General features: G+C 38.9%; 1 protein-coding gene, 1 long non-coding RNA gene and 1 other non-coding gene across 3 annotated transcripts; all 3 read left to right on the forward strand.

The window, feature by feature from the left end:
• The first annotated feature begins 11,056 nt into the window (after window positions 1–11,056).
• On the forward strand, window positions 11,057–12,167 carry LOC122026678 (phosphoenolpyruvate carboxykinase (ATP)-like). Its single transcript, XM_042585407.1, has 3 exons — window positions 11,057–11,357; window positions 11,534–11,857; window positions 11,944–12,167. Exons 1-3 carry the CDS (start codon window positions 11,057–11,059, stop codon window positions 12,165–12,167), a joined length of 849 nt encoding a protein of 282 aa, XP_042441341.1.
• Window positions 12,168–12,170: 3 nt separating this feature from the next.
• LOC122026079 lies at window positions 12,171–12,626 on the forward strand. The gene is made up of 3 exons (XR_006124011.1): window positions 12,171–12,308; window positions 12,414–12,508; window positions 12,605–12,626. It is a non-coding gene; the product is annotated as an uncharacterized LOC122026079 (long non-coding RNA).
• A 35,993-nt stretch (window positions 12,627–48,619) lies between these two features.
• On the forward strand, window positions 48,620–48,725 carry LOC122028412. The gene has a single exon (XR_006124797.1). It is a non-coding gene; the product is annotated as a small nucleolar RNA R71 (small nucleolar RNA).
• The last annotated feature ends 23,364 nt before the right edge of the window (window positions 48,726–72,089 follow it).

Here is a 72,089-nt window from a genome sequence, read left to right on the forward strand (position 1 = left end):
AAAATTAAAATATTTTATTTTGGTTCATTAACACCGGATTTTAAAAACCGCTGTTAAAACTGGTGTCTATTAACGAAAAAAATGGCGCTGATAGACATCGGCTAAAAAACCGATGTCTATGAGCGAAAATCTGCGCTCATAGACACCGGTTTTTGGAAAAACCGATGTAAAATACACATAGACATCGTTTTTTACTTAAAACTGTTGTTGTTCCACCGATGTCTATGAGGGTTTTTCTTGTAGTGAATGTTAATGCAATAAGACTAACATGTAGGTCAACTCGATGACTTGATCTCACAAGTCATGGATATAGAGATATCAAGTTGACACATGGGTATGCATTAGAGAATGTATACTGAATGACCCGCCATGAGAAAGTATCATGCACTACAAAAATAGTCACAAATAACGACTGAATATTCCGTCGGTAAATGCCTTTTCCGACGGAATACCGACGGAGATTTATCTATCGGAAAGAATTGGGTCGGTGGTCAATTTACCGACGGAAAATATATTCGGTCGGAAATTACCGTCGGAATTATAAACTCCGTCGGTAATTATTACCGACAGAAAAGTTTTCCGTCGGAGAAAAGGGCCAACGGCGGGTAACGGAGTTTACCGACGGAAGCTCAAACTCCGTCGGTAAATTACCGACGGAATTCATAATTCCGTCGGTGATGTATCGTAAAAGTTCTATTCAAAAAATCGATATTTCCGACAGAATAGTAATTTCCGTCGGTGTCTACCGACGGAATAGTAATTTCCGTCGGTGTCTACCGACGGAATTATGAATTCCGTCGGTATCCACCGACGGAAATCATAATTCCGTCGGTAGACACCGACGGAAATTACTATTCCGTCGGTGATCACCGACGGAATTCATAATTCCGTCGGTGATTGTATCGTAACTACTTGTTACGATTCGATAAATTGCCGACGGAATGAATATTTCCATCGGTGAATTCCGACGGAATTCATAATTCTGTAGGTAATATCCAGTAAGTTTTGAAATGTCTGCTCTGCATTTTCCAATTATCATATATACAAATTTTATACAATACAAACCATCACAAACGATGGTAACACAAACTCAAATCATATATAATAGCAATCCATACAATACACAACCAACACAACATACAATATGCTCACAAACAAATAATAAAACTGTCAAAAACAATACAAAACATAGTAACAAGTGCCCATATCTCCAAAATTCCAAGTATCCAAAACATATTGACAATCAAAAATATCCAAAAGTACTAACAAGTTAACATCAAATACAAAATATCCAAACTTACAATGATACATCACCTACACATATATCCAAATATAATCCTGTAAAAGTCAAATATAAAAGATTATAATCAGACTGAATCGATATAAATGTAATATATACCTCAAGAATTGTAATATATAAGTAATTTTGCATGAAATAAAATACCTGGATTATATTGTAGATATCCAATGATAGTACGGTGGTGATTGTATCCATACGAACTCCTGCAAAATGTAATACAATTTAAGATAAATATCTAAATTTGTTAAGAATCTAAAACCTAATAAGAATATGAAATTGTTATGACTACTCTATCTTATAAGAGATAAGGAAACAATTAATCATATTCAAGCATTAGTGGAAAGCAAGATGTATGCAAATGCTCATGGTAGTGTCAGATTTATTTTCAGCATGCATTTGGTATTTAAAATTTGAAAATACACAAGACATAGCAAAAACTTGGAAGTATATATCTTGATACAATAGTGCTATCATTAATGAGTAATAATAGCTTTGTTAGCAACTACTATATATACCATAAAGCAATTGAATAAGTTTACTATATGTTTTAATAGTTGTGTTATAATAAGAGCAATTTAACTTTACAGATATTTTAGTCAGAGGTGATGGGATTTTCAAATCCTTCCTTTACAACAATATGCAAAACTGAAAGTGATATAAATTAAACTTATGCTTTAACTAAAAATGAAACTTAAGTTGTACACTGCACATTAGTGGAACATCAGAAGAAAAATTAAAAATACAATAAATAAACATTAGAATAAGACAAATGACAGAAAAAATACTATGATTTAAAAATATAAACAATTAATCCAAATGGTTATTAAATGTTTATGAGAAATTTTATGATGGGGAAAATAAACCATATGTTCGGTTCATAATCAAACAACACTAATATTGAATTAATAACAACAAGAATGATTGCACTAAGAAAAAAATTTAGTTGTAATTGATTGAATACCTCAGAAGAAGCTAATCATCAGCAGGGTCTAATGGGTCTCGAGTCTCCTGTGACTCAATACCATGCTCTGACTGGGGATCCTGTGACTGGGGCGGCTGTGATCGGTCCCATCTAGCAATGACTGCTCGCATCAGGGACAATGTCTCCTCCTGAGCAGCCCATCTCTCTTCCCACCTCTGATCCATGGTAGTCATCTGAGTCTTCAATTCTTTATTTTCTTTTCTTAATGACTCCACCTCAGAAGAAGAAGAAGAGGAACTGGCACGACCCCTAGGAGTCCTCAAACGATCAAATACCACCTTGGCCTGGGAGCCAAGACCGTAGAGGGAGGAGTTCTTTGTCCTTCCACCCACAACATCATAATAAATTTCATTTATTTGCTGGGTGGATAGATCCTGTGACTCCCCTCCCTCTACTGGTGGCTGAGATGCCTGAGCAACCCTGTTTGTCATTTCCTCCTGTGTAGAAAAAATATACAAATTATATCTTATACACAATTACTAGAGTTATTTAATAATGAATAACGATTAATTATAATAAAGTTAAAAATTCAAACCCCAATGTTCTTCGATCGAAGATCTACGTATGTGCCATCCTTTCTCTTGTGAGTCTTAAGAAAGACCTCCAGGCAAGTGGGTTGTCTTTCTAAAGAACGCTCCTGCATGCACAAATAAGTTGGTTCACAAATATACAAGCTTGTTAATAAATAAAAATATAATTTACAAAATATTAAATTCAATTCACCAGATCCATGGCGTGCTCAACAATAGATCGAGATCCTGATGTATGGCGAGCAGATCCGGTACTCGGGCCACATGGCTCTGTATTCCTATTTTCTCGAGCTTTTAGAGCCTTTGACTGCCATTTTTCTGCAGACCAAGTGGTCATCCATGCACTCCAAATCTCCTCGGATACATAAGCTGGTCTAGTGCCATCCTTTCTCATATAATATAAAAGGTCCTTGTATAACTTGGCACAGTAAATATTCCAAGTCCCTACAAATTTTCCCTCCTATCCTTCCTCCCATGTATATTTTTTCTGCAAATAGAAGTTAAAAATTTAGTATATTAAAGATTAAATATATTGTACATATTCAACTTACTTACCAGAAATTCATTAAAATAAAAATCTTTAGTCGCATTATCTACATGTCTCCATGTAGTACCAGCAATGCAGACTCTTTCTTTAAATTTTTTTGTAATATATGTGGATACTCGATGGCCGTCAGGAGTAAATCTGCATATAAACAATTTTAAAACATAAGCTATATGTTTAAAAAAAGAAAATGAATTAATAATAAATAAAAAATACTTACGTCTCTCCAACAACCCTAAGAACTGTAGATCCACGAAGTGGTGGTGCTGGATGATCTGCCATGAGTATCTACAAAATAGCATACAATAAAGTGAACAAACATGGTAATCAGACAATAAAACATGATTGAATCATAACTTACTTAAAGATCAATAATGCTAAAATTTAATCAATGTTAGTCTCTGGAAATAGTTCTACTCAACATCAACAGTTTGTAAGTCGTCGTCTCTAGACTCTGTTATGTGAGCAAAATCCTCACTGCTAGATGTCTCTACATCATCTAGCTCCTCGTCACTGGCATTAACATCTACAAGTAATTGTGATGTAGAAGGAAGTTGTGAATCAACTGAATGTCTCTCTACTTCATCATTCTGAAATGCATCATGGTTTTGAGCAGTAATGGTGTTCGGCATTTCTATGATCGAACGAGGCTTCATTCGACAAATAGACAACCATTCACTAGCTCTTCTTCTCTTCGTAGGATATTCAAGATAAAAAACTTGACCCGCTTGTATTGCAAAAATGAAAGGTTCAAACTTATTGAACCTTCTATTTGCATTAACCTCAACTAAATTATAATTTGGATGTATTCTGGTACCTGTTCTTGGGGTCGGATCATACCATGAACATTTGAATAACACACACCTTTTTATAGGTAATGCTGGATATTCAATCTCTATAATTTCCTCAAGTCTACCATAGTAATCAAACTCAGTGTTATTTGTGTCGATAGATCCCTTTACACAAACACCATAATTATAAGTTAATCTCCGTGAATCTCGTTGTGTCACATGGAATTTTAGACCATTAACATAGTAACCAGAGTAGACCATTATTTGGCGAAGGGGTCCTGATGCAAGATTCAATATTCTATCATCTTGCACATTTGATATTCTGCTGTCTTTCACCTATCAAAAGATGTATGATATAAATTAGCTAGGATCGATCTTAATTTTATGAAGAATTATGAAAATTTCTCTAACTTACATAAATTTAAAACCATAATGCAAATTCAGTGTCTAACTTGTCAGCAACTTGACTTGCACTCATTGATGGATTTTGTAGATATAATTGTTATTCATACAAGCTGTGAACAACAATGGTTAATTTGAGGCATTTCGGAGATTAAGAAAACAAATACAGCAAGATTAAAGTTTAAGTGGGTAAGTTAACTTACTTGATGTATGGTTTGACTTCATCACAATTTAAGAGTATGTATGTTCTTGCAGCATGATATTCGTGTTGAGTTAACCATCTAGAAACAGATGCACCCAATGGTGTACCAGCAAATTTGAAAATAGAAAGCATCGATGGGTTAATATTCTGAGTATCATCGGAATTTCTAGGACATTTGTTCCTTCTGGTTTTAACATGATCAGCAAAATAATAGGAGCAGAAGGAAGATGCTTCCTCAACCAGATAAGCATTACTTATTGACCCTTCAACTTTTGCTTTATTACGGACATTATTCTTTAATTTTCTCAAAAATCGTTCAAATGGATACATCCATCTGTATTGAACAGGACCTGCTATTCGTGCCTCATATGGTAAATGTACTAGCAGATGTTCCATTGAATCAAAAAAACTAAGTGGGAATATGCGCTCCAGCTTACAAAGTATGAGAGGAATTTCTGTTTCTAGCCGAAGCATATCGGTCATCATAATACACCTTGCTGTCAAATCTCTGAAAAACAAACTTAACTCCGTAAGTGCTTGCCAAACATTATTGGGAAGTAAATCATGAAAAGCTATTGGAATAAGTCTTTGCATGAACACGTGGCAGTCATGACTCTTCATTCCAAACATTTTTAACTTGTTCATATCAACACATCGAGCCATATTCGAAACATATCCATCTGGAAATTTAATTTCTTTTAACCAACTACATAAAGCTTGTTTACTATCTTTGTCCAATGTATAACACGCTTTGGGAAACTTATTGGTTGTTTCATTCTGATGTAACTCTGGTCTGTTGACTAGTTCTTTTAATTCCTCACGTGATTTTGCAGTGTCCTTAGTTCTTCCAGGTACATTCATCACAGTGTTGAAGATATTATCAAAGAAATTTTTCTCAACATGCATCACATCTATATTGTGTCGAATGAGTAGATACTTCTAATAAGGCAACTCCCAGAATATGCTCCTTTTTTTCCAACCACACTTGCACATCCTAACAAGATATTTATTTATCTCATCAGAATTAGGCTGAGATACTGGGAGAAATCCATAACTATCTTTTTGTTGAATGATTTGTTTGCGTGAGGCATGGCCTGCGTGAGGAGGTTTTCTTTAGAAAGTTTTTCTTATTTCGCCTAAAAGGGTGATCCATGGTAGAAATTTACGAAGTTTATCAAACCAAGATACCTTCCCACCGCAAGGTAATGAAAAGTCATCGGACTCTCTCATGCAATGTGGGCATGCTAACTTACCCTCTGTGCTCCATCCCGACAACATTTAGTATGTTGGAAAATCACCGATCATCCATAATAAGGCAAGATGCAATGTAAAATTAGTTTTACTTGCAATATCATAAGTCACCGACCCTACATTCCATAATTCATTCATTTCAGTAATTAGAGGTTGCATGAAAACATCTATCTTATCTTTTGGATTAGCTGGACCCGGAATAAGCATAAACATAAATTCATCTTTCATGCACATCCATGGCGGTATGCAGTTAATATAACCGCCAAGATGAATATTGTCCGACCGCCAAATGGTTGAAATCCATCTAGAAGTCCCAATCTCATATGGTTCCATTGCAAAAGAGGGAAACAAGATCAAGATGTTTCCAGATAGAATCAGACATGACACATTATACCTCCATCGTGCTCATGCTCATGCTCATGATGCCATGTGTATGTGGCAACTAGGATGCGTACAAGCGGTCTCCTAGCGATTAATGGAAAATAATACATCACCTTCCAAGCAATATTTTCTTTTCTTCCACGGTACGATATCGATGCTTAAAACGCGGTGAGTACATATTTTACATTCATTCAAATCACTATCTTCATTCCAAAATATCATGCTTGTTTATACAACAATCAATCAATGCAAACCTAAACCTCCGATCAATTTCTTTGTAACAAAGCTATCATCATTATGTTATCAGGAGGAGCAACAACATCAATTGACAAATGTCATTGTAACACCTTTCTTCGAGAATGATGTTGATGTTCGTTCATATTCTTCAATAGGCGAGCGATAGGTTTGAGAATGACCGAAGGAATACCCATCACTTCTCTCGTTAACATTTCATATAGTTGCTGATATTCGGGGTTGGTATTTCATCTATATTTGAATAATCAAATGCATTCATCGCATCTTGAACCATTGATTGCATTGAAATATCAATATTATTTGATGTTTCAGGAGCGGTAACAGTAGTCCCAGAAGATGAACCAGCAGAAGGCCCAATTGGTTCATATAAATAAGCCTCTCCGTGACAGTACCAATTGTAGTAATTTGGCACAAAACCATTTCTACATATGTGCATTTTTACAGTATCCTCATCACGAAATGCTCTATTTTGACATTTTTTATGATTGCAGGGGCATCGTAACTCGGCACCATTCATACATTCTGGATGAGTTTTAGCAAAGGTCACAAACTGGTCAACTTTAGCAATAAAATCCTCTCTAATAAAACCATTATCTAATCGATTGTACATCCAAGCTTTGTTCATATACATTGTTATAACCTAAAGAGAATATAATTTGAAACATTATTAAACTTATATCACTTGAAATAATTTTAAATGCGCACAATTTCATCTCACAATCATCGTATCATATTACAATAAATCTCCTCTACACTAAAGCAAATAAATGAAACTAATATATCTCCGAAATGCAAACTATAAAGTAGTGTCCGTTTCGTTCAAAACCAATATGAAGGGACTTCTTATTGTTGTTGAGCAACTAACATATCATATATCCGAATTCAAAGTCAAAGTTTAAGCAACAATTTCTTTCCAAGCATTAGAACTTTATACAACTAAAGAAAGAAATAAGGGCAGGTTACAATAAAACACTAGTACAAAGGAAGAGAGCTAATAATCCAATGATCCATTACATAAACAGAATCAAATGATATATCGTAGTGCAGCTGAAGATTTGCTACAAGACAACTTTTTCTAATTATAACATTAAAAGAGAATACAAGCTTTCGTGTACATATCAAGTTTTCATCAATTTCAATTGGTTTGTTCAATAGCAGGATAATTTAGATATGGAGGAGAATGAACAAAGTGCTTAACAGTTAACAATAACTTTATCAACTTCACTTGGCTGGCCGCGATTAGACAGTGAGCAGGTGCCTGCGACCGCTGGGATGCCGCAAACAAGGGAAGCTGGGCTGCCGCAACTGGCTGCCGCGAGGACCTGCCTGCGGTGGGTGGCTTGCCGCGAGGACCTGCCTGCGGTGGGTGGCCTGCCGCGAGCTGCCCGCGCCGGCCAGCTGGCCGCGACGGGCGCCGTGGGTGTGAAAAGGAGAGAGAGAGAGGAGCATACCTGATCGCTGGTTGCGGATCGCAGTGAACGGGAGAGGGCACGAGGAGAGGAGGAGGAAGCGATCGCGCGAATAGGAAAGCGACCGATTTGGTGCCCTAATACTGAAATACCGACGGAATTATAATTCCGTCGGTAACTGCCGACCTGAATTCCGTCGGTAATTACCGACGGAATTAACTATTCCGTCGGTAATTACCGACGGAAAAATTAATTCCGTCGGTAAGCAGTGAAGCTTATCAGTATAGAATTTTTGCGGGTTTAAAATTAGCGGATGCGGGCGAAAACTCACCGATGGAAATATAATTTAGTCGGTGTTTCCCGACTGAATTCTAGGTCCGTCGGTAATTTACGAAAACCGCTAACCCGGATCTTCCAGATCTGTTGCCTATCGTTCGTATTCCCGACTGATTTATATTCCGTGGGAAATTTACCGATGGAATATAAATTCCATCGGTAATTATCGACGGATATATATGCCGTCGGTATATACCGACAGAATTAAATTCTGTCGGAAAACACCGACGGAATATAAATTCCGTCGCTACGCCCGTCGTTAATTACGAGTATTTTTGTAGTGATGGATCGTTATATGAGTGTCATATACTTTCTCATGTGGCTATTAGTATGACTACTAGTCCTTAGACCTAAAGTCACCACAGTTCCCTACATAAGGAGTTATGTACTTTGGTTTCGTCAAACGTCATCCGTAACTGGGTGGACTATAAAGGCGATTACTGGGTATTTAACGAATTATGCAGAGAGATGTGAGTGATGTAAATGGGATCTATCCCTCCTATATGATGGGAGAGACATCGGTATTCTTGATAGAGTGAAACCATGATGTGCATGGCCATGCCCAAATGAGTCAATATAGGATATTGAGCTCATTTGATTTAGTGAGTCTACTTGGAGTTCAAGATTTAGATTGGTCAGAGGATGACACGGTCTATGCCTCACATTGATCAATCTAGATGTCTAGGATAGAAGGGCACTTGTCATATTTTGTGAGGAGTCACAATTAGTAGTCACAAGGTGATGTTGGATCTCAACATTCTTGTAACTTGGGTAGCAATGATGTATTGCTAGATACCGCTAATTGCTTATGTTTCTAAAGGAGTTTAGAAACATTGCCAACGTTACAAAAACCTATTGGGTCACACACAAAGAACAAGTGAATGGAGATTAGGTTCATATGATGAGTCAATTGGATTAGGTTCATATGATGCACCAAAGATTGGATTCGGATTAATTCAACACTACAACAAAAACTGCAAACGACAACACCCCTAAGACAACGGTTTTAAGAGAAAGCGTTGCGTATTTGTTCAAAGACAACGGTTTTTACCAAAACCGTTGTCTTTGAACTCCCCATTAAATATAAAAGACAACGGTTTTAGCAAAACTGTTGTCATTGAGCTACTTTTTTTTAAAACGACAACACTTTTTACAACGGTTTTATAAACCGTTGTCTTTATCCGCCTTTTTAGCGTCTACGACAACAGTTTTCAAAAAACCGTTGTAATTGAATTTGGTGATTTCCCCCATTCGTTGTTTTCCTTTCCCTCGCTGTTTTCTTTTCGGCGCCGTGTTTTCGCGTTCCCAAACCTAAGCCATTTATCTTTCCCTCTCCTCATACGATGTTGTGCTCCTTCTCATTTCCTGGTGAGCGGCAGCGTTCTCCAATGGGCTGCCGAAGATCCAGACGCACGGGAGGGAGAAACCGGAGAACGGGATCTGCCACGACAACAGCGCGCCGCCGGTGAAGGCGAAGACCATCGATGAACTGCACTCCCTGCAGAAGAAGAGGTCAGCGCCGACCACCCCCATCAAGGACGGCGCAGTAGGGCAACGCTGCCTTCGCCACCATCTCAGAGGAGGAGCGCCAGAAGCTCCAGCTCCAATCCATCAGGTCAATATTTAATCTCCAAACAAATATCTCTTTTTCAATAATAAAAAAAGGGGGAAACATCCAGATTCCTTGCCGATTTTTCTAAACCAAAAAGGAAACAATTCTTGAGAACAAGAATCCTTGAAGCACCTGAACCTCGGTTGAAGAATCCTCCTGCTGCCGAAGAGCCAAAAAAGAACAAGAAGATCATTGTTGAAGATGAGATCGATGTGAAGTATAAATCATTTAATAAATTTGATACTGTTAAAGAAAACTCGGATCACTATTTCAGCATCCCAGAGCATCTCGATGGTGTTCCGTCTTGTCGGGAAATTAAGGTAAGTGCCATCACTCTTAGGGATGATAATTTCCATTGATATGGTTATCTGAATCTACCCACCACGGTCGGTGTTATATGATCGATTGCATAAATAATGGAGATGAGATTGATATAGAAGTATAGCCTGGCAGTAGGGCAGGGATGTGGCAACGAATGATGATAATTTCCTAATATCTTTTTATTGATAGCCTTCAAAAAATTGGGCAAAAAGGATTCAGCTTGAGTGGAAGCTTCTAGAGAAAGATTTACCTGGTAAGATCATTCTATTTTAGGTATTTAATTTAGATATGCTGAATTCCGACTTTATACTCTTTTGTTTATTACAATTGTTTTACACTATAAATTCTCTGATTGTATCAAATGCTTGTATAAGTCTACTGTTTGTGAAGAGTTCTTTTTTTTTTGCTTTTCAAAATGCTTTTATTTAGTTATTTAGGCTTCATTAACAATTTATAATCAAGTAGGTTGGAAAATCTAGAATTTTAGATGTAAATAAAGTTTCCTTAATTTTTTGGTCTAGGGAAAAAAGATACCCAAATAAGTTGAAATATCTAATCATCCATGCAAGAGTATTGGCTTCTATGAACCCAAATGACTTATAATTTCATATGTAAATACAATTCGTAGATCAACTTCTACACTTGGCATAATTCTGCATATCTAGAGGATTCAGATATCCAAAACATGTAAACTAGAAGAAGAAAAACTCTCTTTTGCATGAAATAATTGGAAGGATCGCATGTGCATCCATACTACGCCTGAAGAACTGGAGGATTTTAGTACTCCGGACTTCACAATTTATAATGTTGGCCAGTTTCCATGTAATCGATACACACACTACATGACTACCTCCACCAGCATTGATCTTAATCTTGATAGGAAAGAAATGGTCATCCTTGGCACACAATATGCCGGGGAGATGAAGAAGGGTTTGTTCGGTGTGATGCACTATCTAATGCCTAAAAGAAACATTCTCTACCTGCACTCTAGCAATAATATGGGCAAAGATGGTGATGTTGCCCTCTTCTTTGGACTATCAGGTAAGTGTTGGTCGGACGAGATTCTGGCGCATCACCTGCCCATTGCATGGTTACTATACTGCCCTTTGCAACTTAACTAGAAGCATTCCATGTGTAAATGTGTAGAATTATGTTACACTGCAGTGTTTTCGCCATATGGTTTCTTTGTTCTTATGACTTTTGCTTTGTTGTTTTAGGCACAGGGAAAACTACTCTGTCTACAGACCACAACAGGCTTCTTATTGGCGATGATGAGCATTGCTGGAGTGAAAATGGTATTTCAAACATTGAAGGAGGTTGCTATGCAAAATGTATCGGTCTAACAAAGGAGAAGGAACCTGACATTTGGAATGCCATCAAATTTGGAACCGGCAAGTGCCCTATCAAACTCGACATGCACTTTGAAATGGAACCATTCATATTTTTTTGTCCTAATGTTTGCAAATTTCTTGCAGTGTTGGAAAACATCGTTTTCGATGAACACACTAGGGAAGTAGACTACTCTGATAACTCTATTACAGGTGATTAACAAGATGAAACAAACTTCTTGAGTGAATTGGTATTGTGTGAAAGGGAATCTGGTTCAATGGAATTGTTGATGTTGCAGAGAACACTCGAGCTTCATATCCAATTGAGTATATTCCTAATGCGAAGATACCGTGTGTTGGTCTGCACCCTAAGAATGTCATCCTCTTGGCATGTGATGCTTTTGGCGTGCTTCCACCAGTTAGCAAACTTACTTTACCACAAACAATGTATCACTTCATCAGCGGTTACACTGCTCTGGTGCATAGTCCATTGCATCAAGCACATCGTTATGCCTGCCCATAGGTACTATCATAATATCACATCAAATACTTTGGTAATTCTGGAAGCCATGGCAGTACATGGTGTTAAAACTCTTATTTACTCAATACATGTGCAATTTATGGGGAACCGGAAAAAATGCCTATTACAGAAGTAACTCCTCAGGTGAGAAACCATGCCTACTTTCTCGAAGAATTTCTTTTTCCAATATTTACTAATATTGTCGCACTCATGAACTTGGTTATGTTTATCACGCCATGTGCGATACAGCATCCTATCAACCCATATGGGAAGGCCAAAAAGATGGCGGAGGATATTATTTTGGACTTCTCAAAGAGATCAGACATGGCAGTCATGATCTTAAGGTCTCATTCTCTGATGATAATTTAAGACTGGCTAGCCTGCTTAGAGCACGATCTAATCTCTCTGTGTTGACAGATATTTTAATGTTATTGGATCAGATCCTGAAGGAAGGTTAGGTGAAAGAACAGTGAATGTTAAATTTGCATCTGGCAAACCTCATTGATACAGAAGCAAATATAAACAACAATCTTTTCTATAGTGAATATTATTTTTCTATAGTAAACAACAATATTCTCATTGATATAGAAGCAAATATAACATCGTTATTTTTCCAGCTGGAATGTAGTGAATGTTATAGCTCTTAATCTACACTTATTTGATTGACACTTTGGTTCTTTTAGGTGTCCTATGTAATTATTAAAGCTGTGTGTATGTGATTTCTATTTTGAGGAATTTGTGGAATTGTTTTAACTCTAGAAACAATTCACCCTACCATAACTCATCATGCTGATGCAATTCTTTTGGTTCAAGTTTTAATTGGAAGATTTTGAACCCATGTTTTTTTACTTTCACTTATGCTTTTGTGATGTGTCTATTTATTGCAGATCAATTTGCAGCTCCTGGCAACTTGTTACTTGCAAAATGGAAAAGCATATTGTGCCTACCAGGTCTCAAAGGTAATGCAGTCTGGAAAATGGCATAGAAAATTACATGAATATTTTGTTTCAATATGTTAATGGATGTAATGCGCTTTGCATGGATTCTATTGATCTTCGATGATAGTTCACTTAAATAATGTTAGTTGCATGCAGTGCTAATTATTTAATAGACTATGCTAAGCTAGGTATCACTGCTCCTAGTAGATTCCATGTACTGTTATTCTCTAATAAACACCTCTTTTTGTTTCCTTCATTTGGTTTGTTTTTGCCTTCTATGCACTACAGATTGGTTAATTACATTCTCCTTTTGGAATTCTGGAATTTGATAAGTTTTGTTAAAACTTTTCTCTTGCAGGTCTGCCAATTCGTGAGGCGGCTTGAGTTTTTTTGATGCAAGAAGTGAGCTTTGTTAGATGTAGCTTGCCTTGCTATTTTGTAAACTAAAAGCCAGCCATATGGAGATCGAACAGCAAATGGAAAACATGTGATTTAGTGTATATATGGAGAGTAATGGAAAACATGTGTATTTTGATGAGTAACAACTCATTTTATATATTTTTGTATATGTGGCTACAAGATGAATTATATATGGATGATTATTTTGGATTTAATGTAGTAAATATTTAGTTTTGTATTGGTGGTTTGCTTATAGTAAATAAGATTGGTTGTTTGGTATTAATGAACATTAAAGACAACAGTTAAAAATGTTGTAAAAACTAGGTAAACCACAACGAATTTTTTTTGTAAAAAGTGATAAAAGACAACGGTTTTATCCGTTGTAAAATATATTAAAACTGTTGTAAAAAAACAAAATGTGTCAAATATTATTAACCACAACAGTTTATATCTATTGTAAAAAATGTCTACAACAACGGTTTATTTCTGTTGTTGAAATTATCTACCACAACGGTTTTATAACGTTGTCGTATCCTTCGTAGCCAAATTTTGGCCATATAAACAACAACGGATAAAAACCGTTGTCAAATGTCTACAAAGACAACGGATTCAAAACCATTGTCGTAGGGCAATACATTCTACAACACCCTCAGTTACAACGGTTTTTTGACCCTACGACAACGGATAATATCCGTTGTCGTTTGCAGTTTTTGTTGTAGTGCAAATTAGACTTATTGAGTTAGACTCAATTAGATTCAATTGTTGAATGAGTCTAATTTAAATTTGATCCATTGAGTCAATTTATATTAATGAATTGAGATTCATTAAATTAAAATTGACTTGAATCAAAGGTTAGATTTAACTCAACAAGGAAGAGAATTGGTCAATTTTGACATGACCAAATGGAAGTTGAAACATCAAGTTAGACTTGATGTATTGCCACATCATGAAGGTTGACTCATCCTACATGGCATGACTAACCTTGCCACATCATCTCCACATTATCAAGGGAGATCAAGAGGTTACAATCCTCCATTTAATGTGGTCGGCCACATTAAATGGGGAGTTACCCATGTGTGGCCGACCACATAAAAGAAAAAAGAAGTTTCATTTTGTGGCATTGATTTGGTGGTGTTGAATGCTTCTTCGTCCTTAGCTCTCTTCCTCCTCCTTTGCTGCTGTTGCCATGGATTCCAAGCAAGGTGAAGGTGAGTGAGTTGAGTTCCAAGAGAATAGGGTGGAGTGAAGGTCACAAAGGAGGGTACCTAGAGGAGTGTATGAGATTCCTTTTACTTTCTCTCCTTTCTCCCTTTTTAAATCCTACTCGAGAGCCCTAGAAAGTGCTAGCACACTTGTGGTGCTCTCTTCTCCATCCTTGATTGTTAGAGAACACATCTTGTTCGTGTGGATACTTCTAGAGGAGTATCTACTTTGATACTATTGAGATCCGGCACCGTTTGGACGAGCGAGAACGCGAAGGGCTTCGCTTGAAAGGTATAACCATTTTTCATGTAGATCTAGGAGTAGATCTCGGTAGAAACTCGTATTTGTAGTTTTCTGAAATTTTTCTTTGCACGGATCCGTTGGCTTTGGGGCTTTCGGGGTTTCCGCGACGCGAAAACGCGGTTTTCGAGGCTCGAAAAATCCAAAAGTGGTATCAGAGCCACGTGCGAAGATGAATACGAGTTTATTTTGTGTTTTATGAAAACTTTTCAGTTCTGTAATATTCTGTAAATTTATGATTTTTATAGTTTTTATGAGTATTTTTCTCGTAGAAGCGAAGCACTAGTGTTTCGATACTTATAGGCTTCGACTACCGAGAAGAATTTTCCAAAACGGCCAAGTTTCGCCCCAAAACTTTTTGGGACAGCGGGCTAAGGCGCTATTAGATCGCAATGGATCCCTCGCGATGGTTAGATCGCGGGTAGGGGCGCTGGCCCTGGCCCCGCAAGGGGATTCGTTCCGCGATTGCGCCCGAAAATCGCTAAACGGAACCGCCGGGAAATTGTACTCGTAAAAATTGTAAAAATTATAGAAAAATTATAGAAAATTATAGAAATCTATAATTTTGAATTATATATTATTTTTGTGATAGTCATGGCCCAAAGACCCAATTCGATTGGATAATTCGTGTTGTAATTCATAATACGGCCTGCGTGCCGTGATGTGATATGCGTGTTGTATTTTATTTTATTTTTTTTCGTGACCTGCGCGTCGTGCCTTTCTCTTTTATTCTTGTTGTAAATTAAATTTAGACTCGAATGTAACTCGAGTTGCAAAATGTAATGTAAATTTTGAGGCGGTGGAAGGTCCACTCGAGACGGAGTTACGAGGAGGGCGCGAGCAACACGAGGTGTTGAAAGGAAGGAGCTTGAGAAGCTGTTGACCTTAGGTTGACCATCCAATCTTCTCATTGGCTTGAGAAGATCGTAGTAGGGCCATGACATAATCACAAAATTATTTAATTAATTGCTTTTGTGTGTATGTGATGCATGCTAGTTAATTAAGTAATTAATTAGTGCCTAACGATTAGATTAGATCTAAGTCGTGCACATGATGCACCCTTCGATTAGATTAGATCTATCGAGTATATGATACGCATCATCATTTAGATTGGATCTAAATCGCGTCAACTCATAATGCCTACCATGCCGTGATACCTACCACTACCTCGATCGCATGTTGTTGTTAAATCTGCCAAAGCAGAGCAACACATACTATCTTGGTAGGGTACGGAGGGACAATTTTGTTCCCGCCTATCAACGCATGGGTGAGTACAACTCAATTAGATTGAGTAACTAGTTAACTCAATTAGATCGAGTTTAACTATAGGCATTATCCAATGGTTAGTAGTTAGGTCAAAATCACGTTTATATTAACTCTTGGGCGTATTAGCCAAAGCAAACTCGAGTTTTAATATAAATGCGGATTTTGATCCTATAAACAAGAGTTGCATAGAGATGTAATTGGTAATCGTTACCTACCGATCTTGGGCGTATTAGCCAAAGCTAACTCAAGGGTTAGTATGATGTGGATCTTGTCCCACATGAATTATAGAATTCAGTGGGAGCATCATTTAGTTAAAGGCCTAATTAAATGATTAAGAATATGATATTTATTTCTGCATTTATTTCTGTTGTAGATTACCATGACGTCGAATACGAACACCTTCTCCCTGCGATCTGTCCTAAAGAAGGACAAGCTCAACGGAGCAAATTTCCTGGAGTGGTACAGGAACCTGAGAATAGTTATCACCCAAGAACGTAAACTGTACGTTCTACTGCCACGCGAGCAGACCGAGATGCTTACAAGAAGCATCAAGATGACGCATTAGATGTGTCCTGTCTTATGCTCGCGACCATGAACTCTGAGCTTCAGAAGCAACATGAGTTGATGGGTGCTTATGATATGGTTGAACATCTTTGTCACCTATATCAAGGACAAGCAAGGCACTGGAAGAGGAACTCCAAAGAATACTTGGAAGATCTTAAGAAGAAGAGAAATAATATTTCTACTTCAGGTATACATATTATAGAAGTCAACCTCTCTATTTCTTCATCGTGGGTATTAGATACCGGATGTGCTTCGCACATTTGTACAAATGTACAAGCGCTGAGAAATAGCAGGGCATTGACAAAGGGTTAGATAGACCTACGAGTAGGCAATGGAGTACGGGTTGCTGCTATTGCTGTGCCCTCTGGGCTTGTACTAGAATTAGATGATTGTTGTTATGTGTCTACCTTAACTAAGAACATTATATCTATTTCTTGTTTGGACAAGAAAGGTTTTTCGTTTATAATAAAGAACAAATGTTGTTCCGTCTATTTAAACGAAATGTTCTATTGTAGTGCAGCTCTGATAAACGGACTCTATATTCTAGACCTTGAGAGCCCTATCTATAACATAAATACCAAGAGGTTCAAGTCAAATGACATGAACCAAACCTACCTCTGGCACTGTCAATAACACTTATCCCAGCTCCATAAAGATGGTTTGCTGGACTCATTTGATTTTGAATCATATGAGATATGCGAGTCATGCATACGAGGCAAGATAACCAAAACTCCCTTTAGTGGGCACAGCGAGAGAGCGACTGATTTGTTAGGACTTATACATAGTGATGTATGTGGCCCTTTCAATGTCGCTGCTAGAGGTGGTTATAGGTACTTCATCACATTTAATGATGACTTCAGTAGATATGGTTATGTGTACTTGATGACACATAAGTCAGAATCCTTTGAAAAGTTCAAAGAATTCAAGAATGAAGTACAAAACCAGCTTGGCAAGAGTATTAAGATACTTCGATCAGATCGAGGTGGAGAATACCTTAGCCATGAGTTTTGTAACTACCTAGCTGAGTGTGGGATTCTATCCCAACTCACTCCTCCTGGAACACCACAGTGGAATGGTGTATCCGAAAGGAGGAATCGTACCTTATTAGATATGGTACGATCTATGATGAGTCACACAGATCTTCCGACATACCTTTGGGGTTATGCTCTAGACACGACAGCTTTTATACTCAACCGAGTTCCATAAAAGGCCGTGATAAAGACACCATATAGGATATGGACTGGGAGAGATGTCCAGGTGTCTTTCATGAGGATTTGGGGTTGTGAGGCTTACGTTAGACGTCAAGTCTCAGACAAATTAGGGCCCAAATCTGACAAGTGCTACTTTATTGGATATCCCAAGGAAACTAAGGGATATTACTTCTACATTCCCAGTCGGCACAAGGTAGTTGTGGCAAAGACTAGGGTCTTTCTAGAAAGGGACTTTGTTTCTAGAAAGACTAGTGGGAGCACGTTCAATCTTGAAGAAGTTCAAGATGCGAACGATAGCACTGAAGCCTCGATGGAAGTTGAACTAGAACAACAAAGTGTTATGGATGATGTTGTTCCACAAAGAGTTGAGGAACAACAACCAGTTCAAGTAGACATACATGTTCGCAGGTCTGATAGGGTACTTCGTCAGCCTGAGAGATATTCATTTCTCTTGTCTGACCATGATGACGTTATACTCATAGATGATGAGCCTACCACCTATCAGGAAGCTGTGATGAGACCAGATTCCGAGAAATGGCTTGAAGCCATGAGATCCGAGATGGAATCCATGTACACCAACCAAGTATGGACTTTGGTTGATCCACCTGAAGGGGTAAAACCCATTGGGTGTAAGTGGGTCTTTAAGAGAAAGACTGACATGGATGGACTTATCTATAAGGGTCGCTTGGTAGCTAAAGGTTTCAAGCAGATTCATGGTATTGACTATGATGAAACCTTATCTCCAGTAGCGATGTTTAAGTCCATTCGGATCATGCTTGTTATTGCAGCCTACCATGACTATGAGATATGTCAAATGGATGTCAAAATCATGTTTCTGAATAGAAACCTGCTCGAGGATGTGTACATGACACAACCTGAGGGTTTTGTAGATCCACAGCATATTAGCAGAGTATGCAAGCTGTATAGGTCCATTTATGGACTAAAGCAAGCTTCTTGGAGCTGGGATCTTCGATTCGATGATGCAATCAAACAGTTTGGTTTCATCAAGAATGAAGATGAGCCTTGTGTCTACAAGAAGGTTGTAGGGGATATAGTTGTCTTCCTCATATTGTATGTGGATGACATACTACTCATTGGGAAGGACATCCCTATGCTTCAGTCTGTCAAGACCTGGCTAGGGAGTTGCTTCTCAATGAAGGACAGGGTGAGGCATCCCGCATTCTAGGGATACAGATCTATAGAGATATATCTAAGAGATTGCTTGGCCTAAGCCAGAGTACATACATTGACAAGGTACTCCTTCGGTTTGCCATGCAGAACTCCAAGAAGGGGTTTCTGCCGATGTCACATGGCGTGAGTCTTTCGAAGACTCAAGGTCCCTCTTCTAGAGAGGAGAGAGACCGCATGGATCATATCCCTTATGCCTCAGCCATAGGATCGATCATGTACGCCATGCTATGTACTCGACCTGATGTCTCATATGCTTCGAGCATGACGAGCAGATACTAGTCAGATCCAGGTGAAAGTCACTGGATAGCGATCAAGAATATTCTTAAGTACTTAAGAAGGAGTAAAGAATATTTCTTGATATATGGAGGCAATGATGAGCTAGCTGTAAAGGGTTACAGTGATGCCAGCTTCCAGACCGATCAGGATGATTACCGATCGCAGTCAGGGTTCGTATTTTGCATTAATGGTGGTGCTGTCAGCTGGAAGATTTCGAAGCAGGACACAGTAGCTGATTCTACAACAGAGGCCGAGTACATCGTTGCATCAGAGGTAGCAAAGGAGGCAGTTTGGATTCGCAAGTTCATCACTGAACTTGGGGTGGTTCCTAGCATTACTGACCCTATTGAGCTCTATTGTGACAACAATGGAGCTATAGCACAAGCGAAGGAACCTCGCTCACACCAGCGGACCAAACACATACTACGGCGCTTCCATCTCATTCGAGAGATCATCGAGAGAGGAGATGTGAAGATTTGCAGAGTACCTATAGAGGCTAACATCGAAGATCCCTTGACCAAGACTTTGGCACAGAGGAAGCATGATGGTCACACTAGGTCATTGGGGCTTAGAGCCTACACTGATTGGCACTAGTGTTAGTGGGAGATTGTTAGCTAGAGCCCTAGAGCCAATCATTTGATGATTGTATTTTTGGACTTGTTGTATCATATTCTATATAAATAAAGGCATTTGGTTTTTGGTTATTATACTTACTTGTATTGGTGTCAAATAAACTACGTATAATAACGTCCTTGAGTAGAAGGTTCTTACCTATATCAATCGATTGGTTGAATCGATAGTGAGATGATATAGGGAACACTACTCTTAATCATTCCTAGTCGAGTATTAACATTCAGGGACAATGTTAATGCAATAAGACTAGCATGTAGGTCAACTCAATGACTTGATCTCACAAGTCATGGATATAGAGATATCAACTTGACACATGGGTATGCATTAGAGAATGTATACTGAATGACCCGCCATGAGAAAGTATCATGGATTGTTATATGAGTGTCATATACTTTCTCATGTGGCTATTAGTATGACTACTAGTCCTTAGACATGAAGTCACCATAGTTCCCTACATAACGAGTTATGTACTTTGGTTTCGTCAAACATCACCCGTAACTGGGTGGACTATAAAGTCGATTACTGGGTATTTAACGAATTATGCAGAGAGATGTGAGTGATGTAAATGGGATCTATCCCTCCTATATGACGGGAGAGACATCGGTATTCTTGATAGAGTGAGATCACGAAGTGCATGGCCATGCCCAAATGAGTCAATATAGGATATTGAGCTCATTTGATTTAGTGAGTCTACTTGGAGTTCAAGATTTAGATTGGTCAGAGGATGACACGGTCTATGCCTCACATTGATCAATCTAGATGTCTAGGATAGAAGGACACTTGTCATATTTTGTGAGGAGTCACAATTAGTAGTCACAAGGTGATGTTGGATCTCAACATTCTTGTAACTTGGGTAGCAATGATGTATTGCTAGATACCGCTCATTGCTTATGTTTCTAAAGGAGTTTAGAAACATTGCCAATGTTACAAGAACCTATTGGGTCACACATAAAGAACAAGTGGATGGAGATTAGGTTTATATGATGAACCAATTGGATTAGGTTCATATGATGCACCAAAGATTGGATTCAGATTAATTTAAATTAGACTTATTGAGTTAGACTCAATTATATTCAATTGTTGAATGAGTCTAATTTAAATTTGATTCATTGAGTCAATTTATATTAATGAATTGAGATTCATTAAATTAAAATTGACTTGAATCAAAGGTTGGATTTAACTCAACAAGGAAGAGAATTGGTTAATTTTGACTTAACCAAATGGAAGTTGAAACATCAAGTTAGACTTGATGTATTGCCACATCATGAATGTTGACTCATCCTACATGGCATGACTAACCTTGCCACATCATCTCCACATCATTAAGGGAGATCAAGAGGTTACAATCCTCCATTTAATGTGGCCGGCCACAATAAATGGGGAGTTACCCATGTGTGGCCGGCCACATAAAAGAAAAAAGAAGTTTCATTTTGTGGCATTGATTTGGTGGTGTTGAATGCTTCTTCCTCCTTAGCTCTCTTCCTCCTCCTTTACTACTGTTGCCGTGGATTCCAAGCAAGGTGAAGGTGAGTGAGTTGAGTTCCAAGAGAATAGGGTGGAGTGAAGGTCACAAAGGAGGGTACCTAGAGGAGTGTATGAGATTCCTTTTACTTTCTCTCCTTTCTCCCTTTTTAAATCCTACCCGAGAGCCCTAGAAAGTGCTAGCACACTTGTGGTGCTCTCTTCTCCATCCTTGTGTGTTAGAGAACACATCTTGTTCGTGTGGATACTTCTAGAGGAGTATCTACTTTGATACTCTTGAGATCCGGCACTGTTTGGACGAGCGGGAACGCGAAGGGCTTTACTTCTAAGGTATAACCCTTTTTCATGTAGATCTAGGAGTAGATCTCGGTAGAAACTCGTATTCGTAGTTTTCCAAAAATTTTCTTTGCACGGAGCCATTGGCTTTGGGGATTTCGGGGTTTCCGCGACGCGAAAATGCGATTTTCGCGGCCCGAAAAACCCAACATAAAAGGTAAGGAAAAATGATCCTTTCTAGTTTCTTTATTCAACTTTGTATAGTCAATGCACATTCACCACCCTGTTACTGTCTGTGTGGGAATTAGTTTATTAACCTCATTTTTTATAACAGTCATTCCCCCTTTTTTAGGAACCACATGTACCGGACTCACCCATTCACTATCTGAAATTGGATAAATGATCCCGACATCAAGAAGTTTAAGCACCTCCTTCTTCACCACCTCTTTTAGATTTGGGTTTAATCTCCTTTGATGTTCAATTGAATTTTTATAATCCTCTTCAAGTAAGATTCTATGCATGCACAGAGAAGGACTAATTACTTTAATATCGTCAATTGTGTATCCAATTGGTTTTCTATGCAACTTTAATTCTTCAATAAGTGTCTGTGTTTCAAGCTCTGTTAAAATTGCCATTAATTATAACTGGGAAAGTGGAATTCGACCCAAGGAATACATATTTAAGTTTGGTGGTAACGGCTTAAGCTCAAGTTGGGGTGACTCTATTTCTGGTACAATTGGCTCTTTCCCTATCAACTTAACTTCTTCCTTTAGAAATTTATTTTCTAAATCCTCTTCCTCTTCTAGGAACATATCATCCTTTTTATAATCATTCGGAGATTCCTCCTTTTTGATTGAAAATACCTCTTCATCAAACATCTTTGAGAGAGACTCACAACACCAAGGAAACAATTCTTGAAGAACATTTTGATCCATAGTAATTCCTTTCTCATCCTTCTCCATTCTCTCAATTGCATTAACTGTTGGGGTTGTATTATTCTGCCCTGAACAATCATTAAAATTCGATGTAATCCTGCAAATTATCTCATAGGCTTCCTCTAAGCTCTTGTTCATAAATGATCCTCCAGATGCTATATCTAATTGATTTTTGTTTGAGAAAGAGAGCCCTGCATAAAATAAATGCATTTTTAACCATCTCTCAATACCATGATGCAGACATAACTGCAAAAGAGATGAATATCTTTCCCAGGCTTGATGCAGTTCTTCCCCAACAAGTTGCTTAAAATTCAAGATTCAACTTCTCAAGTAAATATTCTTCTGTGGAGGAAAATATTTGTCCAGGAACCTCTGCTCTAACTCATCCCAGGTTTTAATACTTTGAGATTGTAGAGAATAAAACCATCTCTTTGCAACATCTTTTAAACTAAAGGGAAAAACCAATAGTTGTATAACATCAGATGGAACTTCCTCATATTTCTGAGTATAACAATATCTATTGAATTCCATGAGATGTGAATAAGGGCTATCAATTTCTAGACCCCCAAACCGTGCTTGTTGAATCATTGAGATAAAGGATAGTTTAATCATAAAATTTCTTGCTTGAATCTCAGGGTAAACAATTGGCCCTAATTCCTTTGCAGACTTTAGAGCTCCATAATCTCCTAATGATCTAAATACCATGTTTAACTTGCAAAAGAAGAAAATTAGGAGATATAAATGCAATTACAAAGAATTATTAAGAAGTAGTATGGTATACAAAATGAAAACAGAATTCTAAAGATTAGTTCCAATTTTGCTAACGAAAAGAAAAGTAAAGTTAGGTTTAGGCTAACTCAATTGATAATCTCTAATGTTATAGCGCATTCCCTGGCAACGGCGCCAAAAACTTGTTAACGTTCCACAAGTGTAAGGAAATGTCGTAAATAATAATAAAAGATATCGTATCCACAGGGACTGGAATAACCACTAAAGATTTCTCAACGTGAATTAGCTAAACAACTAATCAATTGGTTTTCAAAAACTAAGTGCAACTCATGAAAAGCAAACATAGAAATAAAAAAAATAGAAACAAGAATAAGGGCTATAATAAATGGATATTCTAGGAGTTTTGGTTTCTTTGTAAGGTTAATCAATGTAAATTGTAACAATCCAAATTTCCTCATTACCAGTCCTAATAGTACTTATAAATATTTAGAAATACTTTAGAAATATTTTAGAGGTTTTTAGAAATTTTTAGAGTATTTTTAGGCAATTTTCGGAGTTTGTTTGGTATTTTTACCAAAATAAATAAATTTGGAGCAAAAAGAGGTCGGACGAGGTTCGAACCGGAGACCTCTAGCTAAGCCAAGACTTAAGTTGTTTCGGATGACCAAGAACGTCATGCTGATCAAATAGATAGCGAAATAAACTTAAGCGGTAATAGGATAACCAAAAATACCTAAGTATAAAGAGGTATAAGTTAAGAGAGGAAGGGAGATTTAACCTAAACCCTCTTCTCCTCCACACACGCACGGCGTTGGCTCCTGCTTGGGCGAAGGAAAAAAAGGGAGCTAGGGCTTCGTCTCCGGCGGCCGGCCAAGGACCCATTCCGAGAGCCTTCCACACCATCGTGATCACCTCGTCGGGAAGAGCGCGTAGACGTGAAGAAGTTGCCGAAATTTCAAGATTCTCTGAAACCCTAGAAGTCGATCTTGGCTGTGAGTCAAGGGAATTAGGTAAGTGCTTCTCACCTGCAGTAGGAGTAGCTCTCAGATCGTTGATTCCTTCTTTATTTCCGAAGCATGCTGTAAAGAATGTGTTTTTAAAGCTTACTGCCGTGAATCTCAAAGAAAGAAAATAAATTGTATGGACTAGGCATGTAGTTTAGATCCTTCAACCCTTATAATTAGCATTTCAGGCTTAGACTTTCTTTTGGAGCGGCTTATATTTAGCCTGGCAGTTTTAAGTCTTGTTGCTATGCAATGAGCATGAAATGGTCTAGATTTTCAGCAGTTTTAGTTTTGTTTGTGCTATGCATTTAACATGAACAACCTTAGTTTGGGAGTATTCAGTAGATCTTTAGGTTACTAGTTTTTCCCATGTAATTTTAGAACCATTGATTGTGATGTTTAACATTCCAGTATAGACTACCTTGTTAATTCTGAGAATGAACGACTCTAATTCAAGTGTGCAGCCCAGATTTGCTTGTTTTGTATTTCCACAAGCAAGAAAAGCCACCAATTCCAGTGCAGATTTATCCTTTTTCTTGTTGGCTTTGTTGAGTGTGAACGGCTTTAAAAAAAAATGGCATTGCAGATTTTCATTTTCTTGACATTCATGGACACGAACAACCCTTACTGCTTGGTTTCGATTTGTGCTATGCAATGATTATGAGCAACCCTTTTTTTTTAAGCTTACTGTTTAAATTCTGAGGTATTCTTTTTATTAGAAGTTTTAACAAGTAACAAGTATTTTACTTGAAGAGGCTAGTACCCGACTTCCGAGGTTGTCATTAAACAAATCCAGGTGACCGGTTTCGAGGTCTCGGCCCTAGTAAGACCAAGGTCTTCACCCTCGTAGGACTAGTGGTTCGCCACCCCAGTCTCTATTAGGGAGCGCGCTTTGGTACTACGCCTGGGCCCAAGAGGATAATTTATTATTATTTTGAAGTATAAAAATATAAGCTTTGAACAAATGAAATAAGCTTTACATAGGTTTCTAACTCCGACAAGTTTTAGTTTCGGTTTGTGTTATGCAATGGGTATGAACAGCTTAAATTATGGGAGCGTTCAGTTAGATTTTTAGTAGCTTGTTTAGACATGAAGTGTTGATTCCTGTGGAACTCTTTAGCAGGAACGACTGGTGTGTTCACCATGTTGTTAGACCCTTTTTTTGTTAATTCTTTAACGTGCAGATTTTTATTAAGCAGGACAGTGCAGATTTTCATTAAGTATTACAGTGACGATTTTTATCTATCATTTCAGTGTTGATTTTCATGAAGCATTTCAGTTCCAGATTTTCTTTTAGCATTTAGTTTTTAGTTCTGTTATATATATATATATATATATATATATATATATATATATATATATATATGCACATTGAGTTCTTTTTGTGAGTTAGACAGCGCTTACTAAGCATCTACTTATAGTTGCATTTTCTCTTACTACAGATAAAGGAAAAGAAAAGCTACAGTGATGGAAGGTGACGAAGAGATGTGTGATGGCTGTGTGGTGACTGATGAATGGAAGCCTTGGGACACTGCTTCAAAAGTTTATTAAGATTCTGTCTTTAGAGTGTTAGGGAAATTTGGATGGACAAATTCTCTTTGTATTTCTAGTTTTGTTCATAGAACTCTCCCGTTTAAATTGCTATACACATTAATCCCATGTCATGTCTTTTGGCTTATGTCACAGTAGTATGCATGTACAGATTGAGATATTTCAATTGTTTTAAAATTTGAAGTGAAGTGTTGAGATGAACCATTTCTATCCCTTTATGAATTGCATGTCATGATGAACCGTAGCAAATACCTACATTCATGTGTGTTTGAGCTGCTACTTAATTGCATGTTTGAGTTTCTGAGAGTTCTAAGTATCACTACCAATAGCGTGAGCAAGACTAGTTAAGTAAAGTTTATAGTTAAGTAACGTCCCCCCTTTACTGACTAGTTAAGAGGAGGGTGGGGTCATTTACAAGGTGGTATCAGAGCAGCCCCCATTCTCCAGCATCACACACACATCAGCATCAGCCTTGCCGCCTTCAAGTAAGAAAGTACTTAATTTTTTTATGTATAGAGAAATCCTTAGAAGTATAGAGAAATCCTTAGAAGTATTTGCTTATATGTGTTTAAGTAAGATAAAAGTTCTTGTTTTTATTTTCTTTCTACGTTTATATATATATATATATATATATATATATATATATATATATATATATATATATATATATATATATATATATGTCTAGAGAGTATATGGACGATTTCATGTTTTATCTCTCTGTATGACTAGATGGCAAGAAGAGGGTGTCCCCGTACCGCTCGTACTGAGGACCGAGCTCAGGAGAACTAAGAGCCCAGAACAACTGAGCCTAATCTCTCTGAAGTCGTGGCTCAACTCCAGAAACAAGTAGCAGAGCAGCAACAAGTCATCGCCAATCTGATGGCAAATCAGCAGCCAGTTCCTCCCCCACCCCCTACTATCAATGTGGAGACTTCGGTGGTGACTGAGGTTCCACCAGCTGCCCTGGAAGTCACCACAGCACCTAAATGACAAGAAGCATACCTGATACAGTGGCTGAAGTTGAAGCCAGAAAGTTTCTCAGGCACGACTGAGCCCTGGGATGCCCAAGCTTGGTTCAATACACTGGAGAGCACAATGGAGCTTCTTGACTGGCTAGAAGTCGAGAAAGTCAAGTGTGTCTCCTTCTGCCTATCTGGAGATGCACGTATATGGTGGGAGAGAGTTAAGAGCAAGAGAGCAGCCAACCAGATGAGCTGGGCTGACTTTGAGACAGAGTTTTATGAAGAATTCTTCCACCAACGGATCACCAATAAACATTATGAGGAGTTTATAGAATTCAGACAAGGTGACCTGCCAGTAGAAGAAGCAGTCAAAAGATTCAACAAGCTAGCTCGGCTCTACCCAGAGTTAGTGAGTGCAGAGAAGGAACGAGTCAGACTGAAGCTCTGAATGCTGAGACTAGAAATAGCACTTAATGTGAGTAGTCGAACTCACTGGCCACAGACTGGTGAAGAGCTGGTCAGCAGGGCATTAGTCGCTGAGCAGTATCTGAACAACATCAAGGCACAACAAATACAACTCAAGCCAGTCAAGATAGAGGACAAGACAGAAGGGAGTCAGAAACCCCAGGCAAGTAAGCAGAACTAGAAGGGCAAGGATAACAAAAGGAAACAATGGAATACAGGAGGTAGCCAGAAAGGAGGTCCAACAAACAAGCAGGCCAAGTTCCCTCCCTATCCTAAATATGGGAGACCACATCCAGGAGCCTATCTTTTGGGTATGACTGGATGTTATTCGTGTGGTCAAGAGGGACATCTGGCTAAAGCATGCCCTAACAAGTTTAAGGCACCTCAGTAACAGGCAGAGCCATACGGGAGCAAGCCTAAGCTACACTACATGCCTGCCACTCTAGACGGACCTCAGCTCAGTCAAGGAAGGTTGGAAGCCCCACCAGTTCCAGCTAGTGCCAGAGTATTCTCCCTCACTAAAGAGGAAGCTGCTAGTGCCTCCACGGTCGTAACAAGTCAAGTAGTTATTTTTTAGCATTTAGCTATTGTACTATTTGATACTGGGATGACCCATTCTTTTATATCAGTGCCCTTTGCCAAAGAATTCTAGGTGCCTACAGAGAGCATGAACTCCAAGTTCTTGACAACCCTACCTTCTTGAGAAGTTATGGAGTCCAACCAGTGGCTTCGGGCTGTACCAGTCAGAATTTCAGACCGAGAGCTATATGTTAATTTAGTAATCCTTGCGATGCAGGATTTTGATGTTATTCTGGGTATGGATTTCCTCAGCAAGTACAGTGCTTCGATGGACTGCCGCAGAAGGAATGTGATCTTCAGCCCAGTAGGTGAACCACCCTTTGAATTCACGGGAATCCCAATGTAATACCCACTAAACTTGTAAGATAAATATATGAATGTGGAATCTTGCCTTAGAAAAATAATAAGAAGTGGGTTGAAGCAAAAAGAAATAAAATGAAATAAAAAGAAGTGAAGGTCAAGGATTGAACCTTGAACCTCTTATATTATAATTCATAGAATTAATTAGTAGGAACCAATTGGGATAGAGAAAAGATATTGATAGCAAAGGAGGGAAACTCATGATAAAGGTAAGAGTAAAAGCTAGCCAAAAGAAAATAAGAAAAGAGCAAGAGAAAGGCAACTTGCCTTCCTCCCTTTCTCTCCCTCTTCCTCTTTGATTTTGCCGAAAACTTAAAGAGGAATTAAGGGGATTCATTCCCCCTTATTTTATCATGAATGGTGAGAATAAATAGAAAATAAAATAAATGTAAGAAAATAGAAAAAAAAAAGGCTAAGGGAGAAGGAAAGCAAAAACCATGTTTGCTACCTCTTTCCCCTTAACATAAAAGAGAATATGTGAAAGGAAAAATTCTATTTTCCCTCATTTTTTTCATTCTCTCCTCTCCCTCACCGAGAACACCACAGTCCCCTCTCCTCCATCTTCGGCCCCAAAGCCAAGGTTTTCTCCTAGGAAGCCTAAGATACAAGGAGAACTAAGCAAGGGAATCAAGGGAAAAGGAACTAGAAGAAGAATCTACTTCTTCTCCACCATACCTTAGATCCACAAGCGAAAAGGATGTAAGCTTCTCCTCACCTATGGTACAAGGCTTTTATGTGATTTTCGGATTCTATAAGGATTAGATAACCTAGGAAAGAATTTAAGAAAATTCGGCTAAAGAAAGGGTTTTCAAATCTAGGATGATTTAAACAAGTCCTTATTTCATGATATTCTTTCTATGCTATGTAGGAAGGATTTTCTTCATGTTTTTATACTTAAATGATGCTTGATCAGAGGAGTACATAACCCTAGAATTTCGGCCAAAAATATGTTAAGGAGGTTAGGGAAAAATATTGTTTAACTAAACTAGTACAAAATTTCTCCCATGAACTACTAAGGGTTTTTATTGGTTTTCTTGCTTGAAAGTTACTTGAAACCAAAGAAATCCATTTATATGTTTCGGCCAAGAAAAGGGATTAGGGTTAGGAAGACCTTTAAATTTAAATAACCATGTTTTTATGATAGAATACAGAGTTCTCTTAAAGAATTGCATGTTGTACATTGCTAGAAATTCATGAACTCTTATTTTAGATTTTCGGCCATGATAAGATGGATAGTTTAGAAAAACTTAAACAAAATTCTAATATACTCAAGACCTCTGTGATATTATGATATGAAAGTTGTTTAATGCTCTTATGTTTAAATTGAGTATAGAAAATTAGTTACATGATATATGACATGTAAGATCACAAGGGTCCTAGCTTGTTTATGAACCAACTTTGTATATGATGTTCTTAGTAATTTTTTCCATTAAACTTACTTTGGTTTTCCATGCTTTAGGCCACTTAAAACTTTGTTTAGAGATTGGTAGGTTTCGGCCATAAGGAGAAATAAAAGAAAAAGGGAAAGAAACCTAGGAAGCCTAAAACACAATTCACATGTATGTTTATTATGCTTGTCCTTACACATGCTATGAAACTTGTATAATTTCTCATGCTTCTAGGCTATTTGAAGCAAGTTTATATTCTGTGAGTTTCGGCCAAGTAGGGTTTAAAAGACCTAGAGGTCTTAGAAATGAAACCAAATGTGTTAAAAGTGCTTCTTATGAAAATATGATAAGGTATTGATTGTGTCACATATTTGTATAATTTTTCCATGACCTAAATGGATCATTGTGTGTTTCAGCCATGAAAGAATAGATGCCCTAGAAACCCTAGAACAAGAATTAAATATGCTTATGTCACTCTACATGAAATATGATAAGTAGAAAACCAAAGTTCTCATACTATATGTTGTTTAGTGACCTAAATGAGGCTAGGGTAAGTTTCGGCCATACCTATTGTATGATGTCTTGTTATGAATTTATACATGATGTTAGTTCAAGTTCACATGCTTGTATGTTTGTTTTTATCCCTAATGAACACTTGTTAAAAGTTTGACCAAGATATACGTTAAGGGCTTGAAGGACTTAAGAACTAGCTCAATATGCTTACTATGCTATTTGAAAAAAATGCTATAAATATGGTTTAAGGTTTCCATGCTTTCATGACATTTGGGACCTTGTTTATATACTGATAGGGTTCGGCCACATGAGTTTAAGGACTTGGAGAACTTAGAAACCAAGTTAATCATGCTTATAATGCTTCCTATGAAATTTATGTGATGATGATTTAGGTTTCACATGCTTGGAGGTTGTTTTTACCTAAATTGAGACCTAAGGGGGTTTGGCCATGATAGGAACCCAAGGGTTTAGGAAGCTTAGAACCCAAGTTAACTATGTTACCATGTTTCTTATGATAGTATAATCACATGATACACCCTTATACTTAACCATGTATGCTTGTGATTTATACCTTTTTATGATATGATATGTGGATAGAGATATGCATATTTTAATGATATGTTATGTGCTTAGAAATATGCATGTTTTAATGATATGTTATGTGCTTAGAAATATGCATGCTTTAATGATATGCTAAGTGCTTAGAATATGCATACTTTTATGATAAGCTATGTGAGTAGAAATATGCATGCTTTAATGATATGCTATGTGCTTAGAATATGAATGTTTTTATGATATGCTATGTGGATAGAAATATGCATACTTTAATGATATACTACATGTTTAAGTGATGCATACTTTCTATGATATGATGTATGCCTAAGTGATGCATTTTTTCTTAAGACATGATGTATGCCTAAGTGATGCATACTTTTATGATATGATGTATGCCTAAGTGATGCATACTTTCTTAAGACATGATGTATGCCTAAGTGATGCATACTTTTTATGATATGATGTATGCCTAAGTGATGCATACTTTTATGACATAATGTATGCCTAACTGATGCATACTTTTATGCTATGCTATGTGACTAAATGATGCATTTTTATACATGCTACTTTACTTTGTAAGGCTTGTACCAAGGGTGGACTCCTAATCAGTCTATAGGCCTTGCTTTGTGATCTAGGCTAAGCCTTGCTTTGTGATCTAGGCTAATAAGGGATGGGCTCCTTAGTACACCCCTAGGCCTTGCTTTGTGATCTAGGCTAAGCCTTGCTTTGTGATCTAGGCTAATAAGGGATGGACCCTTCAAGTACGCCCCTAGGCCATGCTTTGTGATCTTGACCTAGTTCCTAGTATGATTCAAGACTTGCTACCTTTGATATACTTAGGACGCGCGCATCTATGTTATGTATGTATGGTACAAGCCGGGGCCCTAATTATGTTGATATTATGTTCAAGTATATATATGTAAGAAGAAAATGATTTTAAAAGATAATGAGACATACACATGTTTTTCGGATACATGTTTTTAAAATCATGTTGCATATGATCTATGATTATGTTGTGTTGAGGCTATGATTTAAGATATGCCATGATATGATTATGTTATGTTTCGTGCTATGTTTTAAGAGATGATATGCCATGATATGATTATGTTATGCTTCATGCTATGTTTTAAGAGATGACATGCCATGATATAATTATGTTATGTTTCATGCTATGTTTTAAGAGATGATATGCCATGATATGATTATGTTATGTTTCATGCTATGTTTTAAGAGATAATATGCCATGATATGATTATGTTATGTTTCATGCTATGCTTTAAGAGATGATATGCCATGACTAGTTACAATGTTAGTTATGTTACATGATAAGCTTAAAGAGTATGATATGTTATGCCATGACTAGTTGAGATCATGTTAAGTTGAGACATTATTTGATTATGTGTTGATTGTTGGTTTTAGTGAGTAGGAAAGGAACTTATTGAGCCATGAGTGCTCATAGCTTACTTTCCTTGTGCCACAGATAAAGGAAAAAGTTGGATGAGTTAGAGGAGCAGCAGGAGGGGCAAAGAAGATGTGTGTGGCGGTGGCTAGGTAACTTATTAAGAACTTGCTTTAAAACCTTTAAGAACTATGCTTTGGTTTTGTGAAATGTAATACAATATGGGTGACTTGATGTTGAGTTTTTATTTATTTTGTTATCATGTTATGAAACCATGTTAGTGTAGTTCGGCTTTTAATTAAGTTAAGAAAAAATAATTTTAAGTCTTCCGCTGTAATACGTACGTAGAGTATCGTAGCCCTGTCCCTTGTTGACAGCAGGGAGGGCGGGCGTTACAGGTTGGTATCAGAGCCAAGTTATTGCCAGCTCACTACACACACATCAAGCCTCCTACCTGCCGCTCCAAGTAAGAATAGTTATGCTTAATTTACTTGTTATATGCTTATGTTTAATTTTCTTATTACATGCTTATGTTTAGTTTCATGTTATATAACTTATGCTTTATTTTTCATTCTTGTTATATTGCCTATGCTTCATTTTCTTTACTACATTGCTTATGCTTTATTTTCTTATGTTACATTGTTTGTCATTATATTCCTTATTTTTCCTTTTGTTGTTTATGCTTTAGTTTCATGTTCTACTTGCTTATGTTTGATGCTTTATTCTATACTTTTAGTTATAAATTAGATTAGGATTACATATTGGTAGGTTAGGAATAATACCAGAACAAATAGATAGAAACAAAACAATAGGTTAGATTGGCTAAAAAAAACAAAAAAAGAAATCGATAACCACTTACACTAGTCTATTTCTTTTAGATAAACATGGTTAGAACACGCAATGCCCGAACCGGAGGAACAGTGACTCCACCAGATCTGACACAGGTAGTCGCAGACCTCCAGCATCAGATCGCAGAGCCCCACCGGTGAATCCACTACCTGTTGTACCTACAGCCGCACCAGTGCCCCCGGCAGCCCTACTCCGATGGTCCGACAAGAGGCCTATCTGATTCAGTGGCAAAGGCTTAAGCCGGAAGCATTCTCGGGAAATTGTGAACCATGGGATGCGCAAGCCTGGCTCAAAACCGTGGAGAACATAATGGAACTATTGGATTGGCCTGAACACGAGAAGGTCAAATAGGAGATGCCCGGATGTGGTGGGACAGAGTAAAGGCGAAAAGACAAATAAACCAAATGCAGTGGACAGATTTTGAGACAGAGTTCTTAGAGGAATTCTTCCATATGCGAGTGACCAACAAACACTATGACGAGTTCACTGAGTTCCGACAAGGTGATCTGTCAGTTAATGAAGCCGTTAAGAGGTTCAACCGCCTAGCCCGACTGTGCCCAGAACTGGTACGAACTGAAAAAGAAAGGGTCCGGTTAATGTTAAAGATGCTCCGACCTGAGATAGCTGAACGTAGCCGGCGGAGTTAATAGACCGCAGACTGCAGAGGAGCTAGTCAGTAGTGCCCTGATTACCGAGCACTATCAGGAAGCAATGAACAAGGGAAAGAACCAAGCACTGACCGGAGAAGTTATTGTCATCTATTAAAGCACAAAAGATGTTAGATAAAGGATGTATGGGATTTCTAGCGCACGTGGTTGACACCAATCAAGTCAAAGACCCGAAGTTAGAAGATGTCAGAGTAGTGTGCAACTATCCAAAAGTATTTCCTGATGAACTACCAGGGTTGGCCCCTGACAGAGAGATAGAATTCGGAATCGAATTGATTCCTAGTACTCAGCCGATCTCAAAAGCACCTTATCGTAGGGCTCCGTCTGAATTAAAGGAGCTTCAGGAACAGTTATCCGAATTACTCGACAAGGGACTTATTCATCCTAGTCACTCTCCAGGGGGAGCTCCAGTGCTATTCGTAAAGAAGAAGGATGGGTCTATGCGAATGTGTATAGACTACCGAGCGCTGAATAATGTGACGATCAAGAATCGGATCGATGACCTGTTCGATCAACTGAAGGGTGCGACTGTTTTCTCAAAGATAGATCTACGATCCGGTTATCATCAAGTGAAGGTGAAACCAGATGATATACCAAAAACAACATTTCGAACCCGATATGGACACTATGAGTTCATAGTTATGCCTTTCGGAGTAACCAGCGCTCCTGCAGTATTTATGGACCTGATGAATCGAGTATTTACGGCATATCTTGATAAATTTGTGATCATCTTCATTGATGATATACTTATCTACTCGAGAACTCCAGAAGAACATGTCGAACACCTGAATACTGTACTACAGATCCTTCAAGAGAAACAACTATATGCAAAATTCTCCAAATGCGAGTTTTGGCTTGACCGGGTAATATTTCTAGGTCATGTCATCTCCAAAGATGGAGTCATGGTGGATCCAAGTAAAATTGAAGCTGTGAATAGCTGGAATCGACCAAAGAATGCCAGCGAAGTCAGGAGTTTTCTCGGTCTAGCAGGTTATTACAGGAAATTTGTAGAGAATTTCTCCAAAATCGCAGCCCCTATGAAAGCCCTCACCAAGAAAAATACAAAGTATGAATGGACAGGAGCTTGCGAGAAGAGTTTCGCGGAATTAAAAAGGAGACTGACCAGTACTCCGATTCTTACTCTTCCGGAAACCAACAGAGGCTTCGATATGTACAGCGATGCTTCCATTACAGGACTTGGAACTGTACTCATGCAAGATGGCAAAGTCATTGCCTACGCCTCTATACAACTTAAAGAACATGAGAAGAATTATCTCATTCACGACTTAGAACTAGCAGCCGTGGTCTTCGCTCTCAAAATATGGAGACATTATTTATATGGAGCTCAGTGTAAGATTTATACCGACCATTAGAGTCTGAAATATTTCTTCACGCAAAAAGACCTGAATATGAGGCAACGCCGATGGCTCGAATTAGTTAAAGATTATGACTGCGAGATTCTTTAACACCCAGGAAAGGCGAACAAAGTGGCCGATGCACTAAGCCGAAAGTTCAGTGCCACCTGATGCAACTATTTTAAAGTTCGAGGATGAACTTTTTATGAGGTACGGGGTACTGTAATACCCACTAAACTTGTAAGATAAATATATTAATGTGGAATCTTGCCTTAGAAAAATAATAAGAAGTGGGTTGAAGCAAAAAGAAATAAAATGAAATTAAAAGAAGTGAAGGTCAAGGATTGAACCTTGAACCTCTTATATTTTAATTCATAGAATTAATTAGTAGGAACCAATTGGGATAGAGAAAAGATATTGATAGCAAAGGAGGGAAACTCATGATAAAGGTAAGAGTAAAAGCTAGCCAAAAGAAAACAAGAAAAGAGCAAGAGAAAGGCAACTTGCCATCCTCCCTTTCTCTCCCTCTTCCTCTTTGATTTTGCCGAAAACTTAAAGAGGAATTAAGGGGATTCATTCCCCCTTATTTTATCATGAATGGTGAGAATAAATAGAAAATAAAATAAATGTAAGAAAATAGAAAAAAAAGGCTAAGGGAGAAGGAAAGCAAAAACCAAGTTTGCTACCTCTTTCCCCTTAACATAAAAGAGAATATGTGAAAGGAAAATTCTATTTTCCCTCATTTTTTTCATTCTCTCCTCTCCCTCACTGAGAAAACCACGGTCCCCTCTCCTCCACCTTCGGCCCCAAAGCCAAGGTTTTCTCCTAGGAAGCCTATGATACAAGGAGGACTAAGCAAGGGAATCAAGGGAAAAGGAACTAGAAGAAGAAGCTACTTCTTCTCCACCATACCTTAGATCCACAAGCGAAAAGGATGTAAGCTTCCCCTCACCTGTGGTACAAGGCTTTTATGTGATTTTTGGATTCTATAAGGATTAGATAACCTAGGAAAGAATTTATGAAAATTCGGCTAAAGAAAGGGTTTTCAAATCTAGGATGATTTAAACAAGTCCTTATTTCATGATATTCTTTCTATGCTATGTAGGAAGGATTTTCTTCATGTTTTTATACTTAAATGATGCTTGATCAGAGGAGTACCTAACCCAAGAATTTCGGCCAAAAATATATTAAGGAGGTTAGGGAAAAATATTGTTTAACTAAACTAGTACAAAATTTCTCCCATGAACTACTAAGGGTTTTTATTGGTTTTCTTGCTTGAAAGTTACTTGAAACCAAAGAAATCCATTTATATGTTTCGGCCAAGAAAAGGGCTTAGGGTTAGGAAGACCTTTAAATTTAAATAACCATGTTTGTATGATAGAATATAGAGTTCTCTTAAAGAATTGCATGTTGTACATTGCTAGAAATTCATGAACTCTTATTTTAGATTTTCGGCCATGATAAGATGGATAGTTTAGAAAAACTTAAACAAAATTCTAATATTCTCAAGACCTCTGTGATATTATGATATGAAAGTTTTTTAATGCTCTTATGTTTAAATTGAGTATAGAAAATTAGTTACATGATATATGACATGTAAGATCACAAGGGTCCTAGCTTGTTTATGAACCAACTTTGTATATGATGTTCTTAGTAATTTTTGCCATGAAACTTACTTAGGTTTTCCATGCTTTAGGCCACTTAAAACTTAGTTTAGAGATTGGTAGGTTTCAGCCATAAGGAGAAATAAAAGAAAAAGGGAAAGAAACCTAGGAAGCCTAAAACACAATTCACATGTATGTTTATTATGCTTGTCCTTACACATGCTATGAAACTTGTATAATTTCTCATGCTTCTAGGCTATTTGAAGCAAGTTTATATTCTGTGAGTTTCGGCCAAGTAGGGTTTAAAAGACCTAGAGGTCTTAGAAATGAAACCAAATGTGTTAAAAGTGCTTCTTATGAAAATATGATAAGGTATTGATTGTGTCACATATTTGTATAATTTTTCCATGACCTAAATGGATCATTGTGTGTTTCGGCCATGAAGGAATAGATGCCCTAGAAACCCTAGAACAAGAATTAAATATTCTTATGTCACTCTACATGAAATATGATAAGTAGAAAATCAAAGTTCTCATACTATATGTTGTTTAGTGACATAAATGAGGCTAGGGTAAGTTTCGGCCATACCTATTGTATGATGTCTTGTTATGAATTTATACATGATGTTAGTTCAAGTTCACATGCTTGTATGTTTGTTTTTAGCCCTAATGAATACTTGTTAAAAGTTTGACCAAGATATACGTTAAGGGCTTGAAGGACTTAAGAACTAGCTCAATATGCTTACTATGCTATTTGAAAAAAATGCTATAAATATGGTTTAAGGTTTCCATGCTTTCATGACATTTGAGACCTTGTTTATATACTGATAGGGTTCGGCCACTTGAGTTTAAGGACTTGGAGAACTTAGAAACCAAGTTAAGCATGCTTATAATGCTTCCTATGAAATTTATGTGATGATGATTTAGGTTTCACATGCTTGGAGGTTGTTTTTACCTAAATTGAGACCTAAGGGGGTTCGGCCATGATAGGATCCCAAGGGTTTAGGAAGCTTAGAACCCAAGTTAACTATGTTACCATGTTTCTTATGATAGTATAATCACATGATACACCCTTATGCTTAACCATGTATGCTTGTGATTTATACCTTTTTATGATATGATATGTGGATAGATATATGCATATTTTAATGATATGTTATGTGCTTAGAAATATGCATGTTTTAATGATATGTTATGTGCTTAGAAATATGCATGCTTTAATGATATGCTAAGTGCTTAGAATATGCATACTTTTATGATATGCTATGTGAGTAGAAATATGCATGCTTTAATGATATGCTATGTGCTTAGAATATGAATGTTTTTATGATATGCTATGTGGATAGAAATATGCATGCTTTAATGATATACTACATGTTTAAGTGATGCATACTTTCTATGATATGATGTATGCCTAAGTGATGCATTTTTTCTTAAGACATGATGTATGCCTAAGTGATGCATACTTTTATGATATGATGTATGCCTAAGTGATGCATACTTTTTTAAGACATGATGTATGCCTAAGTGATGCATACTTTTTATGATATGATGTATGCCTAAGTGATGCATACTTTTATGACATAATGTATGCCTAAGTGATGCATACTTTTATGCTATGCTATGTGACTAAATGATGCATTTTTATACATGCTACTTTACTTTGTAAGGCTTGTACCAAGGGTGGACTCCTAATCAGTCTATAGGCCTTGCTTTGTGATCTAGGCTAAGCCTTGCTTTGTGATCTAGGCTAATAAGGGATGGGCTCCTTAGTACACCCCTAGGCCTTGCTTTGTGATCTAGGCTAAGCCTTGCTTTGTGATCTAGGCTAATAAGGGATGGACTCTTCAAGTACGCCCCTAGGCCATGCTTTGTGATCTTGACCTAGTTCCTAGTATGATTCAAGACTTGCTACCTTGGATATACTTAGGACGCGCGCATCTATGTTATGTATGTATGGTACAAGCCGGGGCCCTAATTATGTTGATATTATGTTCAAGTATATATATGTAAGAAGAAAATGGTTTTAAAAGATCATGAGACATACACATGTTTTTCGGATACATGTTTTTAAAATCATGTTGCATATGATCTATGATTATGTTGTGTTGAGGCTATGATTTAAGATATGTCATGATATGATTATGTTATGTTTCGTGCTATGTTTTAAGAGATGATATGCCATGATATGATTATGTTATGCTTCATGCTATGTTTTAAGAGATGACATGCCATGATATAATTATGTTATGCTTCATGCTATGTTTTAAGAGATGACATGCCATGATATAATTATGTTATGTTTCATGCTATGTTTTAAGAGATGATATGCCATGATATGATTATGTTATGTTTCATGCTATGTTTTAAGAGATAATATGCCATGATATGATTATGTTATGTTTCATGCTATGCTTTAAGACATGATATGCCATGACTAGTTACAATGTTAGTTATGTTACATGATAAGCTTAAAGAGTATGATATGTTATGCCATGACTAGTTGAGATCATGTTAAGTTGAGACATTATTTGATTATGTGTTGATTGTTGGTTTTAGTGAGTAGGAAAGGAACTTATTGAGCCATGAGTGCTCATAGCTTACTTTCCTTGTGTCACAGATAAAAGAAAAAGTTGGATGAGTTAGAGGAGCAGCAGGAGGGGCAATGAAGATGTGTGTGGCGGTGGCTCGGCAACTAATTAAGAACCTGCTTTAAAACCTTTAAGAACTATGCTTTGTTTTTGTGAAATGTAATACAATATGGGTGACTTGATGTTGAGTTTTTATTTATTTTGTTATCATGTTATGAAACCATGTTAGTGTAGTTCGGCTTTTAATTAAGTTAAGAAAAAATAATTTTAAGTCTTCCGCTGTAATACGTACGTAGAGTATCGTAGCCCCGTCCCTTGTTGACAGCAGGGAGGGCGGGCGTTACACCCAAAGAGGAGGACTAAGAAGTTCCTATCTTCTTTAACAGCTCACCAAATGTTAGCTAAAGGGTGTGCTGGCTTTCTTGCGTACATTGTGAATACAAAAGGACAAAAAGGACCCAAGCAAGAAGATGTTCGGGTAGTCTGTGAGTATCTAGAGGTATTTCCCGAAGAGCTACCTGGACTACCTCCCAACAGAGAAGTGGAGTATGAAATTGAGTTGGTTCCTGGCACCAACCCAATTTCCAAAGCTCCGTACCGAATGTCTCCAGCAGAGCTAAAAGAGTTACAAGAACAACATCAGGAGCTACTTGACAAGGGTTTCATCCGCCCTAGTCATTCACCCTAGGGAGCTCTAGTTTTGTTCGTTAAGAAGAAAGACGGATCTATGCGGATGTGCATAGATTATAGAGTGCTGAACAAAGTAGCAGTTAAGAACAAGTACCATCTTCCCAGAATAGATGATCTATTTGATCAGTTAAAGGGGGCAACAGTGTTCTCTAAGATAGACCTGCGCTCTGGGTACTGTCAGTTGAAAGTGAAAGAAAGTGATATACCCAGAACAACTTTCAGGACTAGATATGGACACTACGAGTTTATAGTCATGCCTTTTGGTGTGACTAATGCACCTGCGGTCTTCATGGACTTAATGAACAGAGTGTTTAGAGAATACCTCAAGAAATTTGTCATCGTTTTCATCGACGACATTCTGATATATTCAGGAACCCCATAGGAGCATGGCACGCACTTGAGAATAGTCCTGCATACCCTTCAACAAAAATAGCTTTATGCCAAATTCTCAAAGTGTGAGTTCTAGTTAGAGCAGGTGGCGTTTCTAGGTCACATCATTTCTAAAGAAGGCATCCAGGTGGATCCTTCCAAAATAGAGGTGGTCAACAACTGGTGTGGACCCAAGAATGCCAGGGAGATAAGAAGTTTCCTTAGTTTAGCTGGGTATTACATGAAATTCTTGGAGGACTTTTCCAAGATAGCCTCTCCACTAACAACCCTGACTAGGAAGAACAAGAAGTTTGAATGATCAGACAAATGTGAGCAAAGTTTCCAAGCATTGAAGAAGACTGACCAGTGCTCCCATTCTGACTGTTCCAGAGAGTGACAAGAGTTTTGACATATACAGTGATGCTTCCAAAATGGGCCTCGGAGTTGTTCTCATGCAAGAGGGGAAAGTTATAGCTTATGCTTCCAGACAACTCAAAAACTATGAGAAGAACTACCCCACTCATGATCTTGAGTTGGCAGATGTGGTCTTTGCACTAAAACTCTAGCGACATTATTTGTATGGAGTTCAGTGCTGAATCTTCATCGACCATCAAAGCTTGAAGTATTTCTTTACCCAGAAAGACTTAAACATGAGACAGCGCAGGTGGCTAGAGTTGGTTAAAGATTATGACTGTAAAATCGTCTACCACCCAGGTAAAGCTAACAAAGTGGTGAATGCACTAAGACGAAAATCCAGTGCAACCCTGATGCCCTTGTCATCATTAGCACTGCCACTGCAGAAGGAATTATCAGACTTTGGAGTTCAAATTATTTATGGGCAACTCTCGGCGTTGACCTTAGAGTCAACCCTGCTCGAGGACATACAGAGGAAGCAAAGTGATGATCCAGATATCCAGAAGATCAAGCAAGGGATACAAAAATAAGAAAATTCAGAGTTTCGGGTATCAGACAGTGGAATCCTCTATCAGGGGAGCCGCCTTTGTGTCCCCAATGATAAGGAATTGAGAAAGAAGATCCTAGAAGAAGCTCATAGTACACCGTACTTGTCACGTTCCGCAAGTGTACGGAAATGTCGCAAGTAATATAAAAGATTATCGTATCCACAGGGACTGGAATAAGCACTAGAAATATATCAAAGCGAATTAGCTAAACAACTAATCAATTGATTTCAAATGCTAAGGATGAAAAACAAATCTAAAATAAAAGATTAACAAACAAGAGTTTGGGGTTTGAGTTATGATAAAGGGAGGTTCTAGGAGTTTTGGTTTCTTTGTAAGATCTCTTAAATGTATATGGTTTACCAATTCTTATTTCTCAATTGTCTAATGTTTGTAGAAGGTGTCGGTTCTCTCTTACAATAGATAACCGACTTAGGACTGAAAAATGTACCTAAATGTGATCAATTAGATATGAACCTACGTTGTCCTTACACAGGATTGCACCTATTACTATGCTTCCCTCGGATATCAACATAGAAGTTGATAGCATCTTAACCCATAAAGATACAAGGATTGAATCATAAAATCTATCCTACCCTCTTGAATATTCTCATTTTCCCTTCAAGGTTATCCCTCAAACGTCCTTACACTGGCTTGCACCTGTCACATGAATCCCTCGAAAAATTGAGTGAGAGTTATTCTCTACAAAGTCTATAAAATATCAAAACAATCAATCAAGAATGAGAATTAAGCCCTAATCACAATTAATCATTCAAGATCCAATCGATACAAACTAGGCAACATCATAGAAACAAAGAAATGGCAAATCCACAAGAGTTTACATCAATTTATCTCACAAATACTCCCTCCATCCTAGAACAAAAAGATCTACTCCATAAAATGAAGAAAGAAAACCAAAGATAAGAAGATTACAAGCATTTCTTCAATCCCAATCCAAGAAGAGGAGAGAAAGAAAACTTATCTACAATATAGCTCCATCTTCGGATCCAATCCTCGCTCTCGGAGTCGAATTCGCCAAGATCTCCCTTTAGATCGCCCAAAAATCCTCCCAAGAATGGGAGGAATCCACCAAATCTTGCTTTCTCCCAAAGGGGAGAAGATCCCCTTTCAAATCTTCAAAGAGGCTTTAAATAGAGGGGGCTTTCGAGCGCCACACGGCCCCGAGGCATGGCCATGTGAGGTTCACACGGCCATAGCCTTTCCCATCTCTACCATCCATACACGGCTGTGTGGTGTACACGGCCATGGACAACTCCCATCAAGACCTCCAAGCACGGCCGTGTAGATCCACACGGCCTGGACTGCCGCAGCTTTTGGAAACCTGGCACGATCGTGTGGTGCACACGGCCAGAACACTTTTAAGCGCTGGGAACCCTGCACGGCCGTGTGATGCACATGACCAGGGCCTTCTTGGTCTCTGGAAACCTTACATGGCCATGTAGATCCACACGGCCATATAAGGATTGAACTCTGATTTGCTTCAAAACTTGGCACGGCCGTGTGAGGTTCACACGGTAGGCCAAGTTCCTTGTCTGTTTCTCCTGGTTGACCAAACGGCCAGAGCACTCCACGCAGGCAGGGCCGTGTGTGGCACACGGCCAAGTGCTTCTCCAATGCTTAGCTCATAAGTTTGTCCAAGAATGTAGAATCTTCACCAAATTCGACTCCTGTGTACAGAAAATGCACAAAAGTAGATCTCCAACCAAAAAGAGTAAATATGCTAAAAGAAAAGATGGAAGTATAAAAATGCATAGATCAAGCAAGCTCAAAGTATGTAAATGTGCGTCAAAACATGCATAAAAGTATATAAAATCTACGCACATCACACCCCCAGACTTAAACCTTTGCTTGTCCTCAAGCAAAATGCTGCAATCTAAATTCATATGTTCTACAACGCATTCATAAACCCTAATGTACTTTCCTAACTCTATCAAAGAGTTCCAATAACAAGCATAATCATGGAAACAAATCAAGTATGGCTCAATCTTAAGTATCCTGTGCACAGTGTAAAAGTAACTCAAAAACCCTTGAAGTTTCAATCTATGTCCGAGTCAAGTCGTCATCAAATTTGAATTCCTAATGTTTCCAGTGAGAGACAAGTAACCAGTGATAGGCACTTACTTGCCACTCACTTGGTTCATATTTCTCAATCAACCCAAGGTCTCAAAGGTGTGCTCAATCTCAATAGAAGCTAAGCAGTCATTTCCCCAGTAACCTAACTCGATCTCAAAGGGGTGACTTGCTAGATTCCACTCACGACAATTTTTTTTTTATATCCCTTATTCTTTATTTTTTTTTCATTGCTTTTCTTTTCCAATTTTTTTTCATAAGTATTTGCATTGGGCAAATCTTATTTCACAAGTGTACTTTTAGCACAAATGTTGGGATATTTTGATTTTTCCAAATGAGCTTTCATGAGTTGAGCCTCATCTAGTAACCAAAATGAAGTTTGAAAAATCACCATGGAAACCAAGTACTAAGCAAACAAGATGAATCATGACTATTTCAATGATATCAACCATTCAAGCATCAAGTCAAAGTGTAGTGAAAGTAAGATTCTTAAGGTCAAGCCAAGACTAAAACTCATCTCCATATGATTCTTAGCTTGTTTCATGCTACCCAAATAGAGAAAAGAAGTACATAAAGCTTACTACTAGCATCATTTACAACATCATGAATCTAGATAATGAACATGCTAACATTTTATCTTGAAGACAAGAAAATATAAAAGTGAAGATTGATGTTCTCAAGATGTTTGCCAAAATTATTTCAAAAGATAATCAAATGACTATCAAAACAAACACTCAAGCAAGAAAATCAAAATAGAATGCAAAACAAAAACTACACATGCAGAAAACAATAAAACAATCAAAAACTGAAACAAAAAGAAATCAGGTTTGACACCCCCCCAGACTCAAACTTTTCATCGTCCTAATGAAATCAATATGGTGGAGGTAGAGGTGGAGTGGGACGAGGAAAAGGGTGCCTACGACGTGGCTGACCAATGGGAAAACTCGGGAAACCAGGAGTTTCGCTCAGGATTATATGATACTCAAACAAAGCATCAACTTGTTGGCTAGTGACACTCATGCTCTGCATAAAGTCTCTTATTCTAGCTTGATCAGTATCATAATCCTAGACAATTTCGGCCACTTGACCCTGAAAATTCCTTGTGAACTGAAAGTGCTCTTGTACTTCTCTAAATTATCTGATAAAGAGAAGCGGCCTTCCAACATTCTTCGTTGGGCATCATGCTTCTCGTGGAGCGATTCTAGAGAAGTACGGAAATCAGAAAAATTAAATATGGAGGAACCCGTACCATAAGCAAAAGAATGCCTAGCAGGATCCGGATGTCCGGAAGGCTGCGGGTATCCAGATGTTGAGGGTTCAATGTGTGGCTCTGTGTCTCCGGATACAGAGGGAACATATTCAGGATCGATATCGGTGATTACCCAATTAGCAGGGTTACGAATAGACGTTCGTCCAGGACAAGGAAGAGGTAGAGGAAAACCATTCCTCCTAGGAAATGAAAACTCATTCTCATCCCGAACAATCATTTTCATGGCAAGACATGCATCAATGTCTATCATGTCATTGCCATGAATTATTTCTAACCCATCTAAATCAAGATCTAAATTATAAGCTATTCGGGTAATCAAACCACCAAAGACAATTGATCTTAACGATGCCCTTGCGGCTCTTAACAAGGTTTGTACAAAATGAAAACCAGAATCGAAATCGACCTTATGAAGCATGGCCCATAAAGAATAAAGCTCTATCTTTTTAACTACCCCATCACTCTCTCCCCTACCAAAAATAGTTTTGCTCATAATTCTATGTAGGTACCTAAAAATGGGGTTTTGCATATGAGAAGCCTTAGCTCTTGAAGGCTCATAAGGTTGATCCAATCCAGTTAATGCATTCCAAAAATGATTCAAATTAAGCCTTGAATCAAACCTATGAGAACTATCGGTAGACAATCCAAAACAAGAATTAAAATCATTAAATGTCCATTGAAATTCTTGATTCATCAATCTAAATGAAAATTTTCCAATATAATCATCCTCATTAACAAAATGGACATCTAATGAACTTAAAAACTCCAAAACAAGATGAGGATATGTAGGCAAATGTGTGTACATAATATCACCCCACTCTAAAAACCCAATCAACAAATCTACATCTTCCCTAATTCTAAGCATATCAAGAACGGTTGGGTCCATGTATCTAGTACACACAATTTTTCTATTGACAAGAATTGCAAATCTAGTTATATGATCATCATTTCTAAATACTATATTGAATTCATTGTCATTACCTTCGTTGCGTGAAGTCCTCTTTCCTTTGCCCTTCATCGGTTGTTTTCCTTTATCCCTAGATGGTTCCTTCTCTTTATCTCCACTAGATCCACCACCTCCTTTACGAAGTTTCTTCAAAAGATTGGACATCTTGTTGAGTTTAATGAGGGAAGGGACTATTTATGGTTAGAGAAGTAAGATCTCAAAGAAACAAATTTTCTGAAGAAGAAGATCTGAGGTTAGGAGAACAAATATCTTGAGTGTTGGAGAGGAAAAGAATCTGGATCTAAGAGAGTTTGAGGAAAAGGTTGAAGAAAAGAGGGATTTTAAAGAGATTGAGAGAAAAGAAGATGTTTTAAGAGAGGTGGGTGTGTGCGGGACACGGCCAAAATCTGGCCGTGTAAGGAAAACATGACCTCTTAAGGGCTTCTCCACACGGGCCGTGTAGATCTACACGACCCCCCCCTTTTCCTCCTCAGCTTCACTCACACGGTCGTGTCTGGGACACGGCCACATCCTTCTTCTTCTCGGCTTTCTTCACACGGCCGTGTCTAGGACACGGCCGTGTCTGGGACACGGCCTTCTGAGTTCTCTTCTCTGGATTTGGCACATGGCCGTGTCTGGAACACGGTCGATGCAAGCTTTTGCTTTGATTTCTCCACACGGCCGTGTCTGTAACACGGCTGAAGAACTCTCCATCTCTGGATTCTATGCACAGCCGTGTTTGGTACACGACCATGCTCCCTTCCTTCTCTACAGACTCCACACAGCCGTGTCTGGTAGACACGGCCAGATCCTTTTCCTTCACTGCTTCATTTGCTTGGCCGTGTACAGCACACGGCCATGCCCTGTTTTATTCCTTTTGATGATTCATCTCCTTCCCTACTTCTCCAATACCTCCATGCCCATGAGGAATCATGGCCAGCTCATGGAAGTAAATTTTAACCTGAAAACAAAACTAAAACATAGTGAAAACAAAATAAGGATGAAAATACAAAATTCAACTAACTAAAAGAACCCTTGGGTTGCCTCCCAAGAAGCGCTTGTTTAGGGTCTTTAGCTTGACCAAACCAACTTATTCTTCTCTTTTCCTTACCCTTGGAGGGCAGACATATTTTTCATTTTTGTTGGGAAGTCTCCTCCCAACATCCTCCACCAAATTGTTCTTTTCATTAGGTGGCCTTCCATGAGGATGGAAATTCCATTCCTCAAGTTTGTAAATGCTTGCCCTGCTACAAGCATTTAAAAGAGAAGAAAATTGGTTAGAGACATTAGATAAATCATACTCCAACCGTTCCTTACCAATTACCAATGACAACTTATGATTTTTAAAATCAATAATTACTCCAGCTGTAGCAAGGAATGGTCTTCCTAATATGATAGGAATTTTAGGGTCCTCTTCCATGTCCAACACAATGAAATCTGTGGGAATAATACTCCCACCAACTTCTACTAGCACATATTCAATAATACCCATAGGGTACCTGCAGGAATGATCAGCAAGTTGTAGTGCCATAGTAGTAAGTTTAATATTTTTGAGACCTAACTTATTACAAATTGAATAGGGAATGAGGCTAACACTTGCCCCCAAATCATAAAAAGCTTTTTCAATGAATTCTATTCCTATATTGCAAGGAATATAAAAGCTCCCTGGATCCATCAATTTTGGGGAAGTGTTCTTCACCAAAAGAGCGCTGCATTTCTCAGTAAGTGCAATGGTCTCTACATCTCCTCTCTTTCTTTTATTTGACATGATGTCCTTCAAGAATTTGGCAAACTTTGGCATTTGAAGAATAGCATCTATAAGAGGAACTTCAATGCATATATCTTTAACCTTCTCCAAAAATTTGCCAAATTCTTCAACCTTTTTAAGCATATGGAGTCTTTGGGGAAAAGGGATAACTTTACTCTGATGGTTCAGTGGAAGAGTCTCTTCAACCTCAATGGTATTCTCCTCATTATTAAAAATCTGACTAGGTGTAGGAGGAGAGAGCTCTTCTTCATTTTGCATCCCTTTTTGAGCAGTCACTTGGGGATTTCCCAAGGTCCATCCGCTCCTAAGCTCAATTATGTTGCAATGCTCCATAGGATTTACATCAGGTTTTCCAGGAAGTTGTCCTGGTGCTCTAGAAGATGAGGAAGCTAGCTGGGCAATTTGGCTATCCTGAATCTTTTGATGCTTTTCAGAATTATTCATTCTCTGAGTAAGCTTCAATAGATACTTCTTCATTTCATTTTGATTGGAGATAATTTCTTCAAGCATCTTTTCAATTTTTGATGTAGGTTGAAAAGATTGTTGCTGAATATTTTGTTACCCAGATTGAAAATTTGGTCTTGCCCCCATAGATGGTCCTTGGTCCTGATTATTTCTATAAGAGAAATTTGGATGATTTTTCCATCTAGGGTTGTAAGTATTCGAGTATGGGTTGTTCTGTCTTTGATTGAAACCCATGATTGCATCGCATTGCTCCAATTGATTAATTTGTGCAGTGATAGCTCCCAATAGACATGAGTCATTTGAATGTTCTGAACTCCCACATACTTCACAAGATATAGCAATGGCATTTACCATATTTGAACTAGTCCCCATATTCTCAAATTGTTTTGTAAGAGCATCAAGTTTTGCAGCCAATAATGTCACTGCATCAACATCAAACTTTCCTGATGCTTTTGTTATTGGGTTTATTGAAGGATGACCACCACTTCTTTCATTTGCCCATTGATGATGATTTTGTGCTACACTCTCTATGATTTCCTCAGCTTCATCCAAATTTTTATTCATGAGTGCCCCTCCAGCAGCTAAATCAAGGGACACTTTGGTATGATAATTAATACCATTATAGAAAGTATGCAACACTAACCATCTTTCCAAACCGTGGTGAGGGCATTGTCTGAGCATACTATTGTATCTATCCCAAGCTTCAAATAGAGATTCTGAGTCAGCTTGTTTGAAACTTGCAATCAAATTCCCCATATGAGCAGTTTTACTTCGGGGATAGAATTTATCAAGGAATTGTTGCTCACATTGTTTCCAAGTGGTGATACTGTTAGGAGCCAAAGAATTCAACCATTGCTTGGCCCTATCTCTCAAAGAAAACCCAAATAATAATAACTGCACTATTTCTGAACGAACACCATTCATTTTCATTGTCCCACATATTTCATTAAAGACCTCTAAGTGTTGATTAGGGTCTTCATGTGGTCCTCGACCAAATTGATTTTGCTGCACCATGGAAATAATTGCAGGTTTGATCTCAAAATTATTTTCCTCCACTGAGGGTCTTGAAATACTAGATCGAAAACCCCTTGCATAAGGTGCTGCATAATCCTTTAGTGGTCTATTAACCATGTTCAAATGCTCTTGTTCTTCAATTTGACTCTGCAGAATTCTTCTTCTATGAAATGCTCTATCAATTTCAGGGTCAAGAGGAAAAAATTCTCCTGCAAAGTTAGATCTTCGCATACACAAGAACAAGATTGCAATAGAAACTAAATCAAACAAAGGAATTAAAAACAGAGAAAGGTAAGATTGGAATGTTAGAAAACAAAAAATGCAGAATTATAATTGCTACAAAAGAATTTCCAAGAAGTTAGAAAGTAAAGAGGAAAATGAAAACAGAATACTAGAGATTAGTTACAAATATGCAAATGAAAAGAAATAGAAATGTTATGTTTAGCCTAACTCAATTGATAATCTCCAATGTTATAGCGCAGTCCCCGGCAACGGCGGCAAAAACTTGTCACGTTCCGCAAGTGTACGGAAATGTCGCAAGTAATATAAAAGATTATTGTATCCACAGGGACTGGAATAAGCACTAGAAATATCTCAAAGCGAATTAGCTAACCAACTAATCAATTGGTTTCAAATGCTAAGGATGAAAAACAAATCTAAAATTAAAGATTAACAAACAAGAGTTTGGGGTTTATGATAAAGGGAGGTTCTAAGAGTTTTGGTTTCTTTGTAAGATCTCTTGAATCTATATGGTTTACCAATTCTTATTTCTCAATTGTCTAATGTTTGTAGAAGGTTGTCTATTCTCTCTTGCAATAGATAACCGGCTTAGGACTGAAAAATGTACCTAAATGTGATCAATTAGATATGAACCTACGTTGTCCTTACACAGGATTGCACCTATTACTATGCTTCCCTCGGATATCAACATAGAAGTTCATAGCTTCTTAACACATAAAGATACGAGGATTGAATTATAAAATCTATCCTACCCTCTTGAATATTCTCATTTCCCCTTCAAGGTTATCCCTCAAACGTCCTTACACGGGCTTGCACCTGTCACATGGATCCCTCGGAAAATTGAGTGAGAGTTAATCTCTACAAATTCTATAAGATATCCAAACAATCAATCAAGAATGAGAATTAAGCCCTAATCACAATTAATCATTCAAGATCCAATCGATACAAACTAGGCAACATCATAGAAACAAAGAAATGGCAAATCCACAAGAGTTTACATGAATTTATCTCACAAATACTCCCTCCATCCTAGAACAAAAAGATCTACTCCATAAAACGAAGAAAGAAAACCAAAGATAAGAAGAAGATTACAAGCATTTCTTCAATCCCAATCCAAGAAGAGGAGAGAAAGAAAACTTATCTACAATATAGCTCCATCTTCGGATCCAATCCTCGCTCCCGGAGTCGAATTCGCCAAGATATCCCTTTAGATCACCCAAAAATCCTCCCAAGAATGGGAGGAATCCACCAAATCTTGCTTTCTCCCAATGGGGAGAAGATCCCCTTTCAAATCTTCAAAGAGGCTTTAAATAGAGGGGGCTTTCGGGCGCCACACGGCCCAAGGCATAACCTTGTGAGGTTCACATGGCCAGAGCCTTTCCCCTCTCTTTCATCCATACACGGTCGTGGACAACTCCCTTCAAGACCTCCAAGCACGGCCGTGTAGATCCACATGGCCGGAACTGCCCCAGCTTTTAGAAACATGGCACGCCCGTGTGGTGCACATGGCCAGAACACTTTTAAGCATTGGGAACCCTGCACGGCCGTGTGATGCAAACGGCCAGGGCCTTTTTGGTCTCTGGAAACCTTACACGGCCATGTAGATCAACACGACCATGTAAGGATTGAACTCTGATTTACTTCAAAACTTGGAATGGCCGTGTGAGGTTCACACGGCCAGGCCAAGTTCCTTGTCTGTTTCTCCTGGTTGACCACACGACCAGAGCACTCCACCCAGGCAGGGCCGTGTGTGGCACACGACCAAGTGCTTTCTCCAATGCTTAGCTCATAAGTTTGTCCAAGAATGTAGAATCTTCACCAAATTCGACTCCTGTGTACAGAAAATGCACAAAAGCAGATCTCCGAACAAAAAGAGTAAATATGCTAAAAGAAAAACTGGAAGTATAAAAATGCATAGATCAAGCAAGCTCAAAGTATGTAAATGTGCGTCAAAACATGCATAAAAGTATATAAAATCTACGCACATCAGTACTCCATGCACCCTAGTTCCATCAAGATGTATCAAGATTTAAAACAGAGATTTTGGTGGTCTGGAATCAAGAGAGAAGTTGCAAAATATGTCAGTACCTGCCTAACATGCCAGAGAGTCAAAGCAGAGCACCAGAGACCAGGAGGAGTCCTACAACCCCTCCCAATACCAGAGTGGAAGTGGGAAGAAATATCCATGGACTTTATAATAGGGATTCCAAGGACCACTAATGGGTACGATGCGATATGGGTGATAGTGGACAGGTTGACAAAGTCTACTCATTTTCTAACCATCAAGGTGTCCCACTCTATAGAGCAGTTGTCACAGCTATATGTTAAGTAAGTGATCAGACTTCATGGAGTTCCGAAGTCGATTGTTTCTGATAGGGATGGGCGCTTCACCTCTCATTTTTGGGAGTGTGTTCAGAATGCATTAGGCACCAAACTCAAGTTCAGGACAGCCTTCCATCCCCAGACTGATGGACATACAGAGTAAGTAAATCAGATTTTAGAAGACATGCTCCGGGCTTGTGCATTAGATTTTAAGGGCAGTTAGTGCAAGTATCTGTATTTAGCTGAATTCACCTACAACAATAGCTATCAGGACACTATCAAAAAGGTAGATCCGCTACCTTAGCGGCCCCCCTAGTGTCGGCCACACGGATATGGAGGGAGGTTCCTATCAGGCCACTATCAAGATGGCACCTTACGAGGCACTGTATTGCCGAAAGTGCAGATCACCCATTTGCTGGCAAGAAGTATGTGAAAGGAAAGAAATTGAAGTGGAGTTGGGCATTTAGACAGAGATGATAGATGAGACCACTCAGGCTATCCAGAAGATCATATAGAGAATTGAGACTGCCCAGAGCAGACAGAAAAATTATGCTGACACACATCGTAGGCCACTTGAGTTCCAAGTAGGGGATTCAATCTTTCTCAAGGTCGCTCCTATGAAGGGAGTGATGAGATTTGGCAAAAAGGACAAGTTAAGTCCTCGCTACGTAGGACCCTACCTGATCATAGAGAGGATTGGGAAGGTAGCTTACAAGCTCGACTTACCTCAAGACATGTCAGCAATACACAATGTATTTCATGTCTCCATGCTAAAGAAGTGCCTCCAAGACCATAGCCAAGTGATTCAGCCTCAGTCAGTGCAGGTCCAGGAGGATCTTAGCTATGAGAGCAGACCTACACAGATAGTGGACAGAGAAGTTAAGACACTAAGGAACAAAGAAGTACCACTAGTGAAGGTCATTTGGCAAAATCAGAAGCGCGAGGAAACTACTTGGGAGTGTGAGGACAGTATGAGACAAAGATATCTAGAATTATTCAAAGTTCGAGGATGAACTTTTTATAAGGTATGGGGAATTGTAACAACCAAAATTTCCTCATTACCAGTCCTAATATTACTTATAAATATTTAGAAATACTTTAGGAATATTCTAGAGGTTTTTAGAAATTTTTAGAATATTTTTAGGCAATTTTCGGAGTTCGTTTGGTATTTTTACCAAAAGAAATAAATTTGAAGCAAAAAGAGGTCGGGCCGAGATTCAAATCGGAGACCTCTAGCTAAGCCAAGCCTTAAGTTGTTTCGGATGACCAAGAACCCAGCAGGGCCGTGCTGATCAAATAGATAGCGAAATAAACTTAAGCGGTAATAGGATAACCAAAAATACCTAAGTATAAAGAGGGATAAGTTAAGAGAGGAAGGGAGATTTAACCTAAACCCTCTTCTCCTCCACATACGCACGGCGTCGGCTCCTGCTTGGGAGAAGGAAAAAAAGGGAGCTAGGGCTTCATCTCCGGCGGCTGGCCAAGGACCCATTCCAAGGGCCTTCCACACCATCGCGATCACCTCGTCGGGGAGAGTGCGTAGACGTGAAGAAGTTGTCAAAATTTCAAGATTCTCCGAAACCCTAGAAGTCGATCTCGGCTGTGAGTCAAGGGAATTAGGTAAGTGCTTCTCACCTGCAGTAGGAGTAGCTCTCGGATCGTTATTTCCTTCTTTATTTCTGAAGCATGCTGTAAAGAATGTGTTTTTGAAGCTTACTGCCGTGAATCTCAAAGAAAGAAAATAAATTGTGTGGACTAGGCATGTAGTTTAGATCCTTCAGCCCTTATAATTAGCATTTCAGGCTTAGACTTTCTTTTAGAGTGGCTTATATTTAGCCTGGCAGTTTTAGGTCTTGTTGCTAGGTAATGAGCATGAAATGGTCTAGATTGTCAGCAGGTTTTAGTTTTGTTTGTGCCATGCATTTGACATGAACAACCTTAGTTTGGGAGTATTCAGTAGATCTTTTGGTTACTAGTTTTTCCCATGCAGTTTTAGAACCATTGATTGTGAAGTTTAACATTCCAGTACAGACTACCTTGTTAATTCTGAGCATGAACGACTCTAATTCAAGTGTGCAACCCAAATTTGCTTGTTTTGTATTTCCACGAGCAAGAAAAGCCACCAATTCCAGTGCAAATTTATCCTTTTTCTTGCTGGCTTTGTTGAGTGTGAACAGCTTTAAAAAAAATGACATTGCAGATTTTCGTTTTCTTGACATTTCTGGACACAAACAGCACTTACTGCTTGGTTTCGATTTGTGTTATACAATGATTATGAACAACCCTCTTTTTTTAGCTTACTGTTTAAATTTTGAGGTATTCTTTTTATTAGAAGTATTAACAAGTAACAAGTATTTTACTTGAAGAGACTAGTACCCAACTTCCGAGGTTGTCGTTAAACAAATCCAGGTGACCGGTTTCGAGGTCTCCTCTATTAGGGAGCGCGCTTTGGTACTACGCCTGGGCCCAAGAGGATAATTTATTATTATTTTGAAGTATAAAAGTATAAGCTTTGAACAAATGAAATAAGCTTTACATAGGTTTCTAACTCCGACAAGTGTTAGTTTCGGTTTGTGCTATGCAATGGGTATGAACAGCTTTAATTATGGGAGCGTTCAGTTAGATTTTTAGTAGCTTGTTTAGACATGAAGTGTTGATTCCTGTGGAACTCTTTAGCAGGAACGACTGGTGTGTTCACTATGCTATTAGACCTTTTTTTTTGTTAATTCTTTAACGTGCAGATTTTTATTAAGCAGTACAGTGCAGATTTTCATTAAGTATTACAGTGAAGATTTTTATCTAGCATTTCAGTGCAGATTTTCATGAAGCATTTCAGTTCCAAATTTTCTTTTAGCATTTAGTTTTTAGTTCTGTTATATATATATATATATATATATATATGCACATTGAGTTCTTTTTCTGAGTTAGACAGCGCTTACTAAGCATCTGCGTATAGTTGCATTTCCTCTAACTGCAGATAAAGAAAAAGAAAAGCTATAGTGAAGGAAGGCGACGAGGAGATGTGTGATGGGCGTGTGGTGACTGATGAATGGAAGCCTTGGGACACTGCTTCAAAAGTTTATTAAGATACTGTCTTTAGAGTGTTAGGGAAATTTGGATGGACAAATTCTCTTTGTATTGCTAGTTTTGTTCATAGAACTCTCCCGTTTAAATTGCTATACACATTAGTCCCATGTCTTTTGGCTTATGTCACAGTAGTATGCATGTATAGATTGGGATATTTCAATTGTTTTAAAATTTTTAGTGAAGTGTTGAGATGAACCATTTCTGTCCCTTTATGAATTGCATGTCATGATGAACCATAGCAAATACCTACATTCATGTGTGTTTCAGCTGCTACTTAATTGCATGTTTGAGTTTCTGAGAGTTCTAAGTACCACTACCAATAGCGTGAGCAAGACTAGTTAAGTAAAGTTTATAGTTAAGTAACGTCCCCCCTTTACAGACTAGTTAAGAGGAGGGTGGGGTCATTTACATAAATGGTCTACTAAATCTTATTCCTCAATTATCCATCATTTGTAGAAGGTTGTCGGTTCTCTCTTGCAATAGAAAATCAGCTTAGGACTGAAATCTATACATAAATGTGATCAATTAAGAATGAATCTATGTTGTCCTTACACAGGCTTGCCTATCACGTGCGTCCCTCAGATAATCAACATAAGAATTCATCACTCCTCAACCGTATCAAGATATAAGATATGAACGCATACAATCTATCCTACCCCCTTGAATAACCCTATTTCACCCTCAAGATCATCCCTCAAACCTCCTTACACGGGCTTGTTTGTCACGAACGTCCCTTAGAAAATTGGATGAGAGATTATCTCTACAAGATCCACAAGGTATTCAAACATTCAATCAAGAATGGAAATTAGGTCCAAATCACAACAATCCACACAAGACTGAATAGGTACAAACAGGATAAAATTATAGAAATATGAAATTGATAAATCCACAAGAGTTTTACATCAATTCATCTTACAAATACTCCCTCCATCCTAGAACAAAGAGATCTAATCCATAGAACGAGGAAGGAAATCTGAAAAGAAGAAGATTACAAGCATTCTTGATCCCCAAATCCAAGAAATAAGAGAAAGAAAGCTTATCTACGATGAAGAACAGCCATCGGATCCAATCCTCGATTCCGAAGTCGATACGTTGAAGAATCTGCCCTTGAATCGCTGGAAAAACCCTCCAAGATGGAGAGGAATCACCCAAATCTTGCTCTCCCCCAAAAGGGAGAAGATCCCCTCTCAAATCATGAAGAAGGCTTTATATAGAAGAGGGGTTTGGGCGTCACACGACCCCGAGACACGGCCATGTGAACCTCACACGACCTGTGTTACTCCCCTCTCTGCTCAACTCACACGGCCATGTGTGAGACATGGTCGTGGCCTGCTCTGCCACTGATCCCCTTATACTGCCGTGTAGATCTACACAGCCTGCACTGCCTCTGGCTCTGGAGCTCCTACACGACCGTGTGGTGCACACGGCCAGGGCGTTCTTGGCCTCTGGAAATGTTGCACGGCAGTGTACTGCTTCAGCTCTAGAGGGCTTGCACGGCTGTGTGGTGTACACGGCCTGGCTCCTGTTGGCCTCAAAACTTGGTACGACCATGTGAAACTCACACGGCCATGGCCACTCCCTTTCCTGTTGTAGCCACACGGGTGGTGATGCTCACACGACCTGGGCAACCCCCCATGGCAGGGTCGTGTGACACACAAGGATGGTGCCTTCCTCCTTTGGTTTGCTTGCAGATCTGGCTACGATCATAAATCCTTCACCAAATACGACTCTTGTGTACAGAATATGCACAAAAGTAGGTCTCCGATCAAAAAGAGTAAATATGCTAAAAGCAAAGCTGGAAGTACGAAAATGCATAGATAAAACATGTGCAAAGTATGTGAATGTGCGTCAAAATATGCTAAACAAGAGTATACAATCTATGCACATCAGTAAACATAAGGCATGACACATCCAAAGCATCATCCTGATGCTTATTATGAGCTTCCTTATCAATATGAGTAGTATTAGAAGCAGGTGGTTTAGGAATTTTGGGACGTATAGTTTTCTTTCTTGCTTGAGAACAATTCTCAAGTTTCTATACCAGTCTAAGAATTAGCTCCATTGAGTTTGTCCTTATCAAGAACAGATCACAGTGAGAGGGTATTAGATTTGTATGTTGACATGGTGATCCACAATAAGAAATACAAAAATAAGTATAATATTGAAATCACTTAATTAAGCAATTAATTAAATGATTCTCCCACTAAAATGTAAATATTGGTAGGAGTAAGTCATTGATGTGCATAAATTATACATATTTCTAGGCATTCTTTGAAGTACAACTACTTGTATTTCATGCATATAATCTATGTTTATTACACCCTATTTCATTATTATATTATACTTCCATTCTATTTATTTGGAGATCTACTATTTGTATATTTTGATTAATAAGACACCATTTGGAGAGGAAAATGGTACAAAAATGTATATTGGAGCAAATATAGAGAAGACCAACAACCTGGTTGTGCCAAAAGGCATGACCGTGTGCTCTCTCCCAATGAAAAGAAGGCTCCGGCCATATCCCCTGGTACCCCACCAGAGAGAAAGTAGGCTTCAGCCATTCTTTTAGGCATGGTCGTGCCTCCCACGAGAGGCCAATCAAGCCCAGGCCATGTGAAACCACACAGTCATGTGCTTCTTCCAAAACTACATCAAGGCATGGTTGTGTCATTTGGCATGGTCGTGTCATTTGGCATGGTCGTGCCACATTTCCTGAGCCTAATCAAATAGGGGTCGTGCCTTTTGGCATGGCCTTGAATGTGTTGGGTTTAGTTTAGTTTAGTTTTTTTTTCATTTTTTTCATAATAAAATTGTTTCTAATTGCATGATTCATCACATCATGATTGTTTGTTCCTTAATAAAAATACTAGCATGTTTGTTTTAGATTTCATGTGGTTTATTTGTTACTTATAGTGCTAGTATGTTTAGTGATCTATCTTTTCCTATCTATGTTACCATTAAGTGAGCAATGGTTTACTGTAGAAGTTTGAGTCTTGTATTAATTTAGAATCTCTTTATAGCTTGCCTAATTTTCATGGTAGATAACTCTGAAAATAGTCATGATTCATAGAACTAAACTAGTACTTATGTTTCTAAGGAGTCCTTTCAATTACATTTTGGTTACTAGATTATCTCGGATTATAACAACTCACTTGGAAAAATCAAAATCCCTGCATTTGTATTTATGTATTTGCATTTGAGTTAGTGCTTCACCGTTAAAGTACCAAAAGAAAAAATAGAAGAAGAAAAATCATTTAAACAAGGGATAGAAAATAGTTGTCATGAGTAAAAACTGACAATTTACCCCTTTGAGACCAAGTTAGATTACTGGGAAATAAATGTTATATTTTTCTTGATTTTGAGTAAACCTTTGAGAGCTTCTGTATTATGAGAGGGAGGAACCATGCATATGGCAGGTAAGTGCCTGTCACACTGATGTGCGTAGCTTTATATACTCTTTTATGCATACTTTGACGCACATCTGCTTACATTTCATTGACATAATCTATGTTTATTGCACCCTATTTCATTAGAATATCATACTTTCATTATATTCTGTTCGGAGATCTACACTTTGCATATTTTGATTGACAGGACGTGATTTGGAGCAAAAACAGATTTTAAATAAAGTCTAGAGCTTCCTGAGTGACATGGGCATGCAAAACTATGTTTTCTTCATGTTCCGGCCGTGTAGAACTCACATGGGCGTGTTAAGGCCGTGTATGTTAGCTAGAGCCCTAGAGCCAATCATTTGATGATTGTATTATGGACTTATTGTATCATATTCTTATATTAATAAAGGCATTTGTTTGGTTATTATACTTACTTGTATTGGTGCCAAATAAACTAAGTATAATAACGTCCTTGAGTAGAAGGTTCTTACCTATATCAATCGATTGGTTGAATCGATAGTGAGATGATATAGGGAACACTACTCTTAATCATTCCTAGTCGAGTATTAACATTCAGGGACAATGTTAATGCAATAAGACTAGCATGTAGGTCAACTGGATGACTTGATCTCACAAGTCATGGATATAGAGATATCAAGTTGACACATGGGTATACATTAGAGAATGTATACTGAATGACCCGCCATGAGAAAGTGTCATGAATCGTTATATGAGTGTCATATACTTTCTCATGTGGCTATTAGTATGACTACTAGTCCTTAGACTAGAAGTCACCATGAATCCCTATATAAGGAGTTATGTACTTTGGTTTCGTCAAACGTCACCCGTAACTGGGTGGACTATAAAGGCGATTACTGGGTATGTAACGAATTATGCAAAGAGATGTGAGTGATGTAGATGGGATCTATCCCTCCTATATGACGGGAGAGACATCGGTATTCTTGATAGAGTTAGACCACGAAGTGCATGGCCATGCCCAAATGAGTCAATATGAGATATTGAACTCATTTGATTTTGTGAGTCTACTTGGAGTTCAAGATTTAGTTTGATCAGAGGATGACATGGTCTATGCCTCACATTGATCAATATAGATGTCTAGGATAGAAGGACACTTGTCATATTTTGTGAGGAGTCACAATTAGTAGTCACAAGGTGATGTTGGATCTCAACATTCTTGTAACATTGGGTAGTAATGATGTGTTGCTAGATACCGCTCATTACTTATGTTCCTAAATGGGTTTAGGGGCATTGCCAACGTTACAAGAACCTATAAGGTCACACACTAAGGACAATTAGATGGAGATTAGGATCATATGATGAACCAAGAGGATTAGATTCATTTGATGAATCAAATTGGATTAAGAGTAATCCAAATTGGGCTAATTGAGTTGGACTCAAGTTGATTCATGTATTCAATGAGTCTAATTTAGATTATGACTCATTAAATCAAGTTAATTTAATGAATTATATTCATTATATTAAGTTGGCTTGAATCAAATGGTTTGATTAGATCAACCATGGAAGAGATTTGGTCAAGTTTGACTTGACTTGAGAGGAAGAGGAAGAGTCAAGTTTGACTTGACTAATTGCCACATCATTAGTGAGATGGCAAGATGTGGACCAATGATGATGCTCAACATCATCAAAGTGTGCCACCTCATGGGAGTTACAATGTCATTCTCTTTAATGGCTACATTAATTGTGAACGGGGGTACACTTCATAAGTGGTCGGCCACTTTAGTATTGGAATGAAAATTGATTTTCATTCAAGTGCTCATTCACTTCTTCTTCCTCCTTGAGTTCTTTCTCCTCTGTTGGCCGAACAAGACAAGGTGCTAGCACACCTTTGTTTGGTCTTCTCCATCAAGGATTGTTCGTGTGGATACTTCTAGAGGACCGTACGCTTGACGGTCTAGAGATCCGTGTAACGCCCCGGCCCTAGGCGGGCCCCACCCGAACCGAACCGGGAACGTTACCTAAATTGCCCATTGGGTTGACGACTAACTCCACAGACCACCGGAGGTCCTTTCAGCGTGCTTTGTCCTTACTCGCACGCACCCTGGAAAACTTCCCAGGAGGTCACAAATCCCAGAATCTCCCTCGCTAGGTGGTGCCCTGGGTGCTCCTGCCACAGGCGCACTCACGGTCGCAAGGTTGCTCTGATACCATCTGTAACGCCCCGGCCCTAGGCGGGCCCCACCCGAACCGAACAGGGAACGTTACCTAAATTTCCCATTGGGTTGACGACTAACTCCACAGACCACCGGAGGTCCTTTCAGCGTGCTTTGTCCTTACTCGCACGCACCCAAGAAAACTTCCCAGGAGGTCACCCATCCTCAGATTTCTCCAAGCCAAGCACGCTTAACTTTGAAGTTCTTTGAGTTTGGACTTCCGAAAAGGAAGGTGCACCTTGGTGATATGGATAGTACCATCTAACCTTTGAAGTCATACTTAACCAGAATCTCAGAACCGGGGTATTACAATCCGGCACCTTGGACGAGCGGGATTTGCAAGGGCACGCTTCAAAGGTATAAAATGTTTTTCCCTTTGTAGATCTACTGTAGATCATAGTTTGAAACTCGTACTCGTAATTTTGAAATCTATCCTTCGCACGAGATCCAATGGCATGGGTGATTCGGGGTTTCCGCGATGCGAAAAGTGGTTTTCGCGGCCCGAAAAACCCAACAATGGTATCAGAGCCACGTGTGAAGCGAGTACGAGTTTAGATTCGTATTTTTATGAAAAATATAGATCTGTAAACTTTCTGTAAATTCATGTTTTTATAGTTTTTATGGGTAATTTTCTCGTAGAAGCGAAGCACAAGTGTTTCCGCACTTGTAGGCTTCCGCTACCAGGAAGATTTTTCCAAAACGGCTTGGTTTCGCCCCAAATCTTTTTGGGACAGCGGGCTAAGGAACTGTTAGATCGCAAAGGAACCCTCGCGATGGTTAGATCGCGGGTAGGGGCGCTGCCCCTGGCCCCGCAAGGGGATTCGTTCCGCGATTGCTTCCGAAAACCGCTAAACGTAACCGCCGGGAAATTGTACCCGTAAAAATTGTAAAATTATAAAACAAAATTACAGAAAATTATAGAAATATATAATTTTGAATTATATATTAATTTTGTGATAATCATGGCCCAAACGACCCAAATTGGATTTGGAAATGTGTTGTAATACATAATACGGCCTACGTGCCGTTATGTGATGTGTGTGCTGTATTTATTTTATTTTATTTTATTTTCACGACCTGCGCGTCGTGCCTTTCTCTTATATTCTAGTTGTAAATTAGATTTAGACTCGAATGTAACTCAAGTTTCAAAATTGTAATGTAAATTTTGAAACGGTGGAAGGTCCACACGAGACGGAGTTACGAGGAGGGCGCGAGCAACACAAGGTGGTCAAAGGAAGAAGCTTGAGAAGTTGTTGACCTTAGGTTGACTATCGGATCTTCTCATTGGCTTGAGAAGATCGTAGTAGGGCCATGACAAAATCACAAAATAATTTAATTAATTACTTATATGTATATGATGCATGTTTAATTAAGTAGTTAATTAGTGCCTAACGATTAGATTAGATCTAAATCGTGCACATGATGCACCCCACGATTAGATTAGATCTAAATCAAGTATTTGATACGCGTCATCATTTAGATTAGATCTAAATCACGTCAACTCGTAATGCCTACCATGCCGTGATACCTACCACTACCTCGATCGCATGTTGTTGTTGAATCTGCCAAAGCAGAGCAACACATACTATCTTGGTAGGGTACGGAGGGACAATTTTGGTCCCGCCTATCAACGCATGGGTGAGTACAACTCAATTAGATTGAGTAACTAGTCAACTCAATTGGATCGAGTTTAAACTATAGGCATTATCCAATGGTTGGTAGATAGGTCAAAATCACGTTTATATTAACTCTCGGGCGTATTAGCCAAAGCTATCTCGAGTTTTAATATAAATGCGGATCTTGATCCTATAAACAAGAGTTGCATAGAGATGTAATTGGTAATTGTTACCTACCGATCATACTAAGTCTTGGGCGTATTAGCCAAAGCTAACTCAAGGGTTAGTATGATGTGGATCTTGTCCCACATGAATTAAAGAATTCAGTGGGAGCATCATTTAGTTAAATGCCTAATTAAATGATTAAGAATATGATATTTATTTCTTCTTTTTTGTTGTAGATTACCATGACGTCGAACACGAACACCTTCTCCCTGCGATCCGTCCTTGAGAAGGACAAGCTCAACGGAGCAAACTTCCTGCACTGGTACAGGAACCTGAGAATAGTTCTCACCCATGAACGTAAACTGTACGTTCTGGAGTAGCCCATTCCGGAGGCTCCTCCTGCCACTGCCCCGCGAGCTAACCGAGATGCTTTCAAGAAGCATCAAGATGACGCATTAGATGTGTCTTGTCTAATGCTCGCGACCATGAACTCTGAGCTTCAGAAGCAACACGAGTTAATGGGCGCTTATGATATGGCTGAACATCTTCGTCAACTGTATCAAGGTCAAGCGAGGCATGAGAGATTTGAGATCTCAAGGGCACTATTTCAGTACAAGATGTCAGACGGGGCTCCTGTAGGCCCATATGTACTCAAAATGATTGGGTACATAGAGAACCTACAAAGGTTGGGGTTCCCACTTGGCCAAGAGCTGGCCACTGACCTGATATTACAATCCTTGCCGGATAGCTACAGTCAATTCGTTCTAAACTATAATATGAATGAGATTGACAAGTCACTGCCCGAGCTGCTTAGTATGTTGCGAACTGCTGAGCTGAACCTTAAGAAGGCTAAGCCCAACACTATTCTGATGGTTCAGAAACATAAGGGCAAGGGCAAGCCCAAAGGCAAGGGAAAGTCCCAAGCCAAGGGCAAAGGCAAGGCACTGAAGCCTAAAGGAGGGGTCGCAAGGATGCTACTTAGCGCCATGACGGGGCCATGGAAGAGGAACCGCAAGGTATACTTGGAGGATCTTAAGAAGAAGTGAGACTTCCACTTCATATATGTTATAGAAGTCAATCTATCTATTTCTACATCTTAGGTATTAGATATCTGGATGTGCTTCTCACATTTGTCCTGATGTGCATGCGCTGAGAAATAGAAGGGCATTGGAGGACCTACGAGTAGGCAATGGAGCACGGTTCTGCTGTTGTTGTAGGAACTTATTCCTCGGGGCTTGTACTAGAGTTAGTCGATTGTTGTTATGTGTCCGCATTAACTAAGAACATTATATCGGTTTCTTGTTTGGACAAGAAAGGTTTCTCGCTTACAATAAAAACAAATGTTGTTCCGTCTATTTAAACGATATGTTCTATTATAGTGCACCTCTGATAAACAGACTCTATATTCTAGACCTTGAGAGCCCTATCTATAACATAAATACCAAGAGGTTCAAGTCAAATGACATGAACCAAACCTACCTCTGGCACTGTCGCTTAGGGCATATAAATGACAAGCGCTTATCCCAGCTCCATAAGGATGGTTTGTTGGACTCATTTGATTTTGTATCATATGAGATATGCGAGTCATACCTACGAGGCAAGATGACCAAGACTCCCTTTAGTGGGCACAGCGAGAGAGCAACTGATTTGTTATGACTCATACATAGTGATGTATGTGGCCCTTTCAATGTTGCTGCTAGAGGCGGTTATAGATACTTCATCACATTTACTGATAATTTCAGTAGATATGGTTATGTGTACTTGATGACACATAAGTCTGAATCCTTTGAAAAGTTCAAAGAATTCAAGAATGAAGTACAGAACCAGCTTGGCAAGAGTATTAAGATACTTCGATCCGATCGAGGTGGAGAATACCTTAGCCATGAGTTCCGTGACTATCTAGCTAAGTGTGGGATTCTATCCCAACTCACTCCTCCTGGAACACCACAGTGGAATGGTGTATCCAAAAGGAGGAATCGTACCCTATTAGATATGGTACGATCGATGATGAGTCACACAGATCTTCCGACATACCTTTGGGGCTATGCTCTAGACACGGCAACTTTTATACTCAATCGAGTTCCATCCAAGGTCGTGATAAAGACACCATATAGGATATGGACTGGGAGAGATGCCCAGGTGTCTTTCATGAGGATTTGGAGTTGTGAGGCTTACGTTAGACATGAAGTCTCAGACAAATTAGGACCCAGATCGGACAAGTGCTATTTTATTGGATATCCCAAGGAAACTAAGGGATATTACTTCTACATTCCCAGTAGTTGTGGAAGACGGGGTCTTTCTAGAAAGGGACTTTGTTTCTAGAAAGACTAGTGGGAGCGCGTTCAATCGTGAAGAAGTTCAAGATGTGAACAATAGCACTGATGCCTCAATGGAAATTGAACTGGAACCACAAAGTGTTGTGGATGATGTTGTTCCACAAGGAGTTGAGGAACAACAACCAGTTCAAGTAGACATACCTCTTCGCAGGTCTGATAGGGTACGTCATCAGCCTGAGAGATACTCATTTCTCTTGTCTGACCATGATGACATTGTGCTCATAGAGGATGAGCCTACCACCTATCGAAGCTGTGATGAGACCAGATTCAGAAATGGCTAGAGGCCATGAGATCCGAGATGGAATCCATGTACACCAACCAAGTATGGACATTGGTTGATCCACGAAGGGTAAAACCCATTGGGTGTAAGTGGGTCTTTAAGAGAAATGACATGGATGGACTTATCTATAAGGGTCGCTAGTAGCTAAAGGTTTCAAGCGATTCATGGTATTGATTATTAGATGAAACCTTTTCTCCAATAGCGATGTTTAAGTCCATTCGGATCATGCTTTTTGCTGCCTACCATGACTATGAGATATGTCGATGGATGTCAAAACCGCGTTTCTGAATGAAACCTACTCGAGGATGTGTATATGACACAACACGAGGGTTTTAGATCCACAATACTAGCAGAGTATGCATGCTGCATAGGTCCATTTATGGACTAAAGCAACCTTCTCGGAGCTGAAATCTTGATTCGATGATGCAATCAAAGCAGTTTGGTTTCATCAAAATGAAGATGAACCTTGTGTCTACAAGAAGGTTGTAGGGGCATAGTTGTCTTCCTCATATTGTATTTGGATGACATCGCTCATTGGGAAGGACATCCTATGCTTCATCTGTCAAGATCCGCTAGGAGTTGCTTCTTAATGAAGGACATAGGTGAGGCATCTCGCATTCTAGGGATACGATCTATAGAGATAGATCTAAGAGATTGCTTGGCCAAGTCAGTACATATATTGACAAGGAACTCCTTGGGTTTGCATGCAACTCCAAGAAGGGATTACGCTATGTCACATGGTGTGAGTCTTCGAAGACTCAAGGTCCCTCTTCTAGAGAGGAGAGAGACCGCATGGATCAGATCCCTTATGCCTTAGCCATAGGATCGATCATGTCGTCATGCTATGTACTGACCCGATGTCTCGTATGCTTTGAGCATGACGAGCAGATACAGTCGAGATCCGGTGAAAGTCATGGATAGCGGTCAAGAATATTCTTAAGTACTTAAGAAGGACTAAAGAATATTTCTTGATATATGGAGCGATGATGAGCTAGGCGTAAAGGGTTCTTGATGCTAGCTTCGCCAGACCGGTGATGACTATAGATCGCAATGGGTTCGATTTTGCATTAATGGTGGTCGCTGGAAAAGTTCAAAGGACACGGGTCGATTCTACAACAGGGTGATTCTTGCTGCATCGGAGGCAACAAAGGAGGCGGTTGGATCCAAGTTCATTCTTGAACTTGGGGTGGTTCCTAGCATTGTTGACCCCATTGAGCTCTATTGTGACAACAATGGAGCTATAGCACAGGCGAAGGAACCTCGCTCACACCAGCGGACCAAACACATACTACGGCGCTTCCATCTCATTCGAGAGATCATCGAGAGAGGAGATGTGAAGATTTGCAGAGTACCTACAGAGGCTAACATCGCAGATCCCTTGACCAAGGCTTTGGCACAGAGGAAGCATGATGGTCACACTAGGTCATTGGGGCTTAGAGCCTACACTAATTGGCACTAGTGCTAGTGGAAAATTATTAGCTAGAGCCCTAGAGCCAATCATTTGATGATTGTATTATGGACTTATTGTATCATATTCTTATATTAATAAAGGCATTTGTTTGGTTATTATACTTACTTGTATTGGTGCCAAATAAACTAAGTATAATAATGTTCTTGAGTAGAAGGTTCTTACCTATATCAATCGATTGGTTGAATCGATAGTGAGATGATATAGGGAACACTACTCTTAATCATTCCTAGTCGAGTATTAACATTCAGGGACAATGTTAATGCAATAAGACTAGCATGTAGGTCAACTCGATGACTTGATCTCACAAGTCATGGATATAGAGATATCAAGTTGACACATGGGTATGCATTAGAGAATGTATACTGAATGACCCGCCATGAGAAAGTATCATGGATCATTATATAAGTGTCATATACTTTCTTATATGGCTATTAGTATGACTACTAGTCCTTAGACCTGAAGTCACCATGAATTCCTACATAAGGACTTATGTACTTTGGTTTTGTCAAACGTCACCCGTAACTGGGTGGACAATAAAGGCGATTATTGGGTATGTAACGAATTATGCAGAGGGATGTGAGTGATGTAGATGGGATTTATCCCTCCTATATGATGGGAGAGACATCGGTATTCTTGATAGAGTGAGACCACGAAGTGCATGGCCATGCCCAAATAAGTTAATATGAGATATTAAACTCATTTGATTTAGTGAGTCTACTTGAAGTTCAAGATTTAGTTTGATCAGAGGATGACACGGTCTATGCCTCACATTGATCAATCTAGATGTCTAGGATAGAAGGACACTTGTCATATTTTGTGAGGAGTCACAATTAGTAGTCACAAGGTGATGTTGGATCACAACATTCTTGTAACATTGGGTAGTAATGATGTGTTGCTAGATACCGCTCATTACTTATGTTCCTAAATGGGTTTAGGGGCATTGCCAACGTTACAAGAACCTATAGGGTCACACACTAAGGATAATTAGATGGAGATTAGGATCATATGATGAACCAAGAGGATTAGATTCATTTGATGAATCAAATTGGATTAAGAGTAATCCAAATTGGGCTAATTGAGTTGGACTCAAGTTGATTCATGTATTCAATGAGTCTAATTTAGATTATGACTCATTAAATCAAGTTAATTTAATGAATTAGATTCATTATATTAAGTTGGCTTGAATCAAATGGTTAGATTAGATCAACCATGGAAAAGATTTGGTCAAGTTTGACTTGACTTGAGAGGAAGAGGAAGAGTAATTGCCACATCATTAGTGAGATGGCAAGATGTGGACCAATGATGATGCTCCACATCATCAAAGTGTGCCACCTCATGGGAGTTACAATGGCATTCTCTTTAATGGCTACATTAATTTTGAATGGGGGTTACACTTCATGAGTGGCCGGCCACTTTAGTATTGGAATGAAAATTGATTTTCATTCAAGTGCTCATTCACTTCTTCTTCCTCCTTGAGTTCTTTCTCCTCTCCCTCTCCTCCTCTCTTGGCCGAACAAGACAAGGTGCTAGCACACCTTTGTTTGGTCTTCTCCATCAAGGATTGTTCGTGTGGATACTTTTAGAGGACCGTACGCTTGACGGTCTAGAGATCCGGCACCTTGGATGAGCGGGATTTCCAAGGGCACGCTTCAAAGGTATAAAATGTTTTTCCCTTTGTAGATCTACTATAGATCATAGTCTGAAACTCGTACTCGTAATTTTGAAATCTATCCTTCGCACGAGATCCAGTGCCATGGGTGATTCGGGGTTTCCGCGACGCGAAAAGCGATTTTTGCGGCCCGAAAAACCCAATAGTGTAGGGGTCATGTTGGGGCCGTGTGAACCTCACACGGCCGTGTGAAGGTCGTGTGAACCTCACACTGCCGTGTGAAGGTCGTGTGAACCTCACAAGGCCGTGTGAAGGTCGTGTGAGGTTTTCTACACTACAGACTGAAACTAAAATGGCCATAACTTTGTGCTCGGTTGGAGATTTGGGCTATACTTTATACCTACTTGTAGATAACTTCAAGATCTACAACTTTGATGAAGACTTCAACTAGATAAAACCCCATCTTGGTGGCCTAAAAGACATTGCAATGAAACATAACTATTCAGAGCTAAGACAAAGGGTGTGCAAGGGCCATGCAAGGGGGTATGCAAGGGCCATGCACGGGGGTGTGACCTACACACGGTCGTGTATGGTATCCAGTGCGAAACCTTACATGGCCGTGTAAATCTACACGGTCGTGCAAAGGAAACAGAAGCAGAACCTCACATGGCCGTGTTCCGCACACGACCATGTGAGGGTGGCAGAGAAGGGAGTGAGACAGGCCGTGTGGATCTCACACGGCCGTGCCATGGGGTCGTGTGGCGCCCGTGTCAAACCTATAAAAAGGGTTTTCTTCCCCTTTTCTCACATTTTTTTTGGCTGGTCTTTGGCTTGGGGCTTCTTCCCCATTGGTTGGGGAAGGGTTCTCCCCCTTGGGGGAACCCTAGATCTTCCATCCTTCGCCGATCCGTCCACCTACGGAGCAAGGATTGCATCCAAGAAGACCGGTGCTACATGGATAAGCTTTCTCTTCTCTTCTCCTTATGTTTTGAGTTGTAGATTGCTTTATTTCTTGTCTCTTGATTGTAATTATCTTGCAATGGAGTAGATCTCTAGATCTAGGATGTAGGAAGTATTTGTGATGTGATGATGATGTAAAACTCTTGTGGATTTGTCAATTTCCTATTTCTATGATATTGTCTTGTTTGTATCTATTTGATCTTGTGTGGAATGTTGTGATTTGGCTTAATGACCATGCTTGATTGAATGTTTGAATGTCTATAGATCTCGTAAGATATTATTTCTCACTCGATTTTCCGAGGGATCCACGTGACAGGTGCAAGCCCGTGTAAGGACGTTAGAGGGATAACCTTGAAAAGGGGAAATGGATAATTCAAGAGAGTAGGATAGATTGTTTGTTTAATCTTTTTATCTTAATGGGTTGAGAAGTTATGAATTCCTATGTTGATATCCGAGGGAAGCATAGTAATAGGTGCAATCCTGTGTAAGGACAACGTAGATCCATATCCAATTAATCACATTTAGGTGCATATTTCAGTCCTAAGTCGGTTGTCTATTGCAAGAGAGAACCGACAACCTTCTACAAATGTTAGTGTAAGATATCGTAAAATTAAATAATAAATATTATTGGACGACAAATCTTATTGGATTTTTCCAGAATTTTTAGAAATTTTCTGGGAATTTTTCGGAGCTCGTACGGAGGTGTTTCGGAGCTCTTTGGGCTACCCTATTTAAGTGAGGAAATGTTTAAATTATAAAATTCATTTTCTTTTATTTTTCCCCCTTTATCGCCGAAAACCCCCTCCCCCGATTCCCTTCCTCCCCGATTTCTTCTCTCCCTCGCGCGAGTTCCCTTCTCCCGAGCCCTCTCTCGCGACTTCTTCTCGCTTGATCGCCGGTCGCCACGAGCTCATCGTCGGCAATAATCCCTCCTCCAGCGTGCCTAGGCCGAGTCTCCCTCCTCCCTCTCCTTCTCGAGGCATGAGGTCTTCATCCTCTTTCTTTCTTGCGGGCGATCGACGGCGACTCGGCAGAGCTAGGACACGGTGAGGGGTTGACTCGCGTCCCCAATTGATCGGCTCCTCCCCAATTTGTTCGCTAGGGATTGCTTTGTTGCTCCATACTTGCTGGATTGGATCGGGTGACGACATCAGAGGCGACCGATCAAGGTATGTACCTTGCCTCATCCGAGAATTTATGGATTCAAGGTTTTGGTTTTATGGGTTTCAATTTTCAATATTCCTCTTGTTTTGGACTAGGGGAAAGTATCAGATCAGCTTAGCGAAAGATCTTCCTTGAGCAAGTCTTGACCTTCTTCGTCCTTATGGTTGATTGGAGTTTCGACTGAAGAATTAAGGTTCATTGGACGTAAGTGTGGTCTGATTTGTTAGAGTTCCTGCAAATCCATTGTTGTGCAATTGTTTCCTGAACTGATCTTGGAAAGGATTGGCGTTGGGTGTTCAATTTATCTTTCAGACAGTAGATTGTTGGGTGGTTAGCTGCTGAATTTCTTGTTCCCCTTTCTTCGCTGATCAGTGGATGCTGTTGCTGGAATTTCTATGGGCTGTGAGTGTGGATCAACTGCAACCTCTCAAGGAAAGTGATGTTCCAATGAGGTATTTCTTTTGTATTCATTAGTATGTTGCTAAATTTAGTTTCTAAAGTATGGTAGGGTTTGTGCTTGCTTAGATTTATGTGAGGTTGATGTGGTGGTTAGGGATTGATTATGTGGAAGAATTATACATGTTAGATTTATGGGGAGATTTGATTTGCATGATTTGTGGTTGTTTGGATAAATTGTTAGAGGTGAATCATGAAAATGATTAAGTATGTTTGATTTATGATGTATAGTAGATAATAATGGGATGTTGGAGTTTAAGATCGGTTATGGATTTGGGATTCATTTGTGGATTGAGTTAAACCTAGTTGGATTAATTTGGGTGGATGAATTTTATATAATGGATTCATGATTAGCTTATTCTAATTGGGCTGTGTGATTAAGGATTATTTGGAGATTAATCAGATATTAGATTTGAGTGGAGTTATCTTAATTGGGTTAGGGATTTTATTTTGCTATTTTAGTTCTTATGAATTTAGCTAAATAAATACATATACATTGTTTGATGCAGGACTTGGATTCAGGACGAGCGTCTTGACGCGAGGTTACTTGACACGATATACATTTTAAGGCCGGTATTTCTTCCTTGACCTCTATGTATATTTTCTTATACTTAGTGCATGGTTATTATTGGATGAATTGGGATGCGTTATCTTATATCATGATCGGTTGCTGTTTTTCCTGCATGATACTTATGCTTGACCCTTGTGATGATCTATTTAATTCATATACAGTCTCTACTCTTGATATCTACTTTGTTGTGATTTCACGTGTAGAGTATGTCTTGTAGGGATTGTCAAGTTGATGGTATTACCATGCTGATTGGGTATATGATGTTGACTGTACATAGGTGGGGATGTGTTATAGGAGTCATCTTGTTGACCGTGCATTTGCATGTTGTATGTACACACGTATTTGTCATGTACTTTTGGAGGAGTTGTGTTGATTGTATGTTTGAGGGTGTATACACATGTCTGTTGTGTTTTTACTAGAGGATACATGTGGATTGTACTTATATTTTGTGTACATGTGTCTGGTGGGATTATTGGAGATTTTTGGTTGATTATACGTGTGTAGTGTGTACATATGTTTTGTGGGATACGTGGAGGTATCATGACGATTATACTCTTGTTGGAGGTATTTATGAGGTTTGGGGTGGTTGCATGGATGATGATTATATATATATATATATATATATATATGTATATCATATTCATCATTCATTGCATCTGATGACCATTATCTCCCTTGTGGTTGAGAGAGTCATCAGTTGGTTTGTGGAATAGCACCGCACACTTGGCCACTCATGGGTAGTGGTAGCTGGAGCAGTTGCTGCTAGTCCTGTCGTGCCACCCGGTCACGAGGTTTTTGTGAGATCCGGCGTTGTGAGTAGTCAGGGACCCTGATGCTATGTAGCTAGATAGCTATTAGCGGACTGTCCGCCTCGACCACTATATAGTGGGCTGGAGGGTAGTACAGTCGTCATAGACCCAAGCCTCTCGGCCATACAGGGGTCGTGGTATCTGGAGAGGTGGCGGGGGTGACCATGGAGCATGCATGCACTTTTGCATATGATGCGCGGTGCATCTGGGGATTATATCTCCATACATGCCTAGTAGATACTATTTACATGTGATTGTGATTTGTTGCATTTGATTGAGCTATGGTTGTTGCATATGGTTGTCATGCTGCATACATGTCATTTATTTTACATGTATATGCAGTCGTATTTATATTGCACAGGTGTCACGGGTATATCTGTTGCAGTACCATGTGTCGATTCCAGATTGGGTATGTATCTGTCATTATGTTAGTTG

The sequence above is a fragment of the Zingiber officinale genome, chromosome 10A (genome assembly GCF_018446385.1).
Source record: "Zingiber officinale cultivar Zhangliang chromosome 10A, Zo_v1.1, whole genome shotgun sequence".
NCBI classification, from domain to species: Eukaryota; Viridiplantae; Streptophyta; class Magnoliopsida; order Zingiberales; family Zingiberaceae; genus Zingiber; species Zingiber officinale.

Coding starts and splice junctions, on each gene's coding strand:
- LOC122026678 (XM_042585407.1), top strand. CDS start 11,057: ATGTGCATCCATACTACGCCTGAAGAACTGGAGGATTTTAGTACTCCG. Junction 11,358..11,533: donor CCTCTTCTTTGGACTATCAG/GTAAGTGTTGGT, acceptor TTGTTGTTTTAG/GCACAGGGAAAACTACTCTG. Junction 11,858..11,943: donor CTCTGATAACTCTATTACAG/GTGATTAACAAG, acceptor TTGATGTTGCAG/AGAACACTCGAGCTTCATAT.